The sequence below is a fragment of the Lycium barbarum genome, chromosome 3, assembly GCF_019175385.1.
Source record: "Lycium barbarum isolate Lr01 chromosome 3, ASM1917538v2, whole genome shotgun sequence".
Lineage (NCBI taxonomy): Eukaryota > Viridiplantae > Streptophyta > Magnoliopsida > Solanales > Solanaceae > Lycium > Lycium barbarum.
In genome coordinates, this window is record NC_083339.1 from 148322747 (window position 1) to 148381212 (window position 58466).

A 58466-nucleotide genomic window follows, 5' to 3' on the forward strand; every position below is an offset into this window, starting at 1 on the left:
CAATTTATTTCCACTCAGATATTGCATTTTTTTTAATGCCAAATGAAAAATTGTATAAGAGAATATCGTCGATCATTACGTTTCCCAATAATCTTAGTAAGAGCCCGTTTGACTTATCTTTTTTGAGTGTTTGGATGGTCAACTTATGAGCCATTTTATGCTTAAAATAAGCCCCCCAAAAAAAAAGTTAGCCCGTTTGGCTTGGCTTAAAAAAAACAGCTTATAAGCTGCTTTTTTAAGCCCATCCAAACAGGCTCTAAGTAATTAAATAATGTTTTTTATACGTTAGAACTTAAAATCCTTACAACAATCGCTCCATTATTTCTTTGTAATGTCAAAGATAACATGGTGTAATTGTATATATCTTAAGATTTAAGAGTGTAATTTTCCCATTTATGTTTAATTTATTTCGTTAGATTGATCTTTTATAGAACTCAATGTATAACTATGCATATTTGTCATATATTTTAGGGCAAAGGTGAAAATATACCTCTCAACTTTGCGATTTAGAATAAATATATCCTCGTTAACAAATTGGTGTATATATACCCTTGCCGTTACAAAATGACGCAAATATACTCCTACCCTTACACAAATAGTGCAAATATACCCTTTTCCAGGGGTGGATTTACCTTGGCCCGAGGGATATCACGTGACACTACTTCGTCGATTTTTTTTTACTAGATATACATATATAAATTAATAAATAAAAATAGAAGTTAAAAAATACAAGGACACTGCTTGTAAACAAAGCTACACATTGGCCTGGTGGTTAGGCACTCCAACTTTGAGTGAGAGGTTGCGGGTTCAAACATGGTCAAGCCCTTTTTTTTTTCCCTCTTACACTTCATTTAAATCCTAAAGAACCGTGCACTTAGTGGCAGTGGGTAGGGGTGTCAATGGTATTGTTCAGGCGGTTATTTTATAAAATTTATACCATGCCAATTTTTTGGTTATTTTATTTTGCATAACCAAAATTAGACTTTTTGCAACCGTCCGATCATCTCAATTTTTCTTCGGTATCAATATGGTTCAGTTAATTTTTCGATATTTTATATAGAAAACGTCATATAAAGTCACAAGTAGAAGTTGTACACGACACCATGCATACTTGTATAAGACTTCGCTAAAAACTCCATAGACATTTTATTATTTAAAAGGTGAAGAATCAAGAAAACATGAATCACAACAAGAATAGAGATCCATCCCACTATTTTGTAGTAGTGTAAGATAATACTCCCTCTGTTTCAATTTATGTGAACCTATTTCCTTTTTAATCTGTGCCAAAATGAATGACCTCTTTTCTAATTTTAAAAAACAAATTCACTTTGTGAAATGATTTACAGCCACACAAATATTCAAGACTTATTTTGAATGACAAGTTTCAAAAGTCTTCACTCTTTCTTAAATGTCGTGCCCAGTCAAATGAGTTCACATAAATTGAAATGGAGGGAGTATTAAATAAAGACAAAAATTTAGATCATACGAGCGGAAAGTAATCAATCAACACGAGACACAAGAACTGAGTCTAATAAGATTTTGTATCCAATAAAAGAATTTAAATCACACGTGACTGATGATTATCTTGTAGCTTGCTATTTAAGATCGTTGAAATAACTTGTAACTTAGTGATTAATACTTGAGATTTAGTTTCAATGGGAGTAACATAACATGTTTTGAAGTTGGAATTTTAGTGTTAATTACTTCTTGCCGACTTGTAGTCATTTCCATCACCCCAGGTACAAGTCGAAAAATTCAATGTTTTATTAATTTTAAACTTAATATATAAAATATATTTTCCACATATAAGTATTTTCGGTACAGTTCGGTATTTTTTTGGTTTATTTTTATAAAATATATAACCTACCCGTTTTTTCGGTACGGTTAGAATTTATTTAAAATCGTCGGTCTTATTAAAAAATTCTAATAATCGTTTGGTACGGTTCCATTCGATCGGTTAAGTCGGTTTTACAAAACCACTGACACCCCTAGCAGTGGGCACAATTTGGTAGAAAGCTTTTGACTCATAGCCTTAAAGCCCTTAAGTAGTTTATTCATTTGCAACCCTTATAGTAGTTTATTCATTTGCTCACTTCTTTAAATGGTGAAACTGCTTATAAAAAATCATGTGTAAGCCCTTGCCCTTTTCGCTAACGAGATTTCTTTTAAAAACTATTTAGCTTATTTTTAATTAAAAAATGCCATGTGGCTTTTAAAAAGTCTACCAATTTTTTTTTTTTTTGAGTAGACAGATTTTTCTAACGCCACATGGTAATTTTTTTCTGATGGATCGGGTCTAGTTCGTTTTAAAAAAATATTTCCATGGATTAAAAAAAAATCTACTCATTTTTTTAAACAAACCAGACCCGATCTACCAATAAAAAAATTATTATGTGACTTTAGAAAAATATATCTACTAAAAAAATGAATAAATTTTTTAATTAAAAAATAAACTAAATAATTTTAAAAAAAAAAAAATCCGTCAGCAAACAAGATATATTTACAAATAAAAAGTTGACCCAGTTCCAATTTCTGTGGGCCGGGCGAAAACTAAAGCCCAAAATGTAATCACTTTCTGTTTCTCAAACTAGTCTTAAACCCTTGTAAAATCCTGACCTCTCTTGTTGTTCCTCTCCATTGCTAATAATGGAGGATATTGAAGCCATCAAATCCGACGTTGCATCTTTTGCTTCTTCCCTCGGCCTTGCTACTTCATCTGGTTTCGACGACTCTGATTTCCGCAAAAAAGGTCGCATCAAAAAGGATACTAAAGATGGAAACCAAAACAACAAAAATCGAACCAACAACGATAAATTTGCCAAAAACAGCGATAAATTTGTCAAAAAACCGAAGGTGGAACCTCAAGTCGACAATAATAATAATTTATGGAATACGAAATACAAAAACATGCCGAAGCTTCCACTTGTGAAAGCAAGTGCATTGGCGATATGGTATGTTGATGCTGAAGAATTGGAGGAAAAGGTTATTGGAAGTGAGAAGAAGAGTACAGTTGTCGAGTTCAAGAATGTTGATGAATGGAAAAAGAAAGTGGAGAAGAAGAAGGAATTAGGGGAAAGGTTATTGGCGCAGTATGCTCAGGATTATGAGTCGTCGCGAGGGCAAAGTGGAGATATAAAGATGTTGCTTACTACGTTAAGGTCCGGTACTGCTGCTGATAAGATATCGGCTTTTTCGGTTATGATTGGGGATAATCCAACTGCTAATTTGAGATCGCTTGATGCTCTTTTAGGTAATTATTTTTGTCTCACTTTGTGTTCGTTATAGCTAATTGATGGAGGACCCTTAAGATTTTCACTAATTGAGTCGTTTGGTAGGCTGTATTTTAGAGAAAATAATACATCTATTAGCTTAATCCCTTGTTTGGTACTATTACATGGTTAAAGACAGGAATGCCCTTAATACACCAAACCAAACAGTGGATAAGAACTAATCCCAGCATTACTAATACACTCAATTCAATACTATTCTTATACACTCTACCAAACGACCCCTTAAGAGGATTCAAAATATGAAAAAGTAAACAATTGAAGAAGCCGAGGGATTCAATATCTATTATATATGCATGAAAATAATTAGTTTAACCTTGAATACACAGTGTAATTTTTCGCAGAATGAACCCCTTGCTCCCACTTGGCTCCGCTGCTGCTTATGTCAAACTTTTTCTAAGTCATTATATTGTAGCTCTCATATTTGGACCAGTAGCTTGTTATCATCTTGTATAAGGTCTTTTTTTTTTTCCATTTGTTCTAGTCATGCTGTAGTTAACTTATTGATATCCGTCAGCTAGTATATGTCTTATTACTATCACGTATGGTATAAATCATAAATGAACAGTCAAACATGTATTTCAACAAGAAAATACATCTCATGGAAGCTAATCCCATGTAATGTAAGAATCCTTTATTTTGTTAGAGTTCTGTATCTAGGAAGATATGGTTATTTCAATCAAGGATGTTACTTCTAGGTGTAGTGATATGCAAAAGGCAAAGGTCTAGACTTTGCGGATCAGTTAAAATTTCTTCTTTTTCATTGACCTGTCCCTAAGGAAATTACTGAAAACTTTCCATACTTAGTTGTAGCTTGTTGAAATCCTCCTATTCTTATGTACCCGTTCTTTGCTTTTCTATCCTTGTTGCTATACATATTCTCAATTGGGATATTTTTTTGTAACTTTCCAGTATTATTACTTCATAATCCTAATTGATTTTACATCAGGTTTGCATCTTCAATTATTAATTTTTTAATCTTTCCTTTCTCTTCTCTTAGAAGGCTGCAATATTGAGATTCTTTCTGGTGAGATTGTTTGTCATGAGTGCTTGTATCTAATCAAGATAAATAATGACATGTAGGGATGGTGACAGCTAAAGTTGGAAAGCGCCATGCTTTGTCAGGTTTGGAAGCATTGAAAGAACTTTTTGTTTCTAGGTGAGCTAAATTTTGTTTTTCCTTCCTTATTGCTCATTCTTATATGCTTAGTTGCCTCATTGTTTGACTACTTAGAATTCCTTCTATCCAGTTTGCTGCCTGATCGCAAGCTGAAGACACTCTTTCAGCGGCCGATAGATCATATTCCGGACACAAAAGATGGTTACTCGCTTCTACTCTTTTGGTATTGGGAGGAATGCTTGAAGCAAAGGTACACTTAAGCCAAATTTCAGCAAATGTTTCATGGTAACAATATTTGAGCTCCAACTATATGTGAAGCATTCTTTTAAAACTTGAGCCAACTTTGAGGAGTGGTCCAAGTACACCATGATCCACCAGAAGTTTTAGGTTGATATGTCTCATGGGCTTGTACTTCCATGATACTCCGTCAATGTGGAGAATAGACATTTTGCACTTGGTTATATTTGATATTACTCTAATCGAGTTCCTGAAGTGAGGATTGGTCTAAACTTCAGAGACTATGTTGGAATCTTATTCCAATAATTCACTTTATTATACGCTTGTTTATTTTGCTGCCATGTTGATCTTCAGCTAAATAGGGTTTTCTGTTTCAGGTATGAGCGGTATATCGCTGCTCTTGAGGAAGCATCAAGAGATGTCTTAGATATACTCAAAGACAAGGCGTTAAAGGTTGTTATCGACAATTTTATTGCACATTTGTACAGTTGCCTATGTTTCTCCTCAAAGCAAATTCTTCTTCAATGTTTTTAAGCTAATCGTCTCTTAGAAAAGGAGAAAATCATGACTTGCGAAAAACCTTTTATTGCTTCTTCTTGCTGTTTACGCTATCGGGACCTACAAAATGAATGAAATTCTCCAACTGCTAACCTAAAGTTTGTATTTTCTGAGTGTCCAGTGAAAGACTTAGATGTCTTCGTAGGGTATAAGATGTATCTGAATCTCAATATAATCTCGTTTAGTTTATGTGGTCCAGAAAAGTGGGGAAATACTTATATGTGTATTTATATTTTGTAGACAGTTTATGTTTTGCTAAAGTGCAAACCAGAACAAGAGCGCCGATTGCTTGCTGCCCTTGTAAACAAGGTATGCCGGTTTACCTTATTGCTTTTGATGCCATTTACTTTGTTCTCGAGAGTTCTTGGGACCGTGGAGCTCCAGCTAATATCTTTTGGCTTTGTTGCAGCTAGGAGATCCTAAAAACAAGGTTGCATCTAATGCTGATTATCACCTATCAAAGCTTTTGGCTGACCATCCAAATATGAAGGTAAAACAAAGTATTTGGTTGAACGTGCTTAGACATACAAGAATTGATAGAAAATGGTGCTTAGACATACAAGTAATTTTTTTCTAGAACTGATAAATGTTTGCTTGTTTGTTAGCTTTGACATTCATATATTGATTCCATCTTTAGCCTGTACATCCCTCATGTTGTGACATTCATGATAATAAAGCAAACATCTTAGTTCTTCAAAAGGAAAAAAAATGGTGCAAACAGCTTTGGGACGATGTTAACTCTAAATTTCCAAGTTGGCTTCAAGAAGTGACACTAAAAGGGAAAAAGCTACTTTTAAGAGTGCTCTTTGAAAGCCCATCTGAAGGATGTTGTTCACGCATAAATCTATTCCATGTAGAATGGAGAAATGAGGCATAGTTGTAATTTCATCAAATTGTTAGAAGTTGGTGCGTATACAAATCTAACTTAGCTGTGATATCTGAATAAGACCAAGCAGGATAATGTGCTCTTTGAAAATGGTTCTGTTATTAGAATATTGTGCTTTGAAATGCCTATTAGAAATAAGGATTTTATTTCCCAAGCACGCGCGATGTTTTGGTGGTTTGTACTAGTTCATCGAAGTCTCTGAGTAGCTGGACTATACACAAGCTGTTGGGAAGCACCCATCTTAGCATTATTGGAGTGCACTTATGATTTCTGTTGTTATAGTTTGTCGTTTAATGTGTTATTTTTGTCGTGCAGGCTGTGGTGATTGAAGAAGTAGATAATTTTCTTTTCCGGCCTCGTCTGGTATTGCGAGCCAAGTATCATGCTGTATGTCGAAACTTTATTGCTATCTTTTGTGCATGTTGCACTTGATACTTCTTGGTTGTATTTGCTATTGCTTATACCTTTCGTCCCCTTCAAGCTCTATTTGTTTGTGATATGATAATTCTTGTTCGACAGAGTATGTCTATCCAAATTCTTCCTGTCATTGAGAAGTATAAAGTTTTTTAAAAAGTAAGACCAGCTGTAATTGTCGTTTATGATTCTTGACCAGGTCTGTTTAGTTTGGATCACGAGAGCTGGTACATTGATGTGATCCTTGTCCTTTTCGTGATCTACTGTTTTTGAAACTTACTTTTGCTTCATCTCTTGACTTGCTCATTCAATGCGAATATGTTTATGTTTCCTGTATATCAGCATACATCAATAAGAACTCAGGTGGCAAGTCTTGTTGAACTTATTTGTTGTTCCAATTTCCTGCGACATCTCTAAATATGCTGATGCAGACATGTAGTTCTAAAGTCGTCTAGATATTGCTGATGCTGAATATTAGTCCTAACGTCCTACGTATCTGTAATTGTGACAGGTTAATTTTTTAAGCCAAATTCGCTTAAGTCACAGGGGAGATGGCCCAAAGGTGGCAAAGCGTTTGATAGATGTATATTTTGCTCTATTTAAGGTATGATCTAGAGCTGCCATAGTTCAATAAGTTCCTTCTGTCCATTTTTGCTCTTTCTTCTTATTAGAAGTGAGAGCTTCAAATTTTATGATTGAAGCTCATCAAATGTTTCTGGTCTCACTCCATGGAATATTTTTCTTTACCTCCTTTTATCCCGAATCAACATTTCAGGTATTAATATCTGAAGCAGGGGAAGGACGGATGGTGAATAAGAAGAGCGAGGGACACAAAGAGGTTTCTGGCACTTCGAAAGATAAGAAAGAAAAAGATTCATCAGAAACTCATGTGGAAATGGATTCACGCTTACTATCAGCACTTCTTACGGTTTGTGTTGACTAGTCTAGTTTTTGTTCTATTTCTTTTTTGTTAATTCTTCTGGATCTGCACACAGAGTAACTTCATTTTTCAAAGGAGCATTTGCATTTGTGGACTTGGTTTCCACTTTCCACATACAATCACGTTTGCCCCTTTTACATTCCATGTCCAACAACTTCACTTTATGATTCTTCACTAGTCTCAACCCGAGCTTGCTCAATCATGGCAGCTTTTTGCATTAGTACTCAGTATGTTTCACTATTTCTGCTGGTTTGGAAAAAAATAGTGATCTGCTCCATTTGCACAACTTTCTCCTTTGCAGGGTGTGAATAGAGCATTCCCTTATGTTTCAAGTGATGAAGCTGATGATGTAATTCAGGCCCATACACCTGTGTTGTTTCAGCTAGTAAGCTCTAATTTATGATAGTGGTCATAAAGTTCTTGTGGATGTCTACTCGCTCGATTGTTGGATAAGTATCTGGTTTTTTTTAATTTGATTTATCATTCTAATATTTGCTTGGGATGTGCAGGTTCATTCAACGAACTTTAATGTTGGAGTTCAAGCTCTCATGCTCCTAGATAAGATCTCAGCAAAAAATCACATTGTTAGTGATCGGTTTTATCGTGCCTTGTATGCAAAGCTCCTGCTACCAGCTGCAATGAATTCTTCCAAAGTACGTGGAAACCTTCATAATTCTATTCTTGTGCTTTCTGGTTCAATTTAAGCTTTGATAGGGCAAACATACACTTTAAGAATTCCCTTCCCCTCAGCTTCTTGGTGTGGTTTATCAATACATTTACCAATTCTCAAAAAAGGAATTCCCTTCCCCTCTCAAACTAAAAAAAAGAATGCCACCTTTCTATGATTAAAAACAACTTAATTTTGAAATTCCCCTTTTACACTTAGTGAAATGATTAACAACCACACAAATGTCTAAGGTTTGTTTTAGACCACAAATTTCAACTTTGTGCTAAGTCAAACGGTGCCGCATAAATTGGGACGGAGGGAGTACTTTTCAATTTTTGGAAGTGTGTGTAACAAGCGCAAGGTGATAGAAGTTTGAACAATCTTGAATTAACACTTCGGTCCTTTACAGTTGTTTAGGGGGGGGGGGGGGTTGTGGACTGCTAGATTAACCTTTGTGTTGGCAACTTGGCATTGCTGAGGTCAAGATCAATACGACACTACACTTGTTTCTAGTACCTTTGTTTTGTTTTCAATTGCTTCTGGTCTGGTCTATTTTGTAAGCTTTAGATGCAGACTTGATTTGCGATCTTATGACAGCAAAGGCCTATAGGGTACTTAGAGATTTGACGTGATTAAAGATTATAATTAGGGTTATGGGATTTGTTTTTCAAGGCTGACTTCTAGGTTTGGCAAATTTGAAGATTCCGATTGTGCTTAACTTGGTGGTATTCTTTTTTCCCATGCTCAACTTAGTAGAAAGCCAAATGACAAATGTCTGTTACATCCAAGGAAGGCTTAGGTTACCTTATCAAGATAGTAATAACAATATTGGGCTCGACAGTGTGGTAATTGGTGTGAGTATGATCTAAATAGGATCATTGGAGGGAAAGTGTATCACAATGTATCACTTCTTTGCAATGCTGGTTATGACATGTATTCATTCAATTGATGACGTCTTGTGCTTCAGTTAGGACCTAACCGTTGCATTTCTTGCGGCCTTAGTCTTTTCCTGATTATTGTCTGATGCATGTTCTGGTTTTATCTGCAGGAGGAATTGTTTATTGGACTACTACTTAGGGCTATGAAAAATGATGTAAATGTGAAGCGAATTGCTGCATTCTCGAAGCGTTTGTTACAGGTTTGTGCATGGTGTAAATTTGTTCTTATGTAAAACCTTACTTAGTTAGCAATACAGAAAGAGCACAGCACACTTAGGTGTATTGAGGCAATTCTTTTGTCATGTATTCTCCATAATTTGTATAGTAGGCTGTTAAATAGCTTTGCCCAAGACACTGAAGAACTACACTAATCCAAACATAGTTTAGGGAAAATTGCTACTCGAAGCTGTATATTGCATTCATTCTTACTTTACTTCATCAAGGAGCTTACTCTTTTCGACCTATGCTTGATTTTCCATTGAATTTGATTTCAAAATCCCACGTACTGTTGTTGCCTCTTGAGAATTTGTTTTTGTTAATATTGAGTGTGTGGTATTAACAGGTTGCAATTCAGCAGCCGCCTCAATACGCATGTGGGTGTCTGTTTCTCCTGTCTGAGGTCCTTAAATCAAAACCAACTCTCTGGTAGGTTTGCTAGGAATAGTATGCATTGACGAAGTTTACGGCATGGCTAAAATATCTTGCTTGCAATGTAAAATGTCTCAACTTTCTTATGCAGGAATATGATGCTTCAGAGTGAGTCTGTTGATGATGATCTTGAGCATTTTGAAGATATTATAGAAGAAGATGAAAATCAACCCAGTCCACCAAATAGAACGGATAATGCAAGTGAAGTTGAAGCTAATCACTTGGAAAATGGCAATCACTCCCTGCAAGATGAAGGTGGTTCTTCTGAGCCTGATGATGATGATTCACTCCAAGCTAATGAGTCGCCTGCTAGAGGGGGTTTAGATGAGCCAAAGGAATCTAGATTGCTGTCGGGATTTAGCAAACTTCTACCTGAGGGTTCAAATGAAAAGCTCTTATTGCCCGGAGGATATGATACACGGCACAGAGAACCTTCATTCTGGTACTGTTATTTTCCTCCTTCTGGCCTTAAATGTTAATTAAAGATCAAAGACTACCTTGCTTATCTTGCTGCCTTCAGTTTAACTGGCTATGATTCCTTTTTGGCTTGAGCTCTACACTTTGTTACTTCCTCTTTTTCCTTTTACACGACGGGGTTTGATTGGACACTGAAATTTAAGAAAGAAATGGAACATTTGATACCTAAGTGACAGCTATATAGCATACCAGAAACATCCTTAGAGTTGTTTGGTCTACAACCTGCCATTTCACTTCTATAAGATCGTCTCATTTAGGGTCGTAAGCTGGCCAAGACACCACTGTTATCCAGAAAAACAGAATGTCTCATCTAGGGTAAAAGGATAATATTAAAATTAAAAAGGTGTCCAAAGGTAGAAAGGTGATGGGGACGGATCAATAACGAAAGAGAGTCATAAAGTAGAACGGTGGGAGATATGCCAATTAATTGTTGCATTGTTGTTGCCGGCATGCAAACCACTCTTAGTGCCAGTAATAGATTTTTTTTTATCAATTTCTTCTGAGTATACAGAGAATATATAATTTTCCTTCTCTGTCTTTTATGAATTGACAGCAATGCAGACCGTGTTAGCTGGTGGGAGCTGATGGTACTTGCATCGCATGCGCATCCATCAGTTGCAACCATGGCTAGAACCCTTCTTTCAGGAGCTAACATTGTGTACAATGGTAATCCCCTGAATGATCTTTCGCTGACTGCTTTTCTCGACAAGTTCATGGAAAAGAAACCGAAACATAACACTTGGCATGGTGGCTCCCAAATTGAACCTGCTAAGAAGGTTAGTTTTGTTAGATAACAAAAGATGTCCTATTAGTATACCACTTTGATTGGGGCTTTGTTTTGATTTACTTATAAGGTGTTTCACTAAGCTTATAAGCTAGTCAAACTGGCTTGTAGATATTTTTTTAGCTTATCTACGCTTTTGGTAAACACGAAAGTGCCTACAAGCCAAAATCAATCAAAAGCCATACGCCGGTTATCCCAACTTATGACTGTTTATAAGTACTTTTGATTTGACCAAGATTTTACTCTTTAATCCTTAATATTTTTCAAAATTTTCAAATATCTTCCCCAAAACAAAAGTTCCAACTTCCTCTCTACTACTGTCTCTCTCGTTCCTCCTTTTCTTCACGGATACTTTTAATTTATAATTTCCTGCAAGATTATTTTGTCATTCCAACGAAAGAACAACTTATCAACTTCTTTTTACCAAACACTACTACTTCTTATTAACAGTTTCAACACTTTGCACGCCACCGTTTTTCAATACTTGAACCTTATCTGCTATGTGGAAACATTTTTAAAATGAACCTCATCAGCTATTTACGATCAACTAATCCAAAAGGGCTCTGAATCATCTTGTTTCATTACATCTCTCTCATTTTTGTTGCAGCTTGACATGCAAGGGCAGCTGATTGGGTCAGAAATTCTTTCCTTGGCTGAAACAGATGTACCCCCTGAGGATCTTGTCTTCCACAAATTCTACGTGAATAAGATGAAGTCCTCGAAGAAACCAAAGAAGAAAAAGAAGAAGACACCGGAGGATGATGCTGCTGAGGAGTTTTTGGTTGCTGACGGTAGCGATGTCGAAGATGAGATTGATGAAGACGCTGCTGACGACAGTGAAAATGAGGAGATTGACAGCATGTTAGAATCCGGTGGACTTCCCTTGGAAGCTAATGGTGAATACGATTACAGTGATTTGGACGACGTTGTTAATGAAGACGATGATGAATTGATTGGTGATGCCAGCGATGAGGATATGGATGCCCTTTTGGAAAACGATGGAGCTAACATTAATTCCGGCAGTGATGACGACAATGATGCAGAAAAGGCAAATGACGATGACGAAGAGGATGATGTACATCAAAGAAAAAAGAAAAGAAGGAAAGACAAGCGTGTGGGAAAATCCCCATTTGCTAGCCTTGACGACTATGAACATTTGCTTAACGAGGACAACAGTACAAAAGAGAGCCCCAAAAAGCACATTAAATCAAGAACGAAGAGAAAGAGTAACGAGGAGATTCCAAAAGAGAGCACAGAAAAGCCCGCTAAATCAAGAAAGCAGAGGAAGAGTTCAAAATAGGTTTGTCCTTTATTTACATGGTAGAGTTACTAATTTTGATAACCTATCCTGGCAGATTCTCCTGAGATAGGTAAAGGAGCTCTTTTGATACCAATAGTTGACTCAATCATGTCAGCTCTCGTGTATTGTGTTATAATTTTAGCTGATAATGCAGCGTCATTCGTAGGTTCTTTTTCCTCCTTGTGTAACGATAGCTTTGCTAAAGTCATATTTGCATCGTCACAGTCCGTCTTATGATAACTTTGCAAGTGTCCTATTCACATCATTTGTGACAACGATTATTACAGGAAGTGCAAAGCCGCGGGTATAAATCCGTTCCATCTTATTGCTCGTACTACTACCGAGTAGCTGACAGTCATTCTTTATCATCACATGAATCAGACTTTGTAACATTTAATCAATCCTAATTCCAATTTTTGCGCGGATTGCCCTTCTTTTGGGGGGTGGTCTTTAAATTTTGCTCTTCATATTTATTGATCTTTAAATTATGCCCCTCATATTGTTGGTCTTTAATTTTTGCCCTTCGCATTGCAACTCTGAGCGTTTACGCAAAAATTATGAGGTTCTAAGTTCGAACCTTCGTTTAAGCATAAATTAAAAAAAAATTGTAAAGCAAAATTTGAGTCGCGTGTATGTCGGATTTGGTATACGCTTGTTAAGAAATTATCAAATTTATATCGGACCTGATATATTCATGTCTTATAGGCAGATTTGACATAAGTATGTCGAGTTCGGCATAACTTTAATAATTTCTTAAAAAATTTATATTGGTAAAAGCATATTTATGAGCAAACTTTTATATTGAATCCGATATAAACTTGACATAAGTATGCCAAATTTGACATAACTTTAATAATTCCTTAAAAAATTTATACCGATGAAGCATATTTATGGGCAAACTTTTATATCGAATCCGACATAAATTTGTTAAGAAATTATCAAAATTATACTGAATCCAACATACTTATGTCAAGTTTACTCATAAGACATAAATATGTCAAATCCGACATAATTTTAATAATTTCTTCACAAGTATATATCAATAGAAGCATAACAAAATTTAAATTCTGCTTTACGAATTTTTTTTAAATTTTAACTGTATAAGAGTTCAAATCTGAAACCATAGATTTTAATGGAAAGACAAAATTTTAAAATTTTAAATATAAGGGGCAAAATTTAAAGACCACCCAAAACAGGGCAATCCGCACCTAATTTCTGTCTCTGGAGAATTGAACAAAGAATTCTCGAATAATTGGAGACTACTGTTCAATTGTATTTTAACATCAATCGAAAATGAGGAAAACAGACAATGCAACCTTGGCAATCACTTTCATTTTCTAGAATAGCAGGACGACAGTTCAGAATGAACTTTACATCAGAATTTTGAGACAAGGCACCCAAGCCTAGTTGAACAAAATGCAACTCCATTAAAAGGTCTCCATCCACAAGAACTACAGAGATACATCTGATGCAGATGAATTAAGACACACAAATGTGCATTGATGATAACTTAATTCATGAAATTGCAACCTCAACAGTCTTAGACTTAGGGGGTGGAGGCAGCTTCTCAACTGTGACAGTCAAAACCCCATTTTCACATTTAGCAGTAATTGCAGAAACATTGCAGTCATCAGGCAGCCTGAATTTCCTCATGAGTTTGAGAGGTGGCCTCCTCTCCATCCTCACGTACTTGCATCCTTCTTCTTCGCTCTCCTCGCGCTTCCTCTTCCCGTTGCTTCGTATCACCAGCGTGTTCTCATCTTCCACCGTCACCTGTCACACATTTCAATAAGTAACAATCAGATACGTAAAGAGTCTACTGCAAAGGTCACCAATAACTAATTCTCTTGAATATCAGTGAAATTTACAAGCACAAGCGTCAAAACCAACCCCTTCCTTTAGAGGAGACATGGAGTTTGAAATTTATGAGCTTCTGCAACGACCTCAAGTTATACAGTAATAACTAAACTCGCAATCAAGTATTTATAATTACATGTACAGATTCTGAACAAATGCGACAAAATTCACGTAAGCCCATTAGGCTACCAGCTAAATTTGCCTACCATTCGCATCTAGTAACACTTATCCAACCCGTCCCGGGTTTAAATGGGTTAACTTATGACCCATTTGAACTAGAAAAGGACGCTATTGGATGAAAAATGTAATGGGTCTAGTAAAATATAATACTTCACGAAAAATTATACTCCCTTCGTCCGAAGAAAATTGTCTTAATTTGATAGACATAATTTAAGAAATAAAAGAAAACCTTTTAAAATGTGTGAAACTTTTAAAATGTGTGGTTCAAAACAAACCTATGATCGTACCTCATAAAATTAAATTATTTTTTATTTTAAATATAAAAATGTGCTAATCTTTTTTGTAACAAATTAAAAATAAAAGGAAGATAATCAAACGGAGGGAGTAAGAATTAGCTTTCACTTTTGTGAATTTAAAAAAAAAAAAAAAAAAGAGAGAGAGAGAGAGAGGGGGAGAGAGGGGATAGATTATCAGGTCGAAATTAGGTCAAGTTAGGAAATTAAGTTCCATTTCAGTTTGGACGAGTTAGATTGTCACTTTAATATTGATTTAACTTATTTTAACCCGCTCATTTGCCAACTCACATGAAGATGAGTAAAATTGCAAGCTAGAAGAAAGGATCTGAGACATAATTGAAGATGGTGTTGTGATACAAACCTGAATGTCAGACTTGGATAAACCAGGAACATCCATATAGAAAATGTAGTCTTTTTGGGTATCAAGAATGTCCACTGGAATGCTACTTCTGTCTTCACTGCTCTCATTTGGCCTTGACGGAAAAACAAGCCTCTCAATTGATTCAGGGAAGTGGAGAAGTTGGCTCACCGCATCCACAACTGTGCTCATTTTCACACAAAAAATCTACACATTACACATTAACCATTAAATTACTTTTAGGTTAACCCCATAAAGAAAGGACATAATTACTCCAAAACTGATTATTATTCATAGATAAATAAAATGATGTGAAACCTGAAAAAGAAACCACCCGCACCCTCCCAATAATAGCATAATTTTGGAAAATTGTCTTACCAGTGCGAACTATTCGCTTCGATATTTAAGACTGTTGTATGTCTCTGGGAAAATACGAGGTTGTTCTTGAAAGAGATTATCTGACTGATGATAGGGAAAAAGGACGCAGCGAGTTCCTATTTAAAAAGGGGGGTATTGCTAAGTATCTACCTGGTGAAAGATACTTCTAGTAGGTTCTTGCTCTTTCTTTTTTTTTTTTTTCGATAATACGAAGTATCTAGAAGATTAGGAACTTGCCAGATATAGGGACACCTGTTATGTTTGGCGCATAGCCGTGATCTTCTCATACTTCTAGTATTTGTTAACGTGCAGATTTTGATTAATTTCCATGTATTAGGTTGGCACTTGACAGCAACTTAAAATAGGTACGAGATAGCTTCTACATATTTTACTTAATCCTAAAATGACAAAAATACTCATAATCTTTGTTTTAGCCAAGATCATGTATTCAGTGGCGGTCGAAGACGCTTCAAATCTAGAGGTGTTATCTCACAAAGGGTCCGTTTGGCTTAGCTTAAAAAAAATAGCTTATAAGCTAAAAAAAAAAATTAGAATAGAGAATTTATTTTAAGCATAAAATGACTTATAAATTAGCTAGCTAAACACTAAAAAAAAAATTGAAACTAAGCCAAACGGGCTCAAAGTTTTCCCTAAATTCAAATTCAATATTATTAAAAAACAATATCTATAAAATTAACGCCGATTTAAGAATTGTGCAAGCTACGTTGTGACAATAAGTTACTACGACTTCTATGAATTCTCCATCCGACACACATAAAATGTGTCTAAATTCCATGGGTGCCAATTGTACACCTACGTCTAAGCGCCTTGTCAAGCTCTTATTTCTCGAGTTAATAGATTATATCTTTAAACATCTTGGGGGAAATAAATAGAAAGACCTATATATACACACTCTCTTTCAATTTATGTAATATTTTTCACTTTTCGAAAGTTAATTTAATTAAACTTTAAAACTAAATTGAATAAGATTAATTCAATATTTTAAAATTAATATTATATATTTGAAAACAATATGAGTATACTATAAATTACAATTTTTTCTCATATTAATTTCACAAAAAATATATATTAAAATTCATACCGTTTGAATTTAAAAAAACAAAAAGTATCGTTAAATAGGGACAGAGGGAGTATGATTTATCTTTGGTCGTTTGTCTCATTTCTTCTTTTGTGTGGGACTTTGGATGGACTTGTCAATGACATTTTTAATAGGGTGACATCATGAAAAGCTAATATTTCAACAGGCCAGAAGGACCATCCTTTTGACAAAGTTACACCAAGTTACAGTAGTATCAGCTAATTAAATTGTGGGGAAATTATTGGAGGGAAGAAATATCTTTCTATTTTGGCTCAATTATGACCGACCGCTTTATATAATACTAGATCGCGTATGCCCGTGCGCATTATGAATTATAGTGTATCTATATAATGTAATTATGTTTGGATAGTGATAACATATATATATTATATTGCTAATAAACATACATAAATTTGCACTGTTTTTATGCATATATATATATATATACTATGTTCAAAACACGATTAATATAACATTGTTTTTAAGAAAACGTCAATTAGAATTATAATTTGACTAATTTATCTTATTCAATATTTGATCTCCATTTAATATTATTTTTTCTTTTACGACATTAATCTCTTTTCGCATTTATTAAAGTAAGGAAAAAATAAAAAAATAATTAAATTCTAGAATAAAAATGAAAAAGTAATTAAATTCTATATTATTTTAAAATATAAATATTTTAAGTATATTTATTTAGTAAACATAACAAATAAATGACATGACGGAATAACAAATACAACAATTAAATATCTAGATTAGATCTCAGACTAATATAAAAAAAGAAAGGAAATTGTATGATTTGACTACTTAACCTTTCGAAGAAAAGCAACAATATAAAATTCATATTTTTTGCTATATAATAATTTAATTTGCTCCCACTAACGGGTTGATAGACATGTGACAATAAATCCACCATTATTGACATAATAGAAATACTTTGGGAATTACATAAATATTGTTTGATTTTTAATATGGGATGCACGTTTTTTTTTTACATTAATTATTTTTTAATATGGGATCCATTTTTTTTAAAAAATAAAAATAAATTATATTGCTTAATTTTTTTAATATGAGATCCATTTTTTTTACATGAGTTGGAGGTGGACGACGAAACCACCCCCAACTCATGCTTCTAATATAGTACTAGACGGCTTATGCCCGTGCTGCGCACGGGCCAAACACTTTGGATTATAATGCATCTATCTGTATGTAGTTATTTTTGAATAGTGATAATATATATAAAGTATATATTAATATTTTTAATAGGGGGTGCACTTTTTTTTGACATTATTAATTTGCACTATTTTTATGCATATATATATATATATATATATACACACACACACACACATATACTATGTTCAAAACACGATTAATATAACATTGTAGTTTATACTCCGTATCTAAAACTTTATTATATTAGTGTTTGTTACGAATAGAAAGTCTGCACTTTTTTTTTAACATTATATTTTTTTTAATATGGGGTTCACTTTTTTTTTATATTGCTTGATTTTGATAATATGGGGTCCACTTTTTTTTTCCCATGAGTTTGGAGATGGTGAGTTCCATTTTTTTCTTCCCTTTTTTTATTGCTCGGTGTTATTTAGTATGGGGCCCACCCCCGTTTGTTTTTTAAGGGACAACGGACGACGAAGCATGGGTCTAAACCCATGCTTTATATAGTTTTTTTTTGTTTTTTTATATTGCTTGGTGTTGTTTAGTATGTGGCCCACCCTTTTGGATATTATTAGTTTGCACTATTTTTATGCATATAATATATATAGACACACACACACTATGTTCAAAACACGATTAATATAACATTATAGTTTGTGTTGTGTATCTAAAACTTTATTATATTAGTGTTTGCTATTAATACAAAGTCTGCACCTTTTTTTTGACATTGTTTGTTTTTTTTATTATGGGATTCAATTTTTATTTTTATTTTTTATATTGCTTGATTTTGTCAATATGGGATACTATGTTCAAAACACGATTAATATAACATTGTAGTTTGTGCTCCGTATCTAAAACTTTATCATATTAGTGTTTGCTACGAATAGAAAGTCTGCACTCTTTTTTTTTGACATTGTTTGTTTTTTAATATGGGATTCATTTTTTTTTATATTGCTTGATTTTGTTAATACGGAATCCACCTTTTTTTTCACGTGAGTTTGGAGATGGTGGGTTCCACTTTTTTTTTTTTTTTTTTAATATTAGTTGGTGTTTTTTTTTTTAATATTGGTTGGTGTTTAATATGGGGACCACACTTTTTAAAAAAAAAATGCTTAATTGGTTGGTGTTTTTTTTGAATTTTTTAATATTAGTTGGTGTTTAATATGGGGACCTTAATATTAGTTGGTGTTTAATATGGGGACCTTAATATTAGTTGGTGTTTAATATGGAGACCATAATTTTTTTTTTAAATGCTTAACGGACGACGAAGCGTGGAAACATTTTACTTGTCATGTTATTTTTTACACGATTTTTTAAGAAATCGTCAATTAGAATTATAATTTCACTAATTTACCTTATTAATTATTTGATCTCCATTTAATATTATTTTTCCTTTTATGGCATTAATCTCTTTTCATATTTATTAAAGTAAGGAAAAAATGAAAAAGTAATTAAATTTTATCTTATTTTAATATATAAGTATTTTAAGTATATGACTGTACAATAATTGCATTTGCTCCCACTAATGGGTTGATACGCATGTGGCAATAAATCCATCATTATTGATTAAATTGTTTGATTTTTTAAGCACTTTTGTATTTTTAGTATGTTGCTGTATAATAATTTCATTTGCTCCTTCTGATGAGTTGATACGCATGTGGCAATGAATCCATCATTATTGATTTAATTGTTTGATTTTCTAAGAACTTTTTTTTAACATTGTTTGTTTTTTTAATATGGAATTTATGTTTTTTTTAAATATTGCTTGATTTTGTTAATATGAGATTCACTTCTTTTTTTTCCGTGAGTTTGGATATGGTGGGTTCCACTTTTTTTTCTTTTTTTATTACTGATTGGTATTTAATATGAGGCTCACTAAATTTTGTCAAATGAAAAAGGAAGACTGTGTAGCCCTTGCATAAAGTAAATTAACAGTTAAAAGAGGAAGCACCACAATGATATAAAACAAAACAAAGTAGTAATTTATTTGAACTCTAATTCATATATTTGAGTTCTCAGCTTTAGAAAATAGCTAAAATTGTCAATTGTAATTGCAAAGTAGAGTGGAGCCCACATGACCAAAAAGCATTTGTCAAATGGTAGTAAAAAAATTAAGTGGGCCTAGACTTTTAAAAGAAATAGTACCTAAGCGCGTGAAGCGAAAAAATCAAATGAGACCATACTTTTAAAAGAAATAGTACCTTATCCGTACTTTTGAACCTATTTACGTAAATGCCACAACGGACGGCGAAAAGGGATCAACTGGTGCTTCTAATATAGTAGTAAAACGCACGGGCACATGCCCGACTTGTTTGTTGCACGGGCATATGCCCGACTTGTTTTTGTTAATCAATCCTTTCAAAAGGTTCTTCAACATAATATGTGAGACTGATTGTAGCCTTCCATAAATAATTAAAAAAAGCTATCAATGTAAAGTCGAAAGAATCTTTTATCTCCTTAGTGAGAGCAAAGACTCTAGGATTCTTAAAAATATACAGTAGGTACATTTCAAGCTCTTGAACATATGTGCTATCCGCTAAAAATGAACAAATCTCAAATGAGATGCCAAAGCAGGCATAACATCCACACAGAAAGACGAAAAGTCACTATATTCTTTAGCTGGAGGTATACTCTCATATGACACAACGTGAAACAGGCATTACTCTCAACCTTTTTGTCATTGTTACCCGTCATGTTGGTATTACAGAACAAGCAAACAAAGAACTTGCAATTAGATTAACATTTTCAATAAAGTGACAGTAGCTCTCAACATCGATTTTTGATAATCAACCAAGCAATAGCTTTCCATTTGCTCCTCACTGATCTTCTTGTCATCAGAAACTCCAGTAGAAGAACACCTGGAGAATAAATATGCCACTATAACCAGTCAATTTCGTATAAATTTGGTGAAGCACGATCAAGAATGATGCCTTCAAAAATCTAATTAGAAATGTAGTTTAGAAACAATCCTTTTTTTGGTTTGATAGGTAGTTTATAGATGCACAAATTATAATCAATAATATCTGAAGGTAAAAATACAATTATGTCCATTTAGCAAACAATCGTGAAAATTGATGGTTATATACTTCACTGACCTATGAGCTTATGCATCATTAGTAGTTGAATATCAAGATATTTTGTTTTACCTTCCCAAAAGAATAAGGTAACTACGCCCTCTGTTTTTTGGATCAAATCCGGTGATAATTATCCACCCATGTCCTTCCAAAGCTGGGTAGGTGATCTACAAGGGCATCTCCGACCCTTTACTCTTTTACTTCACATAGCTTTTCGTCTCCTTGATAGCTGAAAGTTTTCAAAAAATGGATTATCAAAAGATCGAATCACTAACTTCGAAAGTATCTGCTTCAGCTTCAGCCACTCAAATTTTCGATATTCCTTTTTATTTCTCATCAACATTATGCACTCAAAGAAGAGGCTACGTACCTTCTCTAAAGAATTCTTGACTAAATGCCTTAAGAGACATAATCAAATTTGGCATACACTAAGAATAGAATTTGATTGCCAGATTGACTTGCTCAATCCAACATCTGCAGAATTAAATAACAAAAGATAAAGAATGAAGACGCGTGCAATTAACAATACACTATATATAAGCAAATAAATAAGCAATCCAGATATTATAATTGTTGATCTTGTCCCTTGGAGGTCCGAAAGTTAGAAGTCCTCACTGACTTAATCAATTTGAGCGACAATCATCTTTGTATTTATTCAGTATGTACCTTGTTATTGATTCCTTTAGTTGATTTGAGTGAATACTTTCACATCAGACTTAGCTAAATCACGTAATCTGCACATGAAAGCAATTCTTTATGAAACACCAGTGAACTCGAAAAACACCTGGCATAGGCAAAAAGCAAAAACAAAGATACCAGACAATATTATAATTCATTCAAGTTTTGTAGTCTACAATATATAAAGATGATAACCAGAGGACGAACTGCTTTAGCATCCAACTTCCCAACTTGAATGAACACTGGAAAAGGCAAATACCAAAGTCAAAAGATGGACCTGGAAGCAATTATTTGAGACAGTAATTATCCTTTTCTAATTTTCTATGAACCCGCAATTTGATAGGCTTTCCTCGTACCTATGAAAAGTAGCACTATTAAAATTTCTGTTGTACATAAATGTGATTATGAAGATGTACATAGTTTCGTTGATATGAGAAATATAAGAAACTTAAGAGTGAGAAACACATTAGATGACTCTTTAACTTCTAACAATATTGATTTAGTGTACAAACTGTGAATACTCACATCTAAATAAATTCGGCTAATTTGACACTAAAGGGAGGAAAAGTATTACTAAAAAATGTCAAAGCAAAAGACTTGTACGAAATATTCGATAGGCGACATGCCAAACTACTGGCCATAACATTCGACTAATACTCCTTTAGTGATATTCACATTACTTAATGTATACATGGCATATAAAATAGTTTTGTTAAAATTGTATGCTAATATCGTCACACCTTTTACTTTTTTATGTATCATTTAAATATGTAAAAAAAAATCAAAATTTTTAAGGTTCTATGTCCAAATTCACACCAAAAATTAGATACTTTGACCCTCGTGCTCCGAATCGTCTCACATACAGTGGGACCGAGGGAGTATAACTTTATCATCTTCTTTCCCCTTATCATCTTGTGGCTCCTTATTAGGTTCAAGCACAAACAATTCAAGAGAATTTCTAGAGACAAATATAACCTTACATATTCATTAAAATGACAACTTCAAAACGCTCATAATATCCAAAGATTGAGTAATAAAGCCAAAATCATTCCAGATAGAACCTATCAATGGGAAGTAAGGAGAACAATCAGCAATTAATTTCCACCATGTAAAGAGAAACAATTTATCGAGGTAAATTATAATGAAGGCAATGTAGCAGGGAAGAACATTAAATGTACAAATGTGAACAAAGAGATCCATCTACCTAAATTCAGCTCGTTGCAGAAGTTAGTTGTGTGTATTACTCAAGTAACAAAATTCTCTGAAATTTTACCCTGCACATTAGTACTTCAATATAAGAAGATATTAACTTGAAAAAGAGGCAACTAATACTGTTCCTAATAGAATATTTTAAGCAAATCTTGATTTTATAATTACTCATGGCTCCCTACTATACAGCTAATGCTTTGTACCTAATGTTGAATCTGTTTGTGAGAAGCAGAGAGAACTTCTCTTGATATAAAAATTGGCAGAATCATAGGACGAAGCATTAAATGATTAAACGTTAATTGAACTATCCAAAGACGCCACGTTTCAAATTCGACTCTGCTTGCCCGTTATCATGTTAAAAGTGTGTCCTTTTTTGTCAGGTGCTCCAGTCTATATGATTCACATCTCGTAGCCCTTTTGTCAGCCTGTATTTTTTCAAGAGTTTGATCATTTTTATGATTCGTATTCGACAGTTCTACAGCTATTCTCCGATTATTTATTTAAGGAATAAGGCCTGGAAAAGACTAAAGTAAAATTTGAGTTTCATGTTTTATGTTAAGCATTACTAATTACATGTTTAGCATTGACGAATATGAATACATATTTACATGTTAACATTGGTCAATATGCATATTTACATGTTGACATTGGTCAATATGCATATATAGCACGTAAGTTGAGTTCTACCGGCGGAGATCAGAAACAAAAACAGCTCAGGCAAGCGTACAATATGTATACCTAAATAAACCAGGTAAGGGTAACTTACCAGTTACCACTTACCGCACTTGATGCTGCACAAGCACGCGAACACATAATGGTCATAACTGAGAGGAAAAACTGTAAAAGAATCTTTCTCCTCTGTAAATTTTTTTTTCCAATTTTCAACTAAAAGTTTCAATCTTTCCCTCGACATTGGTAAAATTCAGAAAGAAGTTGGAGTTTGACGAAAATTATAAACTAAAAGTTTCATCTTTCCTTCAACAACCGCGAAATTTAGCTAAGAAAATGGAAATTTTGAAGAAATTTTGAAAAGGGAAAGAAAGTTCAGAAGATGATGGAAAAAAAGAAACTGAAGATTAGGCAAAGACTAAAGAGAGGAATACCTGAACTTGTAACAACCAATTGAGAAGATGAAGAGAAGTGAAAGAGTATTTTCTGGAAGTCTGAAGAATTTGAGTAGACGGATTTGTCTAGGTTGAATGAATATTTCCAGATACTATGATTTTGTGCGGTGCAATAAAACCCACTTGGAGTGGTTTCTAGCTGACACCTAATAAAAAGTATACGGTTGGAATAAGTGCAATTACAATAGCTCATTGTACAACTCTTACAGCAGTGGTCCTCCAAGAGACATGTGCACACTTACGGTAATACTCCTGGGGTGGACGACGAAATTAATGAAGGCCAACAAACGGACGACCAAAAAGTGTCCAACTCGTGCTTCTAAATAGTAGTAATAATAGTAAAGTAAAGTAAAGTAACTCCCTAGTTAACGGTCCCAACGAACAGTTCAATGATTTGAAAAGAAAATTATTCAATGTTAGATCATAATTCGCATCTAATATTTTGTTTGTACCTTTAGCTAGTAATCATCATAGCTTGCTTTTGATAAAAGGAGAAGCAATTCAGTTTCAAGTAATATCGTGTAATAAGAGCAGGGTTTAGGCTGTTGCTGATTATATAATTGATTTTCACACTCCGCAATTAAGTGCTCCAAGTGATAAAATTCTTACCTCAAATGATAACGTTTAGAGCAGTATTCAGAAAATGCATTTGCATGAAAATAGATATTTTTTTTTCCTGATAACTCATGTGTTGGAGTCGGAATTTGAACCTGAAACTTTATAATTCCCGTGCTAAAAAACATTACTTCCTCCGTTTCATATTACTTGGTTACTTTTTCTTTTGCATGCCTCTTAAGAAATCATAAATAAAAGGTGTATTTTACTACCTTACTCCAATAAATACATTCTAATCAATATTGACTATTTTCAAGAACAGTTGATATTAAGGGTAAGATGAGAAAGATTTAATTAATTTTATCTTGATTTTGTAAATGAACAACTAATTTGAGATATATATATTTATTAGTAATACAGCCAAGTAATATGGGACGGAGGGAATATGTGCTTTGATTTCTTGTTTCTTTTTGCAGGATTTTGAAAAATTATCCATGCATAACAAACATAGCCATCTAAATATTCAAATATTACACCAACATGTAAATATAGACTACAATCCATCTCAAGAGGGAATACATACCCCGTCAAAGAACGAAATTACAATATACAAAGTTCTTCTCCAAGGCATATATAGCTGAATACAGAGGATTGAATCATTTGCTCTAAAATTCTAAGATTCTCACCATACAACATAATGACCGTTATTCTGGTGCTCTGATTTTTGGACTAATCCGCTTGCTTCCACCAGTACAAGCACCGACATTAAACATACGTTCCTCAAAAGCTTTAGTCTCATAAGGAATTCTCAAAATACCTTGGTTGCAGAATCCATATTCCTCAGCTGATCGAGACAACAACTCCAAAAATTCTGCATCGTACAGTGCCGTTGTATGTACCATAAACCTCTTCGATTCATTAAGGTTTACTCCAACAGCAACAGGAACATAACCTCTTGGTGTCATAATTTCAGCCCCTCCTGATGATTTTAGCCGTTTTCCGACCATTCCGATTCCGATCAGCTTGCTCAATTTGCTCGCCTTAACGCCCATCTGATATTAGGAATTCACTTACCTGACTAATTCAGATTTGTACTGAACAAACAGGACAGACTGAAGAAACAATTCTTTCTTGTGTTAGTTTCAAGGTATTTCGTACAAGGCCGTGCAAAGGTCAGTACCTTGTGGTGTTCATTATATTAGGTAAAGGATTAATGACGTTTTAGCTGTAGGGATAACGACACTAATTGATTACATTATTTTATTAGTATTAAGAAATTTCGGGTAAATTAAATTATCACATTAGTTTAATAGCAATTAGATACAATCATGGGTCAAATGGAATGCCGTAAAAACAAAGATGATGTATTAGTCCAAAGCCTTGTATAGAACCAGTAGGCAATTACAAAACGTTTACTTTGACAGTTTGACACCGTCCATATAGACTCCTAAGTCAGCATTTTCCAAATGCGTCTCACTTAGGGCCTGTTTGGAAAGCTACCTGGTAATTGGAATTGGTGTAATTACTAGTAATTACACAGTCTAATAATTATAATGATCTGTTTGTTTATCATAACGTAATTACACAGTTAGTTTAATTTAAAAATAAAATTTAATTATAAAAAATTTAAATTAATATTTGAAAAATATTTGCCTTTATAAATGATATTAAATTAAGTATTTAATAACACATTGTTTCTTGAAAATATATTACTTAATAAACATATATTTGTAACTAATATTGTAAAGAATAATTGATATATATTTTTCAAATTAATAATATTTAATTTTAATTAATTATAAAACTTAAAAGAAGATTTTTTTTTTGTGAGAACGTCACGAATTGGATGTTTGACAAAAAAATAATATTTATAAATATAATGCCATAATATTATTCAAATGTTTGACACAAAAAATCCATCAAATGTAAGTGAAAAATAAACAACATGCAATGTGAAAGCAAATAACTTAAAATTGAAAATATAACCTAAATTTAAAATCCAAAAGAAAAAGTTTAACATAATACTCTTATGTCAAATTCCAACATTACATAAGTAAGTTCCAACGTAACTTACGTAAATAATTCAAAAGAAAGGGAAATTATAAGTCTATAACCTCATTCACAACAAATTCTACTTTAATAACGTCACTCGTTATATATCAAGTTTGTTAAAGACTCATTCTTTCCAATATTAAGAGATGTAGTTTCAAAAATTAGAATAATAACACGGTTATGCTAAATGAATAAAATAAAAAAAATAAAAATATGACCAATTACATGGAACCACAAGAAGTAAAGGTTGGGAATGAGAAGAAAGAAAATGGAAAATAAATAATATAAAAAGAAAAATACATCTTAAAAAATAAAAAAGATATTAAAATAATAGGAATAAAAAAGAAAATTAAAAATCAAAATAAATTAAAATAATAGAAATAAAAAATAAATTAAAAAAGAAATGAAATTAAAATAAAACAAAAAAGAAAGAAATTAAAATGTAATCCTGTAATTACAGGGTGTAATTATACTCAATTCTCAGCACCCCCTTGAGAATTGAAGAGTGTAATTACAACCTCTCAATTACACCAAATTCTCACCTAACTGTGTAATTACTTGGTCAAACAAACAGGTCAAACTGTGTAATTACACCCAATTCCAATTACCTGGGTGGCTTTCCAAACAGGCCCTTAGTAAATGTAACTTGTAAATTTTATTTTTAAAATGTAATTTGAGCTAACAACATATGCCCGTTACCTCAATTAACTTAGGATGCATGCATATCTCATTTCTTGCCTATGTAATTTATATATTTTTGAAATTTCACAAAAGTTACACATTTCTGAAATCTTGCAGCCAAAAGTGACTTTTTGGCCAAAATTCTTATTTTTATTACTACTACCTTCTAGCACTTCACGTTTAATTATCTTCTTTGATCTGAAAAAGACATATCAACATCTTCATATTATTTATTTTTCTTTATATTCCTGGATATAGCAAGTGTCATTGACTGGCCGGCGAGCCGATCGAGCTCCACATAATGCTGGATGAAGAAGAAATGGATTATTTAAATGCTTCATTATTGCTGATATAAGTATGTGATGCCATTAGCAAAGCCCTTTATTCATTTGTTTAGCTTTTCCCATTTTTGTACTTATAATCAAAGCTAAAATCAAGTTAGTTAATTAGTATCTACATGTTTATACTTAAATGTTGTTTTGACACCTTGCTATCTAAGAATTAGTTCCTGTATTTATGGATGATACGTTTGGGATCAAATTAGATATATAGGGGACCATAGCGTAATTTAAAAAGAACATATGAGCTAGTTTTGCATTAATAAAATTTAGGTTAATTAAGTTTGACATGTAGCTAAGTGCCTATTGCGTTGATGTTTACGGCTTATGAGTTCCTATAAACGACGTTTGGCGACTTCAATTCAACATATTTTATTCAAATAAATATATAAAAAGTATTTATCACATAGTAGCCAAATTGATCATTTTCCTATAATTTCATACCGGTTGGTACAGAGTGAGAATTATGTAACATTATATATCGTCAACTTGGATAGTGCAACCTCTAACTCATGATTGCCACGCCGTCTAATCAATGACCCGTGACCCGTGATGCTCAAATGTGGTGGGCCATGATATTACATTAGCATATAAACTGAAAGAATTGTCAATACTTCATACCATGTGTAAGTGACAGGTATATGTTTTAGTGAATCGTTGGATCAATATGAGATTATAATTTACTTTTCAATAAATATTTGATATTGTCTCATATTTATTATTTAGTAGTAGGGAAGAAGGCCTATGATTAATTATGGGCTATTATCAGAGGGTCTGAACAAGGCCCACAAATAAAATTGGGGGGCAATTTGCAGGATTGTCCTTCGCTGAGGGTGATCTTTAATTTTTACCCCTCAAAATGGTGATCTTTAAATTTTACCTTTCAGGCAGAAATTCTGCCTTAAGGCAAAATTTGCATGCGCACATGCAGAATTTCTACCCATGCAAATTTCGCCATTCTACCTTAGACAGAAATTCTACCTTAAGGCCCAAGCATGGATAGATTTGCAAAAATTCTGCTTCAATTCTGCAAATTCTGTCTTGCGTTTTTTTTAATTTTTTTCTATTGAGCTGGGGTTTGAACCCACAGCTTTGGAGTATAAGGTGAAGGAAAAAACTTAAAGACCACCAATTTGAAGGGCAAAAATTAAAGACCACCCCAAATGAAAGCCAATCCGTGCCAAAAAAAAAAGGTTTGAAATCACATTGAACATTTGCCAATAGCCTTTAAGAGCAACTTTTTTTTGTGCAGATTGCCCTTCATTTGGAGTGGTCTTTAAATTTTGCCCTTCGCCTAATACCCTGAGATTGTGGGTTCAAATCCCCGCCCAGTAAAAATAAAAAATAAAAATTGCAAGGCAGAATTTGCAAATTTCTATCCTAAGAGCAAAAATTAAAGACCACAATTTTGAGAGGCAAAAATTCAAGACCATTCCCAGCGAAGAACCATCCTGCAAATTGCCCTTCATTTGGGATGCTTTTACTTTTTGACATTTAAATTGGTGGTCTTTAAGCTTTACCCTTCGCCTAATATCCCAAGGTCGTGGGTTCGAACCTCAGCTCAGTAAAAAAAAAGTGCAAGGCAGAATTTTGCAAAATTTGCATGAGTAGATTTGCAAAATTCTGCCTTAAGGCCCAAAATCTGCTTTGCATGGACATAATTCTGTCTTTGCAAATTCTGTCCATGTGCAAATTCTGTCTTTAAGGCTCAAATTTTACCTGAAGGATAAAAGTTAAAGACCACCATTTTAAGGGACAAAAATTAAAGACCACCCCAGCGAAAGGGAATCCTGGAAATTGCCCGATTTATTTTGCATTTTTCTCTTCTTTCAGTCACTATATTGAATATCCCACGCCTCCTTCCTCTTAAAAGTAACTGGACGTGTCTTTATTTTTTCCTCAACATGGATGACCTATTCTTTTCGGTTATGACTTTAATTTATTTATCCATGAGTTACGAAAATTTTAAAGACTCTTTTTACTTAACTGCTGAATTAGAAGGGATTTTGCACAATTATACCCTGAACATCACTAATATATAAATATATATTTATTTTTAAAGGAGTGATGTGGCACCTCTAGTTGGCCAGCTTTTGTATTTATCTTTTTTTGTCAATTTTTTTGCTTTTTTCCACTTTAAAATGATGAATAAAAATGTATTTTTATTACATTTAAGCAAATATTAAAGGGTCACTTCTTCTCTTATATTAAATCAGTAACCGACGTTATCTTAATTCCTCTTTATTAGGGATGTTTAGGTTTCTCATTAGTACTGATGCTATTTATTCATTCCAAAATTCATTTGGAAGCTTGTAAAGATCATGTTTGTTTGACATTTTAGTGTGTTGTTGGCGAGTAAATTTTTTTTTTTTTTTAATCTTGTTGTTTTTTGTTAAAATCAATTTGATAGTGTGTTAAACTCTTTTTGTTAAATCTTTTTACTCATGCTTATGGATTGTAATTTTTTACAGTATATAATCTTCACACCCTCTATCAACTTTCTAGAGTTCTACTTCTTCTCCGTCATATTCAATTTCAGGTACGTACGTGATAGAGCAGAACATTCAATAGTTTATTTTCCCTTGTTTATTGATTTTGGTTGCTATACTAACATTTTTCATATGTGGTATTATATTTTTCTTTTTATGCTTTGCAGTTTTTTCAAGAAATTATTTGTGTGCCTTTTCTATCCTGGTAAACGCTCTTTGATTAGTTTTTTTTTCTTTCCTTTAATGTGTTCTCGAAGACCATTTCGTAGAATTATAGCAGTCGACGTCGCACGAACTTCAGTCTAATTTTACTAAATAGTTGGACATATGATAGACAATGTTTGCCCAAAAAGTTCTCTCTATATATGTGTGTGTGTGTTCGTGTGTGAGAAGTGAATAGACATACATTGAAGCATGCAATCAGAACAAGCAACTGAAAGATTTCAAAGGAATGATTGTATTTCACTAGCATGACACGATGTAATTGTGCATCATGAAGGATTCATGGAATATTAAGACAGATGAATAGAAGTAACTACACATTGAAGAGTCGTGAATAATCATTATTGTACATACATAAAACTATCAACATTTAAGCAGCGATAGTGGCAACAATAATACTTATTTAGTGAAGATTTTAATTTTCTTAATTATATTTTTGCTGACATTTATAAAAAGGCGGAAGTTGACGATAAGTGAAGAAGAAAAAGGAGACGTAATTGAAATCATACTATTGAATAATTTATGAGAGAATTTCCTAATGCGGTTATGACGTTTGTTCAAATATTGCATACAAGTCGAGTTTATGAAAAGCCATCGTGAATAGGAGAAAATAATATTGTTTTTACTCCATTATTAATTATTGATTTATATTCAACTTGTATATCAGTACTTTAAGCTTTAATAGTCATGGTTGAAATACAACAGTAAGGATTATGATTCCGCCATGATAGTACATATTTAAGTCCTTTTTTTTTTTGGAAAATCTTTTCCATTAATTAGTGCCGCTTAAAATAAAAGCTTAAATTTGATCATTTTTCACTCAAGTTAAAAGAATGGCAATGTCTCTATTCTAATTTTTTATATCCGAAAAGAATTTGTGGTGAGAATAAATGAAAAAAAGAGTAGCTAACGTGTGACAATAGAAAAATCCCTTAGAAAGTACTCCTATGTTTTTTAATTATATAAATTTAAAGAGTATTATGTTATTGAAATACCTAAGAATAGAATTAATAAAAATACTAAGAAAATCAGTAGAGGGTCAAAAAATATGATGGACTAAAAGCTAGGGTGGTACCTTCCATAGAATAACAAATTTATTTATGTTTTACTAAATTTTTGTTCTACTTTTTTTTCCACGCTTACTTTATTTTAAAGATTTTCCCAAAATACAGTTACTAATTGTTGTATTATTTGTATTATGGTGAAACGAAATTAACTAAGAATACTAAAAGCCTGAAATTATGATAACATTTACTTCTACTTACCGTCACTAATAAGTACTACCATAATTTTCAATAACTAATCGACATTTAGATAGGAAGGGACGTACAAAAAAATTTCCATCCAATTAAAAGAACTATTCATTAACGTTTTATTTTTTCTTAATGTATTTTTATCTTTAGATATTTGATTTATAATTTTTGTTTGTATTTTCTCTCGATTTATTACAAGACACTGGTATCGATATATTATTTATATTTTATACATTTTTTTGTTTTGTTAATATTATAAATTTTTTAACTAAATTTATAAATGAAATAACTCATCGCGCAAAGCGCGGGTTTGTTAATTAGTTCATTCAATATATGTTGAGGACCTGAGGCGACCCATAGAAAATTAGAGAAAAGGAGTGCATTATATTGTAGTACTTGTTATGAATGATATTTATGATTCATTTTAAAGCGTTTTCGTATTGAGAGTTTCAACGACTTACATTGTGGCTGAAATTGAAAGGCACGTCAATTTTCTCAGAGAAAAGCATTTGGACCACAACGATAGAAACAAATTTTGTAATGTCATGCTGTCATAGCATCATAGTAATGTAAAGGTAGAAACCAACAATTCATTCCTTTATATGGACCACATCTAGAAACAATTGTTATGACATCATGCATCCTAATAATGTAAAGGTAGAAATGAATTTTTTTTATGGTGGGAGAGGCTCAACCAACAAAAGTTATGTGAGGCTTCATCCGTTACTTGACAAGTGGAATTGTGGGTCACCGGGCCTTGGTAGACATACACCTGCTTTGGTTAAGGTTTAGCCCATTTAGATAATTAGAATCAAGCAATGGTCACGTAAAAATCCTATTAGCCTGAAATATCCGTAGTCTTATTCATTGAATATATGTTGAGGACCTGAGGGTGAACCTTAGAAAATTGGAGAAAAGGAGTGCATTATATTGTAGTACTTGTTATGAATGATATTTATGATTCATTTTAAAGCGTTTTCATATTGAAAGTTCTAGCGATTTATATTGTGGTTGAAATTGAAATGCAAGTTGATTTTCTCAGAGAAAAGCATTTGGACCACAACGATAGAAACAAATTTTGTAATGTCATACTGTCATAGCATCATAGTAATGTAAAGGTAGAAACCAACAATTCATTCCTTTATTTGGCTAAGTTAGATGCTATTTTCGCAGAGTTACAATATTATTCACGAAGAGACGTCCCACGCACAACAGAGAGATGAGGGTGACACATGCTATGCTAATCCTAAACTGATCACGAAGAAGAAGAGAGAACAGCACTTATTTCCAAAGTAAAGAGTATATATGGTCAAAGGAGTGCTTTCTATATTGCGGGATTCATTACACCCCATCTAAATATCTAATTAATACTCTCGATGATGTTTGATTACATTCAAAATTTTAAAAAATAAGAATATTTATGTAAGCGAAATATTCGAGATTTGATGTTGCGATTCATGACGAATATATCTTAGTAATAAGACATATCTTATAAAAGATTAGTCGAAAATAGCACATGAAATCGGTAACTAAAAAATTATAAGCGGTCGTAGGAAATTAATTTCTTGCCAAATACTATATAAAATATCAAAATTATCTTTTCAAATGAGTTATAGTGAAAATTTGACATATCTTTTCATAGTTCAAATAGATGACTTAACACTTGCCACCTGACAGAACATATTAATAATCACACTCATTATATTTACTTACAAACGAATGTATTTTTAATTAAGTGTGTTCCAACAAATTATGCCCTTATTAATGATAAGATAAGAATATTAATATTAACTAATTTTCAAAAAATAATAGTTATCATTTTAATAGAAACATTTTTTTAAAAAAAGTCAAATAAAACTAGTTGAGAAGGGAAATTGAACGTGAGTCAATGTCAGGGGACTGGATATTAAAAATTGTATTACATATGCAAGCTGGTGGGTAAGGAATTTATGTTGGGGAGAATTGTGAATTAATTAGGAGAGTGCAATGAATCCCAGCTTGCAATCCAAAACAGTACTAGTTTCTAGCGTTCTCCGCAGCTTCTGTTGTCTTTCAGTTATGTGGTCTCACTTTCAACACCACAATTTTACAGGACAAAAATCAAACTTTTAAAGTTTCTAAAAGTAATTACAAAGTCCACCACTTGAATGTGGTGAGATAGATATAGTTTTTATTTTTTAATTAGAAATTTTGAGTTCGCATCTTGAAAAGAAATTCTTGATAGGAAATACTCATTCCGCTTTTATAAATTTTTATGTAATATAAATCAGAATTAGCTGAACCCTAATTTTTGGAATAGCTAATGATTAAACAAATCAATCAGTGGCATATGGATCTTTTGTTCTAAAGTGGTCGTTTGGTTTGAGGTCAAAATAGTCCCGGGATTACAATCCCGAGACTAATTTATACCATCTGTTGGTATTATTTTATACCATCTGAAAGATGGTATAAAATAATACCAGTATAAGTGGGTTAAGAAGGTATAAGTTGAGTTATTCCAGCACTAATTTTTATACCACGTTTGGTACAAGGTATAAAATAATCCCGGGATAAATCTATACCTTATACCAAACGTGGTATAAAAATTAGTACCGGTATAATCCATGTTATACCTTAAACCAAACGATTTTCAACACCACAATTTTACAGGACAAAAATCAAACTTTTAAAGTTTCTAAAAGTAATTACAAAGTCCACCACTTGAATGTGGTGAGATAGATATAGTTTTTATTTTTTAATTAGAAATTTTGAGTTCGCATCTTGAAAAGAAATTCTTGATAGGAAATACTCATTCCGCTTTTATAAATTTTTATGTAATATAAATCAGAATTAGCTGAACCCTAATTTTTGGAATAGCTAATGATTAAACAAATCAATCAGTGGCATATGGATCTTTTGTTCTAAAGAGTATTACAAAGCCATGGAAAAGTGCCAAGTCAGTAAAAATTTATTTAGTCAATTTGCCTTTAAATTTGAAAATTAATTTACCTTTTCTCATGTAATTTTATCTTAAGCTTGACTATTAAGAGATGATTGCATTTTTATAAATCAAAGAAAAATTATTTTCAACAAAAATATTATATTTATCTTTTAGATTATTTTATATGGACTTGAACTGTTCCAGAATTTCTAGTTGCAACTTTATGGCCAAAAGATAAATGCAACTAGCAAGGGCTATATAGTAATAGTAAAGTAAATATTTAGAACGCCGTTTCCTTACCTTTTTGGTGTTGAACCTAATAAAAGGTAGGTCCCACCTTACATTCAACCCACAACATAAATACTTACACATAAACGTTTTCTCATCCTTAAAAACAGTTTAATACAAAAGGTAAGGAACAGAAGATCACAGAACCTTCTGGATACAATACTAGCAAAATATCTAACTTTACCATTAAATCCAAGCCGTGGATTCCCGAATTAAACTTCATCTAAACCACACATTTTTCTTAAGTATAATAATAATTCATAGGAAAGCCCAAAAGCTTATTAATGGAAAGCCCGTTTCTGGAGAGTTCTTTTTCTTCTCTCTCCGTACGCCAATAATGCTATGGTTCCGTATCCAAGCGGAACGGCATTCTTCATTTTTTTGAAGAAACATATGTTTTAATTCTATTTTATTTTACTTTTGTATTAAAGGGGTTTGTTTAGATTGGATTTGTTGGTACTTGGTACAATTTAATTCGTTGACAAGACAAGAAATATTGTGGGGTTAAGTTTTTGCTGATTGGTTATTGAAGAAAATCAAGAATGGCTGGCGAAGAAGAGAAAAACAGTGATTTTTATGAAGTTTTGGGGTTGAACAAGGAATGCACTGAAACAGAGCTTAGGAATGCTTACAAGAAGCTTGCACTGGTCAGAATTTCAAAAAACAAAAAAATAATAAAAATCACTTGTTTTGTGTTGGTTCTTAATCCTTTTTTCTATTCCAATCAGTTCAGTATGTCTCTGGACTCTCACCTCTTTTTTTTTTTTTCTTGGGTAAAAAAATAGAATCTTGATCATGAAACAGATTCATCCATATTAGAATGGCATGATTTTAGCTTCTTGCATGTTATAATTATTCGTCCTGCAACGTGTTATATGTTGTATTATTAAGTTTGTATTTTTATTTTTTATAGAAATGGCATCCAGATCGCTGTTCAGCATCGGGGAACGCAAAGTTTGTGGACGAGGCAAAGAAGAAATTTCAGTCCATTCAAGAAGCATATTCTGGTACTACTTGCTTTTTGATGTTTTTTACATTACTTAATTAATTTTGCCGTACATTTTGTTCATCAAAATGTTTTGTCCTACTAGTGCTGGCTAACACGTAATTTAAGTAAATGTGCTTTGAGAATTGGACTTACGAAGGACATACTAAAATTCAAATTATTTGCAGTGCTGTCGGATGCCAACAAAAGGTTTCTGTACGATGTAGGAGTTTATGACTCTGGTGATGATGATGACGAAAATGTAACAACTCTTTCTTTTATTCCCTCGTGTTGAAAGTTCTAGTCATGTCGCCTATTACTTTTTATCTCATACTTTGAGGTTCTTCCATTTGTTTTTACTTCTTGAGAGGGCTTATGATGTTCATCTTAATTTTTAGAAATGGGCTCTCATAAGATTATTTCTATAAGTATTAGCACTAGTGTTAATCAAGTCAGGACTCTTGAAACAAAGAAGGAGAAAGAATTCTTTTTTAGCCTTTATGTAAGTCATAGATAGCCATGATGTCAAGGGGGTCGGATATGATTCAACTTTGAGGGCTGAACATGGAAATTTTGGTTTCTTTTCATATGTGCCAGTGATTTATGTTGTTCAGACTCTTCGAAAATGGGGATGGGTGCATGTCAGGTCCTCTAAAAGTAGTGCACGAGGGTGACAACATTTTTGCAAAGTCAGCAACATAGCGTGTGATCCAATTGAGGATAGATCCCGACTCTTATCCCAAAATATTTGGTTAACTTGTATGATTTTGCATCAAGCAAATTCTTGTCACAAATTTTGAAGTGGATATTCTTGTCCTACAGGGAATGGGTGATTTCCTGAATGAAATGGCAGCTATGATGAGCCAAAATAAGTCCAATGTGAGTTCTCTTTTACCCTTCATCTTCTTAATTTACGATGAAAAAACCCCACAAAAGAAAAAGGAATTTATGCTTCTATATATACTGGGTGCTAATTTAATAATCGAGCCTATGCATAAGATGTTTGTTGAACAAATTGACATCATTTTCATTTCTTGGCGCTGTTAAACTTAATTCCGGACCTAACACAGATTTGTTTATATTCACTGTTAGTATAATACTAGTAGTACTTTATTTATAACATAGATGTAGCTAAGAGGTGGCTTGGTGTTAAGATTATGTTGTATGAATTGACAGGAAAATCAGGGAGAAACATTTGAGGAATTGCAGGGTCTGTTTGACGAAATGTTCCAAAGTGATATTGGGATGTTTTCTTCTTCTTCTTCTTCTTCTTGTCGGACTGGAACTCCTTCAATGTGTTCTACTTCATCGTCTACATCTTTCAGCGACACCTTTTTAACCTTCTCCAACAAGAGAAGTTCAGCTGAAATGAACTCGGGCAGTACTGTAAAAGACGATTCTTGCCAATTCCAAGGATTTTGTCTAGGGGTTAGTTCCCTTTTCCTTCTGCTTAAAAACATTGCTATCCTTCTTTTACTTATTTATCGTCATTTGGGTTGTTATTAATTCAGTTAAGTATTTGCTATCAATACTTGAAGACAGGTGGAACGTCGGGAAAATGCAACGGAAGAGAAAGGAGTTGGACCAAAAACTCCAAGAATGGACGGAAGCAATAGGAGGGACGCTAAAAGGCAAAAGGTTCTATCATGATTCGATGATTATAGAGAAAAATTTATTCACTTGCAGCCAGCTTAGTCCTGGATTGTAATCCAAGTCTTTTTGTGGCTGTTTTGGTTAATTTAGGAGAAGATTTGGTTGGCAAAGTTCTTTTCACAGATAATAGGATCTGAACCAAGTATAATAGGTTCCACTAAAGAGATTTATGTTATTACAAGAACTACTTGTACTGATATCATGCTGCTCATTGGTGAATGCGTTTACGGCAACAGAAATATCCAATCAAATAAGCAATCAAACTCTGAAAACATATTCTTTCTTTAATATTTAAAACATATTCTATCACTTAATAGACAAATCGTAAATTGATCAAAGGACCCTACTATTACAACCCCTTGCTTCCACCCAAACAACTTGCAGCAAGAGTTATTGAGTCTTCCTTGGCCGGAGCAGTGCTTCAGTTGGGAAAAGTAGTCATCTTAACAAAGACGAGTCAGAATTTGAAGTTTGTGGGTTTAGAATTTTAATTTGGAGTTAAAATTTGAAGCTTGTGAGTTGAGGATTTTAATTGTTTAAGCTGTTGAGTTTTAAAGTAATAATTTATACATATTCAATAAATTTATACATATTTAATGAATTTTTAGAATAAATATAAGATTTTAATCAAAGTTATTGGGTTTTACTGAACCCGCAAGTTGTATAGTGACTCCTCCCCTGGCCATGTACCTTTTTAACTTAAATAACAATCTGGTGTTTATAATGCATTAGTTATATTTAGATTTGCACCAAAAGCGCTCCTCATTCCCCAAGCGTTGAACATGAGACTTTAATTAAAGTGACGTGATTTTATTCATTCTATTATATCCTTTAGTAGTGATGTGTTGTGCTAGGAGCATTTTTGTATACATATGATACAATTTTTACTTTATAGTATGACAAGAAAAAAGAAAGAGCTTCACTCTATTAGCATTCTTTTCATTTATGAAAAATAACACCAAATGAAGAAGAGCTTCCCTCGATTAGCATTCTTATCATTTGTGGAAAATAAAACAATCATGCAACTTGCATTTCTTTTCTTAGAATAAATTCCCTATTGTTGAAGACATCCAACAACCAAATATGATTTTCATTTGGCGGCAACAAGAATCAATTACCAAGAATATTTTGATCCATAATGATTTAGGGGATGTACAATAGTGTTGCTTCTCTTCTTGCAACAACTAGTGAAACCATGTTTCTCTCTGTTTCACACTTTTTACATAATAGAGTATGTATAATTATTCTTTTCTTCAAAGTAGAATATGTTAGTATTCACTTACAAAAATTTGAGAGAAAACCAATATTTGAAAAACATATTTTATATCACACTTCTACCACATGAGAAGTCATTGATAGTTGAGAAAAAATTCTCTGAAGTTTAACTAGTCACATTTAGCTCTTGTTGTTTAATCCAACCAATCTAAACAATGGGCCAAAAATAAGATGTGTAAATTACCATCTCTAAACGGGCAATTCGCAGAATTGCTCTTCTCTTGGGGTGTTCTTTAAATTTTGTCCCTCATATTTGAAATCTCTAAATTTTGCTCTTCGGCTAAAACCTATGGGATCTAGGTTCGAACCTCCACTCAGTTAAAAAAATTTAAAAAAATTGCAAGACAAAGTTTAAATTTCGCTATGCCCCCACCGGCATACACTTGTTAAGGAATTACCAAAGTTATACCGGATCTGACATACTTATGCCTTATGAGCAGACTTGACATAAGTATGCTAGGTCCGACATACTTATGGGCAAACTTTTAATGGACAAACTTTTATTTAAGCCTTAACTAAAAGTCTTTTCCTAGTTATGCTTTATGGGACAGACTTTTAGTTAAGGCATAACTTTTCCTTAAGACATAGACTTTGTCTTATAAGGCAAATTTTTAGTTATGCCTTAAGGAAAAGTTCTGCCTTATGGGGCATACTTTTAGTTGTGCCTTAACTAAAAGTCTGCCCCATAAGGCATAACTAGGAAAAAACTTTTAGTTAAGGCTTAACTAAAAGTTTGCCCATAAGTATGTCGGACCTGGCATACTTATGCCAAGTCTGCCCATAAGGCATGAGTATGCCGGGTCCGGCATAACTTTGGTAATTCCTTAACAAGTGTATGCCAGGTCCGACATACATGCGACCCAAACCTTGCCTTGCAATTTTTTTTTAATTTATGCTTGAGTGGGGGTTCGAAACCCAGAACCTCATGATTTCTGCGTGAACGCTCAGGATTGCAACGCGAAGGGCAAAAATTAAAGACCCAGCAATATGAGGGGCATAATTTAAAGACCATAAATATGAGGGATAAAATTTAAAGACCACCCAAAAGAAGGGCAATCCGCGCAAAAAAAAATGTCTCTAAACGTGCACGCTCACATACATGTACTTATGTATAGGCTTAAAACTCCTTAAACGTCTCTCCTCTTCTTCTTTCATTTTCTATATTTACATATTCATCCCATACTAAAATGCTTTTTATATTAAAAAAGGGCCAACTAGTGGCCACCCAAATCAACTTGGGTTTTGATTAGTTAAAGGTGAGAGTTGAAAAGAAAAAGGCCGTCTCCTAAAAGCCATCCAAATCAACTTGTCAAAAAGTTGAATGAATTTTATTCTGTCCCACGACACGCCCATAATCAGCAACTTGTGTAACTTATTCCAATAAGTGACATGTGCTTCGGTTACCAATTATTAAAATTACGATCGAGTGATAAGTATTCTCTATTTTTAATTAAAAATTTTAAGTTTGTACTTTAGAAATAAAGTTACTTTTGATATAGAGCGTTTTATCCTTCAAAGGAAAATTTCCAGCATGAATTCGAATTAGTTGGTAGCAAAATGGCTATCGAATACAAGGTGAGAAACCAAAAAAATAATTGTGCTTCTGCTCAGCTTGCACTAATTACAGAGGTGTGCTTCTGCTCAACTTGCACTAATTACAGAGGAGTATTAAGGTCTAATAGTAGCTTTATTTCCTAAATCAACTTTGTCCTTTTGTGAGCCCAATACTTTTTTCAATTGACGAACTATTAAGTTTGGGTTAATGTATATGCGGTCTCCGAAATTTGTCCCTTTTTTCTTTATTTTGACATCTCAATTAAGTGTTGTTCCTATTGAACTCCTGAACTCGTCCTCAAGTGTGTCCATCAAACACAATCCGACTTACAAAGTATTCCATCTTCAATTTAGCAACATATAATATATTTTTTAATTTAATTATGTCATCTTTTAGCTAAGATTAGCAGTAATTGAGAGGGAAAAAAAGAGTAACTCTTAATTAAGCTGGCAGTGGAAGAGTAGAACCTGCAAAAATCGACATATTCATGACATAAAGAGTAGCTTACCACATGTCTAAAATATTTGCTCCACCTTCATTTTCCTAATTTAATTTTTTCTTCTAATAAGAATCAAATTTAAGAAATTTGATAGACACACTTAAAAATGAAATGAGGAGTTCAATAAAAATAACATTTAGCAGAGCTGTTAAAATGAAAAGAGAAAAAAGGGCAAGTTTAGGACCGCATATGCATTAAGCGGTTAAGTTGCCAGCCTTTTTATATTAGATGGATGCTATTATGAAATTTAACATTCAACTTGCAAATGATGGATCCCACTTAGACGCTCATTTATTTTCATATACTTGTAATAATTAATCCAAGTTGCTTTTGTTTACTTTAATGAGTCATTGATTTTTCAGTTGACTGGTTGGCTTGCAACTTGTAATTTGTAAATATCATTTTCCTTCGTCAACGATTCGACAACGCTCACCGAAATTGAGGAAAGAAACAGCTAACTCAGGTAACATGTCGTGTATAGTATGTTATAGTAGGCTAATTACATTTTTTTTTTAAAAAAGTAACGATACTTATTTCTAAACCTGAGTTTCTATATAGTTTCGTGTCAGTCACTCAATTTAAACAAAAAAAAAAAACTAAGGTGGGCCTACTCTTCCATAATAGGAGAAGAAAAAATAAAAAAAAAATTAAGGTGCGGCCCAATCTTCTATAATAATAGAAATAAAAAAAATATATTAAGGTGGGGTCCACTCTTCTATAATAATAGAGTTTAAAAAAAATTAAGGTGGGTATGCATGAAGAATTAGGAGACAATTGCAAAAATAAAATAAAAAAATAAGGTGGGTCTACATGAAGAAGTAGGAGACAATTGCTAAGAAAAAAATTAAGGCGGGATCCACGTGAAAAAAAAGGAGACAATTGCAACAAAAAAAAAAAGATATTTAAATAATGATAATAAAATTCAGAAAATGGTAAATGTATGCTTAGAGAAAATGTAAAGAAGAGAAATTCGGGAAAAAAGAAATAACGATTTAAATTGAACACAAAAATTGCTAAAGAAGTCATAAAACCAAAAGATTTAAAACTTATACCTTTGGGTATAAGTTTAGACACAGACGTCTCACACCAATAATGAGGAATAACATCAAGAAGACGAAATATAAACGGTCTTCTATAATAGTAAATTAAAAATTAAAAAAATAAGGTGGGGCCCACTCTTCTATAATAGTAGAAAAATTTAAAGAAAAAAAATAAGTTGGGGCCCGCTTTTCTATAATAGTATAAATAAATTAAAAAAAATTAAGGTGGGGTCTACTCTTTCATTACAGTATAGATAAAAAAAATTAAAGTGGGGTCCACGTGAAGAATTAGGAGATAATTGCAAAAAAATAAAATAAAATAAAAAATAAGGTGGGGTCCACGTGAAGAAGAAAAAAAATAGGTTGTTTAAATAATGATAATAAATTCAGAAAATGGTAAAGGTATGCTTAGAGAAAATTTAAAGAAGAGAAATTCAGGGAAAAAGAAATAACGATTTGAATTGAACACAAAAACCGCTAAAGAAGTCATAAAACCAAAAGATTTAAAACTTATACCTTTTAGGTATAAGTTTAGACACATACGTCTCACACAAAGGCATAAGTTTAGACACATACGTCTCACACAAATAATGAGAAATAACATTGAGAAGACAAAATATAAACGGTCAAGAAACGTATACACATATTTTCTTAAAATGATGAAGTTGGTCTATACTTAAAAATTCAAGACTACAGTAGATGCTGACACATGAAAGCGTTTTTCAGTGTTGTTGAGTAGAAAGAGATGATGGCATGAAACTTGGTAGGGGAAGGTGTATTTCAAATCTTTCAATTGGAGAACCAATTCGGGAAAGTCATATATGGGAGAAGCGGAGTAAGTAAACTAATTTATTGATATTTTCAATTAACTGAATTATAATACTTTCTGTAATAAAAATTCCATAATTATATTACTAAAAGGTACTCTCTCTGTCCTAATTTATGTGACATAATTTGACTAGGCACGAAGTTAAAAAAAAAAAAAGATCTTTGAAACTTGTGATCTAAAACAAATCATAGATATTTGTGTGAATTTAAATCATTTCATTAAAGGTAAAAGAGAAAGTTTCCAGTTAAATGATTTCTAAACATAAAAATATATCATTTTCTAGACAGTCTTAAAAACATGTGGTACTATTTAAAAACATAAAAATGCTTTCATCGTCTAGTATTATATAAACAAAACCTTACTGGTTCATATTACATCTCATAGTGTCATTTAGGAGTTAGGACACTTAGGGGTCGTTTGGTAAATAGTTAAAATTATTCCGGGATTATAATTCCGGGACTAATTTATCTCATCTATTGGGATTATTTTATACCATCTTTTAGATGGTATAAAATAATCCCAGTATAAGTGGGATAAGAAGGTATAAGCTGGGATATCCCAGCACTATTTTTTGTACCATATTTGGTACAAGGTATAAATTTATCCTAATTTATCCCAGGATAAATTTATACCTTCTACCAAAGATGATATAAAAATTAGTGCTGCAATATCCCAGCTTATACCTTCTACCAAACGACACCTTAGATTACCCATACTAGCTAAGAGATTAACAACATTCTCCTTGATAGATTTTGTTGTAAATTGTTGTACAAAACACGGAAATAATAAGAAATTCTTTAAAGCTTGAGGCGTTGTAACACCCCGTACTTTTAACCTAAGCTTTGACCATGATCCTAGACTTAGAAAACCAGATAAAGAATGTGGGAATTGAAAATTTCCTCTTCATCTGTAAGATGGTGGTTTACGCCCATGAACAGTGACCGTATTTCAGTTTACGGGGCGTAAATCAAATCGTAAACTGGTAGTTGAATGTCCTATGGTTAAATACGGACCGTATTTCACAATACGGACCGTATTTCACAATACGGCCCGTATTTCAAATCGTAAACTGAAACCAATGATTTCTGAGCATTCTGGAATTTGGCAATTTGATGTCAAATGGTTAAATACGGACCGTATTTCAAAATACGGCCCGTATTTCAAAATGTATTTGTAATTTGGGAAAACTTCCTTCATGAAAGTTGTAGAGATTTGAAATACCTTTCCAACGGTATATTATGAAGGTCAAACGGACATCTGTGCAAAGAGTTATGACCATTTTACTAAAGAGACGCAGTGTAGTCCATATGTCAAAATACGGACCGTATTACAAAATACGGCCCGCATTTCAAAATACGGCCAGTATTTAACTGGGCCGAAAATCTATTTTTTTCCAGAACAATATATATTCATTCATATCAGTTCAAATCATTATTTTTCATTCCTTCAAGCCCTAGAACGACTTCCTACCCTCTTCCATCATCAAGAACACCAAGGTAAGCCTACTCTAATTATTCCAAATCAATTCTAATACCTATCCTTGTAATCTAAACAAGAAATCATCATTCCAAGACTAGGGTTTTCAAGAAAACCTATCTCAAGGTTCAAGAATTCAAGATTTTGGAAATCTTCCTCAAAGCTCAAGTCTTTAATTCAAGTTTTGGAGCAATTAAGGTATGTAGAACTTCCATCCACATGTGGAATCTCTACGTTCTTCCCCATGCTCCGTTTCTTGATATCCATGAAGTTCAAACCCTAGGGCATTAAACCCAACATATTGGTAGCCCGTATTTATGTATTTATGTACATGAATTTTGTATCTATATTCGTTATTGTATTCCTAATCTTCCATTACGGTTATTAGGAACCCTAGCTTAATCCATGAATCATGAATTCTTCCTCATGTATTCTCATTATGTTTATATGAAACTTTATGATTTTATGTAGCAAGTTACAAGCATGTTTTCAAGTCAATTATATATATATATATATATATATATATATATATATATATATATATATATATATATATATAATTATGAACTATTGTTATTACTAATGAATCAAGAACATGTTTGCAAGACTATGACAAGTTATCTCATGAAACCATATTACAAGATATTTCATGAAATCACGTTTACAAGTTATTTCGTGAAATCATGATTACAAGTTATTTACAAGTTATTTCACGAAAATCATGGGCTTCTTAGCCAACTATATTATGTTCATGTTTTGGGAATTGCTTAGTTAACCGAGAAGGCTCAGATAGCCTGAAACTACGTAGCCACCGTAGGATAAGGGTTGTCAGCAAGGAGGCAACACCTTCATTATGCAGTTTGGATCCTTACATGCTTATTATTACTTAAATCTCCTATCCCTGGCAAGGTTGTGAGTGTTCTGCTGGTAGGACGCAAGTACCAGACCATGTTGTCGGTTATACTATAGCATTCCCCACGTTACAAGTAGTTTTACATACAAGTATTTCTATTGATTTACTATTTTAAGATTTTACTCACGTTTCATGCTCATGTTCAAGTTACATTTAGTTTCAGTTCATGTCCTATATCTACGTTGTTCCATGTTCTTCGTTTCAGCAGGTTTTACATACTAGTACTATTCACCATGTACTAACGTCCCTTTGCCCGGGGCCTGCACTTCACGGTGCAGATACCGGTTTTCAGGAGCATACACCTGCGCAGTAGGATCACTTCAGTTATCAGCTTATTGGTGAGCCCCACTCCTCTCGGGGTTCAACATGGAGTCTGCATTAGTATTCAGTTTATGGTAGTCCAGGGCCATGTCCTGGTAGTTAGTATTCAGACATGTTTTAGAGGTTTCATAGACAGATATTAGTTCATAGAGTCAGTGGTGTTTTTCCTGTTTGCAGACTATTATGTTTTCATGATATTTTATGCTATGAGATAAATTCAAGACTTTATTCCGCAAATTTACATTTTCATGATTTATTTAAATTGCATCATATAGATTATATTGTTTTGATGCCCATGTTGACAAGCAAGCCATGAGGTTCGCTCGGACACATGCAAGCAAGGCCCGAGTGCCGTGTTACGCCCAGGCCATGGTTCGGGGCGTGACAGGCGTGTCCAAGACACTGTCCTTAAGGATAATTCACCCGGTATAGGTGTATCCCCCAGGATTCAACAAGATATTCTAGTATAAAACTAGGAGCCATAATCTAACAAAGATTTCACAAAGTAATAACCCAACAAAAGAAATAATAATAAGAAGAACTATTTGCTCTTTGTCTTTTTCTCTGCCATATATGATGACACCAGATCATATATATATACTCCAAGAAAGAGATGATTTCTCATTGTCTCTGTCATCTGCCAACGTTCCAAATATTTAATATGAAGTAAAAGCCATAAAGCAACAAATTGAATTGCAAGATACGTTGGCAGTAAATACATTTGACCAAAAAGGATGTGATCATCAAATAATGTGACCGTTTGGTAACAGTCATATTTATCAAATGAATGATGCCATGTAAGGCTAATAAAATACTAATAAAACTTTGTCAATTACCGTTGGTATTATTTTGAGATACTAAAGAAAAATAATATTTTTTTTTTCTAACAATCCCCCATATATATCAAAATAATAATAATAATAAATAAAATAAAAAGTTTTGCTGGGTTTTCATATATAAATATAATGCGTCGAATCTGGTGTCGCGTAGACTATGAACCAGACCTAGACAAAATAAGAATATGCTTACAGAATAATTGGTGAAGTTTTGAACTTCTATGAACCAAGAATTCTTTTGTAAGCCCATGGTCTTATTCTATCACATTTGTTACACCTCGGAAAATTTTCCGTTCATGCACAGTGAATTGATTGACGAAAGGCATGATGCATATGATGTTTTGATAAGTAAGAAATAATATTTAATGATTCTAAATGAGATTTCAAAGACATTGGAGGTAGGAGACGAAAGTTGTTAAGGAAAGCAAGGTATATGTTGTTTATCGGGAAAGAATTTCGAGTATCGAATTAATGATGGCTTAATGGCATTTTGGAGAAGAGTTATAATGTCCCTTATATTGGTAATGAAGTGTTAAGTAGGTTTCAAGAAGGACCCATAAGCCAAATATGGGCATAAGCCATCCAAAAGGGCGAGTTAAGGAAAACATTTTCGGATGATCTGGTTTGGAGGGGCCAAAACGCTATTATAAAGTTGGAATTTGGGAAAAACACCACAGGATTAAAGTTGTAGATAATTGAAATAGCTTAAAAACCATAGGTCGTGGGCCCTCACAGCATATCGGGATCAAAAGTTATGGCCATTCTACGACGGACTATCTGAGCAGAAGAGTTCTACGGACCATTTGACGGTCCGTAGAAATTTTTGACGAACCGTAAAACATTTTTACGGTCCGTAAAATGGACCCAGACCAGCGTAAAACGGTCACAGAAACTCATATTTTGCTGGGAAATTTTACGGTCCATTTTGACGGTCCGTAAAAATGGGCGTAGAGTTGCCCGAAGGATCAGATTTCAAGCCATTAAAAAGAGGACCCAAGTTCATAAATTCATTTCATTTTCCACACCACTTCTCTCTAAGAACCCTCTAGAACCCACTCCAATATTCATCCACAATAAAAATCAAAGGTAAATCAAGATCAACAACACAAAATTCATGGAACAAGGTGTATAAAACTTGATTGAAAGTTCATCTCTTTCAAGAAATCCCAAGGAAGGTGAAGAAGGGTTTTGGTGCAAAAGGAGGAATTCTACTCCAAGCTTGTTCCACTATCATTTGAGGTAAATTTCATGACTTTCCCATATTATTTAAGGTATTGGAAAGCTAGTATACTTGAATTGTAGAAAAGCATGGGAAGTGGGTCTTGAATGGATGAGATTATATGAAAATCATGAAAATGGATATGTTGAGATTACAAACACGTTATAAATGATATTTAAACCACGAAATAAGAATTAGATATGCGAAAACGCGATGATGAACCCTAAACCATAAATGTGAGTTAATTGGAAGAAAATGGTGGATTTTGCTAAATGTACATAAATGACGATTGTGGATTGTGATATTGTGAGTAATATTGTGAGTGTTGGGAGTTGAAATATGACATGGGAAAAATAGTAGAAACGAAGGAAATGCTGCCCAAATTTTCCTAGAAATAGTAAGCACGTTTAAGTAATCGATTGACTAATGTTAATGCGACTTCTCTTGAAGGTAGAAACGTGAGCATCAAAGGAGAACAAGCAAGCGATAGAATAGTTAAACGTAAAAGGTATGTGAGGCTATTCCTTTCTTTCTATAGCATGAATCCGATGGTATGATTCTCCTTTCTCTACGTGAATTCTCTATATATATCCCGGAAAGTCAAGAGTCTATGATTATGAATAGCTATATGAGATAAGAGATATGTTATGAGTCCAATGATGATAAGCTTGAGTCTAAAGACTCTAGAGTTCATGTTATGGCATTCCTATAACGCTAATGATGTCGTATGTTGTATATACTCACCTCATACATTGTTCCCTCCGAGGTGAGGCAGAATACTATTAAGTTAAGTATGTCTTGTATTGTATACACTCACCTTATGTATTGTCCCTTCAAGGTGAGGTAGAACATTATTAAGTTACAGATGTCTGTTATGGCATACACTCACCTTATACACTACTTCCTTCATGGTGAGGCAGAATACTTGTAGATGTCCATAATAAAGTCGGGGGATCACGACCCTACGTCACCCTGACAAAGTATAGTTGTCCTTGAGTTCTTATGCATGTATTATGGTGAGTATATAATGATGAGCATATTATGATGATGATATTACACCGCTCCTATATGGACGGGCAGACATACACACCACTATAGTGGGCAGCTTATACCCCGGACGCGGGAGGCCTGGACGCAGGCTATGATTATCACACCGCTCCTACATGGACGGGCAGCTTATACATTATCACACCGTACCTATATGGACGGGCAGCTTATACATTATTGCATACATGAGATGATGATGATTATGAGTAAGTCAGCATGTGCTATTTCTTCTATAAGTTACAGTCATATACAATTGCGTCCTTATTGATGCTTCATTCATCTCATTGACGTATTTTCATTGTTATGCCTCTCATACTCAGTACAATGTTCGTACTGACGTCCGTTTCTTTGGACGCTGTGTTCATGCCCACAGGTAGACAGGAAGGTGAGCTTGATCCAGACTCATAGAAGCTAGCAGCTGATTTGAGAGCACTCCATTGTTCGGAGGTGCTTATGATTATCTTTTTGTATATATGTATTTTGGGCATGACGGGGTCTTGTCCCGTCCTTATGTTTAGCACTCCAGTAGAGGCTCGTAGATACGCAGTGTGGGTTAGATGGTCTCACGAAATGCTATTTAGTATAAATGTTATTTTGATGGCCAAGAGGCATATGTATATATATATATATATAAGTATATATGTTTTATATGGAACATGACTTTCTTACGATTTGAGTATAAAAGTGATAAAAGAGTATTAAATGAGTATGATGAGACATAGAACGATTGGTGCTGGGTGGTTAGCCCCGGGTACCTGTCGCGACCCCTAGTTGGGTCGTGACAACATTATACTCGCACAATCTTTGTTGTTATCGCGGTTTTGCGCTAAGAGGCCATGCGCGTGTCCTGATATTCATGAGTGCTCTAGAAATCCGTCACAATTTCATAGAAGCGGCACCACTTCACACTCATATAGGTCCACCCATCAAGTGTATTTTGCAGAGCAATACACCACCTATAAAGGATATGGTAATGGATTAAGAGTTTATAGCTCAACCTCACTTTGTCTTGCAGCATATTGCACTATAGTCGCACACCATAGGAAGGGACATCATTTAATAGTGCACCTTCGATCAACTAATGACTTGTTATTACCCATATGAACCTAATTCATGGGATCTCCAATCACATAGGTTGAGTTACTATCATTGTTGATCTTCTCAAGTTGACATAGTAAGTCCCATTCCCCTCGATGTTTCAGTTATCAATTTCCTTTGCAAAGGTTTAGTCAGAGGATCTGCCAAATTCATTTCTGACTTTACATAATCTATGGAAATAATTCCATCTCTTAGCATACGCTTTATCACATTATGTCTCAAATGTATGTGTCTATTTTTCCCATTGAAAGATTTATTTTTCGCTACAGCTATCGCTGCTTGACAATCACAATGCATAGACACAGAAGGTGTTGGTTTTATTCCTATTGGAATACTTGCTAAGAAGTTTCTCAACCACTCAGCCTCATTAACAACCAACTCCAAAGCAACAAATTCAGATTCCATAGTGGATCTGGCAATTATGGTTTGTTTGGCTGATTTCCATGTTATGGCACACCCCACCAAGGGTAAACACATAGCCACTAGTAGATTTTGTCTCATCTGAATCTGAGATCCAGTTAGCATCACTGTATCCTTCTACTACAGCGGGAAATCCACTATATTTAATACCGTAGTTCATAGTACCTCTCAAATATTTCAAGAGCCTTCTTAATGCATTCCAATGATCATTGTTAGGATTATGAGTATATCTACTCAATCTACACACTGCATAAGATATATCGGGTCTAGTAAAATTCATCAAATGCATTAAACTACCAATAATTTGAGCATAATAATTTTGAGAAATTGCTTCTCCGTGATTCTTTTTCAATTGACTATTAGAATCAAAATGAGTGCTCACAGGTACCACATCAAAATTTTCAAACTTTTTAAGAATTTTTTCCACATAATGTCCTTGAGTCAAAATCAAACCATCATTTTCTCTAATTATTTTCATGCCCAGAATAACACTTGCTTCTCCCATATCTTTCATGTCAAAATTTGAAGACAAAAACTTTTTGGTCTCATTTACTATATCAAGATTAGAACCAAAGATAAGCATATCATCCACATAAAGACATATAATAACACAATGACTATCAACAAGTTTTGTATAAACACATTTGTCTACTTCAACAGAGGTAAAATAATTACTTAACAAAACTTGATCAAATTGTTCATGCCATTGTTTCGGAGCTTGTTTTAATCCATATAAAGATTTTATTAATTTACAAACTTTATTTTCTTGACCAGCCACTACACAACCTTCGGGACGCAGTTTTGACATCCATTTGGTGAATAAATAATTTGTGAATAGATGCCAATGCAAATAAAATACGAATAGAGGAAATTCTATTCACAGGAGCATAAGTATCAAAATAATCAATATTTTATTTTTGAGTAAAGCCTTTAACAACAAGTCTAGCTTTATATTTATCAATAGAACCATCAGGATTATATTTCCTTCTGAAAATCCACTTACAACCAATGGGTTTAGATCCCGGGGGTAAATCAACTAATTCCCAGGTATTATTTTGTAAAATGGAGTTTATCTCAGATTTGATGGCTTCTTTCCAATGAGATGCATGAGGAGAAGAAAACAGAAAAAGTTAAAGGATCATTATCAACAATATAAGTGAAAAAATCATTACCAAAAGTTTTTTCTATCCTTGTCCTTTTACTTCTCCTCAAATCCTCATTTTCAAAATCATTTTGGAGAACAGGAATACTAGAAGCACTTTCTTTTTGAAAAATAGGAACATGAGAAATATTATCACGCTTTAAAGGAAAAATATTCTCAAAAAACTCAGCATTTTTTGTTTCTACTATGGTGTTGCGTTCAATCACATCACTATTGATTACAAGAAATCTATATGCAGCACTATTATTAGCATAACCAACAAACATACAGTCAGAAGTCTTGGACCCTATTTTTCTTTTCTTAGGGTCTGCTAACATAACCTTGACAAGACACCCCCATACTTTCAAATATTTCAATTTAGGAGAATAACCTTTCCACAAATCATAAGGAGTTTTCCCGGATTTCTTGTAAGGAATTCTATTTTGTAAATGACAAGCAGATAAAATAGCTTCACCCCAAAGATTGTCCGGTGCACATGAACTAACAAGCATACAATTCATCATTTCTTTTAAAGTCCTATTTTTCCGTTCAGCTACTCCATTCGATTCGGGTGAATATGGAGGAGTAACTTCATGAATAATTCCTTCCTTTTCACAAAAATCATTAAACAAAATATATTCTCCACCTCTATCAGATCTTACTCTTTTGATCTTCTTATTCAATTGATTTTCAACTTCAGATTTATACAACAAAAACATTTCAAAAGCTTCATCTTTATTTTTCAACAAATATACCTTTGTATATCTAGAAAAGTCATCTATAAATGTGACGTAATAACTTTTACCTCCCCTAGTCATAGTTTGTTTCAAGTCTCCCAAATTAGTGTGCACTAAGTCCAATAAATCAGATTCTCTAAACACAGAAGCATGCAATTTCTTAAATTGTTTAGCCTCAGCACAAATTTCACACTTATCAATACTTGAAAAATTAACATTCGAAATAAGTCCTTCAGAATGCATTTTCTTAATATAAGATGAACTAACATGTCCAAGTCTAGCATGCCATAAATCAAAAGAATCAATCAAATAAGCAGAAGTACTATTTTTTGCATTCATAACACGAGAAACATTAAGTGCAAATAAATCATGGTTACAATATCCTTTGCCCACTAAAACATTATTTTTTATTAAAGAAACCATATTGTATTCAAATAAAACCTTCACCCCAGCTTTTCCTAATAATCCCACAGAGACCAAATTGACTTGGATGTTAGGAACATGCAATACTTCAGTTAAAGCCAAAGTTTTCCCAGATGTGAGTTTAAGAAGAACTTTTCCTTTTCCAAGAACTTTAGTGGTTCTTGAATTACCAAGATATATAAATTCTTCTCCTCTATTGACTTGGGTGTAAGACATAAAATTAATTTTATTGGCACAAATATGCCTAGTAGCACCAGAGTCTATTACCCAGTCACTCACATTGATTTCAATGTTTCTCTCGGGAAATGACCGCAAAAATAATATCATCTACTTTATCCAAATTAATTTTTGATTCAACAGGATTGTCAATTTTCCCAAAAATTTTCTTGAAAGTTCTATTAATAATTTTGGCTCGTAACCATGTTTATTTTCATTAAAAAGAGTAGAGATATACTTACCTACTTTAGTAGCATAATTCCAAAAGTTGAGTAGTTTAGCAAAGACAATTATAGTTGAAAGTATAACAAGAGTAGAACCTCTAACACCAACAGTTTTACCCGCCATCCATGATTTGTAATCACAACAACAAGTAAATGTCCACCCGATCACATCACTAATCTTGTATACTTTACTCTTGGATACACCATAAAGTATCAAAATTATCAAGAGCATAAACCAGACTTCCTTTAACAAACCAAGGGTAGACTTTTCGTGCTTCATGACAACAAGAATTATCCTTAAGATTGTTGTAAATTGTTGTACAAAACACGGAAATAATAAGAAATTCTTTAAAGCTTGAGGCGTGTCCAAGACACTGTCCTTAAGGATAATTCAATAGGTGTATCCCCCAGGATTCAACAAGCTCTTCTAGCACAAAACTAGGAGCCAGAATCTAACAAAGATTTCACAAAGTAATAACCCAGCAAAAGAAATAATAATAAGAAGAACTATTTACTCTTTGTCTTTTTCTCTGCCATATATGATGACACCAGATCATATATATATATACTCCAAGAAAGAGATGATTTCTCATTGTCTCTGTCATCTGCCAACGTTCCAAATATTTAATATGAAGTAAAAGCCATAAAGCAACAAATTGAATTGTAAGATACATTGACAGTAAATACATTTGACTAAAAAGGATGTAATCATCAAATGATGTGACAGCCATATTTATCAAATGAATGATGCCATGTAAGGCTAATAAAATACTAATAAAACTTTGTCAATTACCGCTGATATTATTTTGAGATACTAAAGAATAATAATATATTATTTTTTTTCTAACAGATTTGACACCTAGAATACTTCTGGATTTATCTAGAGCTAGATAGTCTACTACAAACACTGGTGGACTTGGATACACATAGGGTCTGGTGGTATTGGACTTTTTGGAAGCTTCCTTTGCCATGCGATGTGCGATTTGATTTCCTTGCCAAAAGTTATGTCGGAGCGACACTTGATCCCCCTTCATCATTAGCCATCTGCAAGAATAGACGATGTTAGAATATGTTTCATTCCCTGTTAGAATTGCCGAAATAGCTTTGGTACTGTCAAGCTCTATCTCCAATGGAAAGAGTTTTTGACTGGTCGCTCGTTGTAATCCTTGTTCAACTGCAAGTAATTCTACATGAAGTGAAGAGTTAGAATAACATTTTTGTTGAAAACCCAGAATCCAATGTCCTTTATGATCGCGGAAGACTCCTGCAATGGCACCTTTGTGTGAAAGAGTTGAAAAAAGAACCGTCAGTGTTTAATTTAAACCATGCGTGAGGTTGGTTTATGCCAGCTGATGGAGATAATCTTTGTAGGGTTGTAAACTGGCTCTTTTTTTGCTAGATGGAAAAATTCTATGGCGAAGTTAAGAATGGTTTTTGGGTCTGGAGAGTGAAGTCGTATTGTTTTGGTTATTTTTATTCCTATTAATCCATATACCCCATATGATAAAAGGAAAAAGGTTGTCCCAACCAATAGAGGTGTTTGGAGGGGTTGGGTTGCCATTTCTTACTGTATCAATCCAATGATCAGTAAAAGTAGTAATAAAAGCAAAATTAAAAGAGTTCCATAGCAGAGTATTTGGTGGGCATTGGGTGAAAACATGATCAATAGTTTCCGAAGCATTGCTCATTGATATTGATACCCAAGTGTTGGAGATAGGAGCGCACCAGCACCACGAACGCCCTAACGGGCATAACACGGGATTTGTCCAACAAATATACATCGAAATCCATATTTAGAGCCCTGTAGCTCAAATGGTAGAGCGCTCGCTTTGCATGCGAGAGGCACGGGGTTCGATCCCCCGCATCTCCATTGAATATTTTTTCAATGTCTTTCTGATATGGTCAGTTCAGCATGGAAGAAAAAGTGAAAGATATGGGAATTTGCATGAAGAACGATCTATAACTTTCTGCATTTGTGTATATACCCCCCTTTTGGCAATGGACTGAGCTTCTTAAGGTTTTGTTTCTAAGAATCATGGACTCCTTTTGTAAGTAGATAATTAATAGACTTGAAATTACATTCCTCTCTCTAGTTACTATTCTTCTCTCGCAATATATGCTTGTGTAGGACATTGGCCAATGATGCATCAGACATTTCATGGAATTCATAAGTCAGAGGATGCGTCCTCGCTACCTCTCACCAAAAATTGGACGTATGGGAAAAGATCATCTAAAATTTGCACTTTCACTGAAATTTGAACTTGAAACTTCATAGTTCTTAACTCACTTCGTAGATCAATAAACCACCCTTGGGTGCATCTGCCTATTATTATTTTTTCATCAATTTGATTTACTCTCATCAGTATGCAAGTAAATTCAGAAAAAGTTTCAATGCTGCTAGAGTTCCCCAACTTCTTTGACCATCTAAATTCAGGGTCTTATTCTCATATACTAGCTTGTAAGAGAGAATAAGTGACATTCTCAATTCGTTAAAGTGACATTCTCAATTCGTTAACATAAAAGATCATACCCACAGTAGTGACGTTTCATTGATGACCAAACAACTCCCACGCTCCGTTTTTCTGCACACTACTAGGGATTAAGTGAAAAAATGAAACAAGGTTGATTTTTCATTCTCACTGTATCTTCTATTACTGACAATACACCAACGTTTTGTCCACTGTATACCACAAAGACAAAAAGAAACATCCCCATATGGATGTCACATAAATCATCAAAATACTGCAAAATTCACGATAATAATACATGTAACACTTGGAACATCTAGCACATAATTAGACTTCATTTGCACTATAAATACTATTGGACGTAAAGCTGGCACCATATCTTCTTAATCCAGTGGATAGAGACGCGCAAACTGTGCAGAGAAATTTGAAAATCATGCGGTAGACTGCATTCACTATCTTATTTGGAGTAGTTTTTACAAAAAGCTACACCAAGAAGGTGGAAGCATTTTAATTTTTCTATCGTGTATGCGGTAAAAGAGTTCAATCAATCATCAAAAATAAACATAGCTATAATTTTCCTAGCCTGCCATGTGTAGTTGAGAGAGCTTCTACAATAGTGTAATGAACAGAGGTGGCAGTTGTCACTGTGATTTATAGTAGTCGTTAGCGAGAGCTGCCATCAGCCCGTCACTATGGGAAACATCCTTAATTCCTTAATTTATTTCATAGGCCGGAATTCATCATTGATAATATAATTATTTGAAATCCAAAAACAGGGTAATGGAGATATTTAACTTTTCTATAATAACAGTCTATTACATTTTTTCATGCCCCTTCGGTATCTTATTAGTAAAACGCTAGTCCCTTTAGAGTAAGAAAGCCGCCCTTTCCTTAGTGGGCTTGGGATTAAAAGAATGTTTGAGACAACAAACATTTATTTGGCTCGTGCTTTGAATATCCATTTAACCATCAAGGCTATTGAAGTGACTAATTGTAGCGAACCAAATTCTCAATATGTCTTATAACTTGTATTATTCCAAATACAATAGCAATACAATAGGAACTCTAGAAATAATAATAGGAATCTGACTGAAATACAAAAAATAAAAAGAAGGAGATGAGAATCAGAGACAATGAAAATGGTGATGATGAGAAAACAGAAAGTTTAGACTCAACAATAGTTGCATAATCTCTTCAATGGGTAATTACTCCTTTTACCGTGTAACTTTGCTTAAACCGGATCCCAGAAGAAATCCACTCTATTGTTGGGTTGTTTAGTTCTCTTGCTTAGCCTCAACTTTACCTCAGGCCCAAGTCTATCATTGATTGTGTTATTGCTTGTTTGGTCTTCTAAGCCTAACGGGGTTCATAACACTAATTCTTAAAAATAAAAAGAAACATAACTATTCTCGTGATAGAAGTGATAGAAATAAGGCAGTTGCATTAAGGAAGAGAATTAGAAATTTGATAAAGGTAATAATATATGGTTTTAATGCGATTTATAATATATAAGTTGCACTATGCAATTTATAATTGCATTTACTGAATTCAACACATCTTTGCCAATACAATATCCCACCATTTTTGGTAATATTTTCCCTTTCTTTTTCATTCAGAAATCCTTTCTTCGCCCCCTCCATGTATTTTACCATTTTCGACGGTGAACGAAGCTTCATCCTATGATTTAATTGTGATTATAAATAAGTATTTTAAACATATAATTATATCGTATTGGTTACCTAAATAAGACCCATTCTATTTCTTAAAAGGTCTTATGAAAGCTAGCTAATGCTATTTTCCTTAAGGGGTTAAAGGAATTTGGGTCACTGAGAGATTGATAAACTTCTGACATGGTTGGTGGTGTGGTCACATACCACTCATTGAAAAAAAAATATTGATGTTAAGTTGTTAACTAGCTTAACATATTTGTCATATGTATTTGGAGAATGAGATATATTATTTGTAACTTATTTTCTTTACCCATTTGAAAAAAGTAGTAATATTTTATATCTCTTATTTATGACAATACTGTCTCTACAAATAAAATTACTAGGATTGAAAAAAATTAGTATCAAATCAGCATATGAAATTGTCTGTGATGATAATATAACTCGAAATAGCAAGAGATGAACTCAAGGACGTATGCATAACTTTTCGTAAGCGATGTTGAAATAAATACTAACATTAATTTTAATCCTATGCTACTAATTGGCGAGATTTTTTTTCCTCAGAAATTTCACCATAAATAATCTATGTTGTTAATCGCCAGTAATGTTTCATACGCTACCACTTCAAAATTGTATAACAATAATATCATCACCATACTTCCAAAAAAGATGACGACAAAAGTAATTTTTGTAATCATTTTCTTTTATTAAAAATGTAAGTGGACATAAAAAATAATTTCCTCGATAAATTAACACCACCGCAACTATTTACAATAAGTCATCAGTATTATAGGTTGCATGTCGCTGTACAGCTAAGCACGAATGCACGAGTTACTTGTGTGATGAGTAAACCTTATAAACAAGCAAAGTGATAAGCGGTTAACACAAATTGGTGCATGGAAAGGGGACACATTATTGGCAATCCCTAATTTGAATGGCATACTACTGTATTTGAAAAAAAAATAATATTATTATAAATAAATGTTTTATTGGTCCTAATTTATGCTATACACTTTTTTTAATCTATCCCAAAGAGAGGGGAGCCGGAGCTTTAGCTATGGTTTCAAACAAACCGAATAGCTTTTGCATAAACCCTTCATTTGTATTAGAAAATTTATGAAATATGTGTAAATATATAATTGCAAACTCAATAATTAAGGCGAGTTATGGATTCGTGACAAGTTCAGAATTCATAAACTTCAAATTTTAATTTCGCTTGTGATTCCAAAAAGAATGATATTTTATCGTTAATGAGATGATGATGATTCATAACCACACAATTATGAAATATATAACTTATAAATTTCAAAAATATTTTCTTAGAAACTCTATATCTAATTAGGGTACGTGACATAAATTGAGACAAAGAAGCAAATAAGGGAACCTCACGCAAGTAAAATGATAATACAAGTAGTCGTAGAATTGTGCTGCTGACATTAGTTTTACTTCTACCAAAGTAGGCAACTAATTAACTAAACTACAGACTAGTACCTATTTGGTTTAATTTCTCTTTTCTCCATAAAATAAAGTCAATGTTCAATCAGTTTGATATATACAACATCACATTCTAAGTGCACTTTCAATTTTACTTTTTGAAAAAAGTCATTTTATTTCCTTTTCATTGTATAAAAAAGTCAGTTTATCAACCACCAAAATTTTAGCAACATCGAGTCGAGTTGTAAATTTTTTGTCCATCAATTATCTCCGATCTCACAACTCAGTACGCGTAAGTCCTAAACGATACTTCTAGATAGACAAAAAGGTAAAACGGTTGAGGAAGATTCTTCAGTAAAGTTTGACTTTTTTTTGGCCAGAGATTATTTTCTTATCGTTTCTTTTCCGAAAAAGATTACTCCAGTTACTAGGAAAGAGTCAAAAAAGTGTTTAAAAAAACTATAAAAAGAAAAAAAAAAAAAAGATAATTACACTATTTTAATT

General features: G+C 33.3%; 3 protein-coding genes and 1 long non-coding RNA gene across 14 annotated transcripts; 2 read left to right on the forward strand and 2 right to left on the reverse strand.

Annotated features, from left to right (window-relative positions):
* Nucleotides 1-2537: 2537 nt before the first annotated feature.
* Nucleotides 2538-12581, forward strand: LOC132633546 (protein SLOW WALKER 2). The gene is made up of 16 exons (XM_060350035.1): nt 2538-3250; nt 4371-4446; nt 4538-4657; nt 5022-5097; nt 5443-5511; nt 5612-5692; nt 6404-6475; nt 7014-7106; nt 7278-7430; nt 7744-7827; nt 7952-8095; nt 9158-9247; nt 9610-9692; nt 9787-10137; nt 10726-10948; nt 11564-12581. Exons 1-16 carry the CDS (start codon nt 2647-2649, stop codon nt 12254-12256), a joined length of 3012 nt encoding a protein of 1003 aa, XP_060206018.1. The 5' UTR covers nt 2538-2646; the 3' UTR covers nt 12257-12581.
* Nucleotides 12582-13561: 980 nt separating this feature from the next.
* On the reverse strand, nt 13562-15483 carry LOC132633547 (17.4 kDa class III heat shock protein). The gene is made up of 3 exons (XM_060350036.1): nt 15326-15483; nt 14951-15154; nt 13562-14029 (listed from the first exon to the last, which is right to left on the reverse strand). Exons 2-3 carry the CDS (start codon nt 15137-15139, stop codon nt 13772-13774), a joined length of 447 nt encoding a protein of 148 aa, XP_060206019.1. The 5' UTR covers nt 15140-15154; nt 15326-15483; the 3' UTR covers nt 13562-13771.
* Nucleotides 15484-19984: 4501 nt separating this feature from the next.
* Nucleotides 19985-23855, reverse strand: LOC132633548 (uncharacterized). 10 transcript variants are annotated; one of them, XR_009579679.1, is made up of 8 exons: nt 23668-23845; nt 22560-22629; nt 22336-22416; nt 21532-21597; nt 21344-21411; nt 21048-21151; nt 20750-20906; nt 19985-20461 (listed from the first exon to the last, which is right to left on the reverse strand). It is a non-coding gene; the product is annotated as an uncharacterized LOC132633548 (long non-coding RNA). The 10 variants fall into 10 exon arrangements; XR_009579675.1 differs by having other exon boundaries at nt 21344-21597; nt 23668-23846; XR_009579674.1 differs by having other exon boundaries at nt 21048-21597; nt 23668-23848.
* A 10750-nt stretch (nt 23856-34605) lies between these two features.
* Nucleotides 34606-37321, forward strand: LOC132633549 (uncharacterized). Of its 2 annotated transcripts, none has more exons than XM_060350038.1 (6): nt 34606-35133; nt 35400-35493; nt 35660-35733; nt 36294-36350; nt 36648-36899; nt 37014-37321. In XM_060350038.1, the coding sequence occupies exons 1-6, from the start codon at nt 35029-35031 to the stop codon at nt 37119-37121; spliced, it is 690 nt and encodes a 229-aa protein (XP_060206021.1). In that variant the 5' UTR covers nt 34606-35028; the 3' UTR covers nt 37122-37321. The 2 variants fall into 2 exon arrangements, with proteins under 2 accessions (XP_060206021.1, XP_060206022.1); XM_060350039.1 differs by having other exon boundaries at nt 34609-35133; nt 37010-37321.
* Nucleotides 37322-58466: the final 21145 nt, after the last annotated feature.

Excerpts from the sequence above, each read along its gene's own strand:
- LOC132633546 (XM_060350035.1), top strand. The coding sequence starts at position 2,647 with ATGGAGGATATTGAAGCCATCAAATCCGACGTTGCATCTTTTGCTTCT. Across the intron at positions 3,251-4,370 it reads ATCGCTTGATGCTCTTTTAG|GGATGGTGACAGCTAAAGTT; the intron begins GTAATTATTTTT and ends AATGACATGTAG. Across the intron at positions 4,658-5,021 it reads GAGGAATGCTTGAAGCAAAG|GTATGAGCGGTATATCGCTG; the intron begins GTACACTTAAGC and ends TTTCTGTTTCAG.
- LOC132633547 (XM_060350036.1), bottom strand. The coding sequence starts at position 15,139 with ATGAGCACAGTTGTGGATGCGGTGAGCCAACTTCTCCACTTCCCTGAA. Across the intron at positions 14,030-14,950 it reads TATCCAAGTCTGACATTCAG|GTGACGGTGGAAGATGAGAA; the intron begins GTTTGTATCACA and ends AATGTGTGACAG.
- LOC132633549 (XM_060350038.1), top strand. The coding sequence starts at position 35,029 with ATGGCTGGCGAAGAAGAGAAAAACAGTGATTTTTATGAAGTTTTGGGG. Across the intron at positions 35,134-35,399 it reads CTTACAAGAAGCTTGCACTG|AAATGGCATCCAGATCGCTG; the intron begins GTCAGAATTTCA and ends TATTTTTTATAG. Across the intron at positions 36,351-36,647 it reads TGAGCCAAAATAAGTCCAAT|GAAAATCAGGGAGAAACATT; the intron begins GTGAGTTCTCTT and ends ATGAATTGACAG.